This window comes from Armigeres subalbatus, unplaced genomic scaffold (genome assembly GCF_024139115.2).
Source record: "Armigeres subalbatus isolate Guangzhou_Male unplaced genomic scaffold, GZ_Asu_2 Contig1075, whole genome shotgun sequence".
NCBI lineage: Eukaryota > Metazoa > Arthropoda > Insecta > Diptera > Culicidae > Armigeres > Armigeres subalbatus.
This window is the reverse complement of record NW_026941819.1, coordinates 1-68,950: the sequence shown is the minus strand read 5'-3', so window position 1 is coordinate 68,950 and position 68,950 is coordinate 1. Positions and strand designations below refer to the sequence as shown.

Sequence of the window (68,950 nt, the reverse complement as noted above, 5' to 3'; positions counted from 1 at the left end):
GCGACTACACTTCTTCTGACGAGGAAGCATTAGAGCACCTATTTGATACACACTTCCCTGGATGTGTCGATATAGCATCTTCGGATGTTCCTGATGTCTTTTCATGTAGCTACGGGTCTTGGGCTCAGGCTCGTAGAATCATAACTACTGAATCGATTCAAAGGGCTCTTTGCAACTTACAAATCTCCAGGGGACGATAGGATCTATCCCGTTCTTCTTCATAAGGGTTTTGAGCATATCAAACATGTTTTGAAAAAAAACTATACCTATATCTAAGTGTTGGGTGAAGCGTTTGATTAGCTCTTAGCTCAGCACAAACGGTATTGTAGTAGTTTGGATTCATGTCGACAAACAAAATTGTATAATGATATGGAAATGCTAATATCATCTTCCAAACTTAGACGTGCATGTTCATGATAGAATTAGAGGCGAAAGTATAGAATTGATAGTTCCGTTAGGATACTGTGCAATAAAAATCCTATTCGACTAAATGCTGATGTCATATTAGAAATTTGGAGACAGTACTCGTCGATAGAAAATCCTTCCGCACGCGATGGCATATGAGCAATTCAAACCACATTCCTTTTGCCAGTGGAGATATATCAGCTTCCACACTGATATTCTTCCCTCCCCCTTCATACGGGAGCTTGGCAGAAAAAGGTCGTGTGATATGTGCCATCACAAATATTGCCCTCCGCTCGCTTTCAAATCGACTTCTATAAAAACATTCTTCATGCCTGCCGTATCCTAACGGAACTATCAATTCTATACTTTCGCCTCTAATTCTATCATGAACATGTACGTCTAAGTTTGGAAGATGATATTAGCATTTCCATATCATTGTAAATCGTTTAACTTCACGTAGAAGTAACACACACAAAAATCATTAATTTAGTAAAATAATATATCCGAGAGCCATCTCCGATAGTAACAAGCTATTTAACTAATCTGTCTTAACAGAAATGCAGTGTCAGCCAAGGCTTTGACAGGTCACTGCCGACTCAACTATCACATGGCAAATATTCAACGTGTTGAATCATTTATCTGTGATGGTTGAAACGAAACTTCTTAACATCTGATATGTAACTGCCCAGTTTATGCGCAACTGCGTTTCCAAATTTTGGTAAACACTTACTAAGTGAAATTGACTACAGAAACCTGAACCTTCAAAGTATTCTGTTGTTCATAACCCGTTGTGGTAAGGAGCTATGAGCTTTTGTACGTGTGTATACGTTGTATGCCCTCTTAAAGGGTCCCTTTCCCAAACTCCTCATTTTTCTCCCATCCATATTCCTTTCCTTTTTGTTCACTTCCTTTTCCGTCAGGTGCGTGATGAGAAAGGCCGTGAAGGCGATGACGCAAATCTCCCAAATTGAGGTGAACGTGCCCCTTGAGCCGACGTTCTGATACCTCATTGAATAATGAAGGAGGTGCGAAGTGAAAAAGAGATGAATAAATTTATAAAATCGCAGAGCGCATCTGTTTTAATGAATATTTTTCTGGAAAAGTTCAATAATTTTTTTATTATAATCTTGCATTCCCTACTTTTGGGCACAAGAATTCGAGAGGGGAGAAGACAGAAGAAGAAAACAATATTTGTTCCAGCCTTATTAGACCTTCAGAAATAATTGATTTGGGAAAACAGTATGCTAGAATACCTACTATGCTGTGTCTCGTTTCTGAGTTTACATAGGGAGCGGGACCATTTGGGCAGCACCCCCTATTCCCGTCCGCAACGTTAATAACTTAATCGCGTTCCAACCAAATGGCTTGATTATTTGTACATCACTAGATATCGACGAAAACTAACCACGTACTAAAAAACAAGTAATTCGGTTGCAATGTGGTCGAGTAATGAACGTTCCTGACGGGAATAGGGGGTGCTGACCAAATGGTTCTCTACTCTACCTACTTAAATCAGTAGGAGATAAAACATACATGGGGAAGCAACATGATGCAGGTTTTTAAAGGTCAAGCTCCAGTTAAGTCGGATTAAAAATGCACTCGACTTAGTTAAATATAGCTTATGTAAATACAGTCCCATCCCAATTTTAGCAACATCTGTTTGGGTATACCACCGATTATGGCAACATTTTCTTCCCGATTTCGGCAACAATTTCGAAAAAAATGTATAGCTTTTTGTAGCTAAAATCTATTTACTGATATAAAATAAGATAAACAAAACCAAAAGTGAATGCTATTAAAGTTTATATGCGTCCCAACTAACAATTTTGGTGCTAAAAGCTTCAACTTCTAGCCTTTGGCTGTATATAGGGATGAATCGATACTAGTAAATACGAGTAAATACTCGATACTTTTGATTCGATACCAAGTACTTTTGGAATCGATACTTTGATATCCGATCCCAAGTAAGTATCGAATTAAAGTACTTGAATCAATCGAGTACCCGATTTAAAGTTTATTAAATTAAATAAACCTCAATAGAAACATTCGTATTTTCTTCGAAATAATCTTTCTGGTTAATTATTTAATTCGAATAAAAAGTTCTAAGTATATCACTTAAAATTGAGGATCGTAAATGTGGCCAATGCTCAATCCGTACCATGACCATACTTCTCGTATTATGCGGGAAGTCCCAGACAGTGAATTCGAGAGACTATGGAGTCTCTAGAGAATCCTTGGAATAGCATTTGAATAACCTTAAGGGTGTGGAGAATGTGGGAAAATTGAAAATTAGTTTGATGTACGGAATTAGAAATATTGTAAATTAGAAATATGTCAAAGTTTAGTTCATGACTATGATCTGAGTCGAAAGGCTCTGAGTCACTGAGTCACAGGATCTGAAAATCGGGGTATCAGAAAATGATCTGTAAAGATTAAAAAAATGTAAAATCAGGAAAAACGCTGAAAGCACTTGATACATTCACATACTATACCATATACTCAGACGACCAGCACAGCAAACCGCACGGCTACGAGATCAAGATTCTAAAACATTTCTTTTCAAAATATTAAGAAAATTCAAAGTAATCGTTTCAAGAAATCGGGTGGTTAAGGCGTCATACTTGATACATGTTGATGGGACACAACATTCTTTTGAAACGATTTGATTAAATTTTGAATAAATTATTATTAATAATAAAATAATTATTCATAACAATATTGCTCAATAGATACAGCTTTCAAAATAAATAATGCATAGTGTCCCGGATTAGTCTAAGAAATAACTGGTCACTTTACTCAATCTTATATTGGTTTAAATTTTCCTCAAACTCGATAGCAAATGACCCAAACATCTGGGGTAATCTCGGCTTTGAACTTATATTTGCAGCTGTGTTGCGAAAGTCCCATCCCATTGAAGAAACATCAGAGAGATTCGCATCTTAGGAACATTAATTAAAAATACAGAAAAATGCTGATCAAAAGATGCAATTGATTTACATATTGAATGTTTCACGTGAAATAAAGTTTAACAGCTTTTAATACAATCTCGAGATAAGTGAATTAAAGTATCGAAGAATAAATAGTAATGATGTGCTTAATTCTTTAGTATTCCATTCAACATAAATAATGAATAACATGACTGCGACAAAACAATCGTTTTTGAAATTTACTTCAAAAATTTGAGTACTCATATGATACGAGTAGGTATCGATACTTTTAATTCGATATTTAGTGGTATCGATACTTTTATACGATACTACTTCAAAGTAAAAGTATCGATATCTCAGTGGTATCGTTTCATCCCTAGCTGTATAATATTCGAATAAAAGCAGCCAATGCTGAATAAAAGAAAAGCCTCCGCAAATAATCCCTAAAACTTCAACTCGATTATTACCCAAACATCTATCAGCTAGTCAGTTTGTGCAGAATATATTTCATCTTTTATCGTTTATGCAGCTTTCATATAGTCATAAAACAGCTCTGCCTGAATTAGCAACAAAGCTTATCGGTTAAGAGCTCATGTATGTAATTAAGTTGCTTGTTAGTAACTTCCCATATTACGGTGAGTAGCATTCATAATGAAAACGTTTTCGCTGTTGTTATAGCACTAACAGTATAGCGAAATGGCGCTATAAATGAACTTACGGAGCTTTTAGGCAACTTCTGTATGTTTGAAGATTGCACAACGTTTAAGTAAACCTCATACTGCTTCTTTTAATACCTTATCAGTATGGAACGTCAAAACCGCAATGTTTACATTTGATTTTTGTTGCCGGAGCTGTGTATGAGCTATTGCTTTCTATAATGCAGCTACAAAGGTATTTACCTGCTCTTATAGTAACTGACAAAGCGCTGTCATTAATGCTAGCAGATAGTGTAAGAAAACAAGCCATTTAGAAGCCATATTGCTGCTGACGGCTACTGTTAAACGATTAGCAGCAGAGTAGCATCTATACAGATCGAGAAAATGTTGCCTAAAAACAATTTCAGCGATCTATGATGCATAATAGTTAGCCCACAAAACATGCTGACAGATGTTTGAATAATGGTTGAAATAATGCTGAATGCATAATTTTTAAGCTTATGTGCTGAATCTGAAAATTGCGTTAGTAAAACAACCTGTAGGGTATGCGAAGAAGCACATCCATAATTTTCTTTGTGATTTACATATGTCAAAGTGACGGTGATGACAGAGCAGCGGCCATTAAATCAGGAGATCAGGAGTTCGAATCTAGGTAGCAACAAAATTGATATTTCGGGACTGATTTGCGATTTGGGCGCAACTTATTTTGTAAACAAACATTGCTTCATGAATTCCGGAGAATGCAAGCGTTTTCATCCTAAACTAATTCCCTTATCTGGTACAGGAAAGCTTAATCTATCGGATCCATACCGTGGTTTCCTCATGAAATGCTTGTTTTAGCAAGAATTCGCCTTCCAATGTTTGTTTACAAAATAAGTTACGCCCAAATCGCAAAGCGGTCCCGATTTGAGTTTTCACAAAAAAAAACATTAAATAAACTCCGAAATTTACTCTTCTCTCAAATAATATTTAATCAAATTGAATTCAGTGGCTGTATAAAACTTATTTAACAGATTTAAAAAATCTGAATATTTATACTAAATTATTATATTACTAAATGGTTTAATAAAGATTGAGAAAAAATTGTGTAACATGCTGTAAAGTAGTTGTGCAGGCACGTCAAAAACAGCTGAATAGATTCGCCAGATTTGCTGGTAAAAGAACTGAATAGAAGTTCTTGATCATATGTATAGCACACATATTCAGCTTGAAGCCGTATAGACGAGTTGAAATAACATTTACATTGACATTAAATGTTAGTTGGGGTATTATGGGCTCTATACGAATAAGGGGGAATTTCCACAGACATACTGAGTCACCATTTGTATCACCGCTCATTGCAAATAATTTCTAGTGAAAATATTCATTTCTTTTTATTTACGTTTTCTATGTTCCTATCCACACTTTCCTCATGTAACCAGCCCACCGTAGAACGTCGTATCTTTCCTGGCATTTTCAAACCCGATTTTGTCGTCGAAGCAAATTTGTCTAGCAATTAATATGAAAATTGTTAGCTTTTCCAGTACCATGATGTCACAATCAGTCTTGTAAAAGGTCATTTGACTAATCTGTTTATAGCTTTCCTCAGAAGCCATATTTACTACATAATTTTTTTTTAGTTGTAGCAAAACCTTTGTACTAGAAGTCTACCATACAACACATTTTGAGATTCAGCTTCTGGAATGAGTTATTGTCAAACTACTAAATGATCGAACGCAAATTACCAAATGATCGATAACATCCTTGAATATAACATCTGAGGCTCGAGAGTAGAATCTCTCCAAAACGTCACGTGTCATTTGACATAATGTCATTTGAATGACTTTCTGCCTCCCACGCCCCAGATTACATATTTACAGCAATGTTAGACGAAGTTGTAGGCACATTTATACGCTAGAAGTTCGTCATACCTCATGAATTGATAGCTAACCTCTGAAATTCAAGCAGTTGAACAAACTTTGTGTTGATCGATCAAAACGGTTTCATGCATTTTTACGCGAATTTTGGAATTTACACTTTTTCGCGTATTTTCACGAGGTTTTTACGCGATATTATGAGCAGGGGCTTGGTGCCTTTGTGCCACTATTTCTACCTCTTTGCCAGAGTGAATGTAATTAAGAGTGGCGACATGTACCGCATTTGACAGGTCTCCTGCTCGTTTGGAACACGATTTTGTATGGGAATGACAGATGAATTTTGTTCCAATTCTGACAGTGTCGCCACTCTTAATTACATACACTCTGCTCTTTGCCATTCAAATTCTAATTGCTAGCTAGATAAATGCAGAATTGCCTACAAGTAGGGATGAAACGATACCACTGAGATATCGATACTTTTACTTTGAAGTAGTATCGTATAAAAGTATCGATACCACTAAATATCGAATTAAAAGTATCGATACCTACTCGTATCATATGAGTACTCAAATTTTTGAAGTAATTTTCAAAAACGATTGTTTTGTCGCAGTCATGTTATTCATTATTTATGTTGAATGGAATACTAAAGAATTAAGCACATCATTACTATTTATTCTTCGATACTTTAATTCACTTATCTCGAGATTGTATTAAAAGCTGTTAAACTTTATTTCACGTGAAACATTCAATATGTAAATCAATTGCATCTTTTGATCAGCATTTTTCTGTATTTTTAATTAATGTTCCTAAGATGCGAATCTCTCTGATGTTTCTTCAATGGGATGTGGGACTTTCGCAACACAGCTGCAAATATAAGTTCAAAGCCGAGATTACCCCAGATGTTTGGGTCATTTTGCTATCGAGTTTGAGGAAAATTTAAACCAATATAAGATTGAGTAAAGTGACCAGTTATTTCTTAGACTAATCCGGGACACTATGCATTATTTATTTTGAAAGCTGTATCTATTGAGCAATATTGTTATGAATAATTATTTTATTATTAATAATAATTTATTCAAAATTTAATCAAATCGTTTCAAAAGAATGTTGTGTCCCATCAACATGTATCAAGTATGACGCCAACCACCCGATTTCTTAGAAACGATTACTTTGAATTTTCTTAATATTTTGAAAAGAAATGTTTTAGAATCTTGATCTCGTGGCAGTGCGGTTTGCGGTGCCGGTCGTCTGAGTATATGGTATAGTATGTGAATGTATCAAGTGCTTCAGGCGTTTTCCTGATTTTACAGATTTTTTAGATCTTTACAGATCATTTTCTGATACCCCGATTTTCAGATCCTGTGACTCAGTGACTCAGACACGGTGCCCCGGTAGACCGTTATTATAAAATAAAAATGTCCATCAAAACCAAGTACAGGGCTCGATTCCTGTGGTAATTCTGCACCTCTGGACCAATTTTTAAAAAAATCCCTAGGAGGAATCTCGAGAAATCTTGATTGGAAGTTTTTAATTGAGAAATTTCAAAAGAATCTATATTTTTATTCAATAATATCCCCAAAATACCTTCAAAACCGTCCAAAAAGTGGTCCAAGTTGGCATTTGTTGCCTTTATTACAATTATAAATTTTACAACTGATTGCTCACCAAACTGACTTAGGTATGTTTTTTATGGCTTGAAGCCGTCTATTTTCAAGAATGTTGTGTTCAAAACCATTCATGAATTCACGTGCAGGCTGCAGATTCTTTGTTGAATGCCATTCAGATTAAAGTTTGTATTTTTTTATTGTATTCACAAATGTATTTGAGCATCAAAAGTAAGGATTGAGTATGGAAAAAAACAATGTTTAAAAACCAACAGCTTAAATATTTGTTTAAAGTAGTGTAGTTGTTTAGCATTATATAACAGGTTAGATCTTCGGCAGATGCTGCTGTAAACAATTGAATTGACGGAGATTTATCATATTCTGAGATTTCCCCGCAAAAGGATCATCGGACTGGTAATGACTCCAAAGATGGCGGTAAGGAAAAGCTACGAGTGAGCTCGGCATATCGAATGAGATCTCGAGAACCAAGGAAAACATCTGGAAATGTGAATTTTGGAGAAAGAAAAAAAATACAAGCTTTGTGCATATTCTTTTGGGTTTTCGGTTACGATGAAGAAATATTCAATTTTTGAACTTTTAAAAACACTTTAAAAAAGAAACAAAATGAAACTTTGCTTATCTCCGTCACTACACATCTAGTTCGGAATTGTTAATACGATTTTAAAGTTGCTCGAGAAGCGCCATGTTGAGTAAATTTATGGATGAACCAAGTACAGATGAGGTATCAACAAATTGCATAGAGTTCACTAGAATCCCGATCTTTCGGATAACGGCAATACTCTGCTTAAACATTAACAATTTTCTAATTAATATTTTAATCTGCAGTCGAAACACGAGCATGGTTTTGAGGAAGCAATTGATGGCTTTGCTAGCAGCTGGAAAAAGCCGCAGCTTCCATTCACGACAAAGTACCATATCTTGAATCATCATGTTTCTGAGTTCTGTAGCGGTACCGGAATAGGTTTTGGCTTACATAACAAACATGCTTTTTCTAGTCCGTTGATTAGAACTTTGACAAGATTTGGCAGCAAAGATCGATTAATAAGTGCTGTTGGATAATTAATTCATTTTCTTTGCGAACCACTGTATCAATACGCACTAGATGCGAACTGGTCAATGGCCAGTTGTTTGTTCTCATAGTTTGCCACACGATAGCCTCTCTCAACCTACAGAGATGCGCTCGCAGCATCACGAGCCACGATAGTAGGTAGATGTAGGGGCAGTCAGTTCTATCTCGACCGCCGGTGATACCGATCGTCGGCAGTGCGCCGCGTGTTCGTTAAAATAAATCACAGTCCACACAACTATACCGATAGTGGTATCATTCGAAGTGCGCCAATAAACTAATTATTCTAGTGAACGTATCACTGCTGTTACTGTTTCGCGTTTTATCCGAAAGTTGATTCGCGGGTGCTTTCGCTGAAGTGCGAACCGGGAGTATCCCACAAGTGCTGTGATCGAGTATAACAGCTTCTAACTACTATTATTCTACACGAGCTCTTTTCTTACTTCTCTCCATTATGATCATAAACACTAAATTGAAATTAATTTTTACCTTTCATTCTATTAAACATTGAAAGCAACACATATACTAAACCCGAGCAAGTTAGCCATACAAAAACATACTTAAGTCAGTTTGGTAAGATAAGTCAGTTGAAAATATTTATAGTTCTAATAACGGCAAGGCGTGCTTAGGGCCATCTTTGGCGTTGTGCAAGAAAATGGTGTGTGTGGCGGCGAAGGTTGAAACAAGAGTCTGCCCAGCTCTACGAAGCGAACCCAGAAGGTAGCTAACGCTGGAAGGGTACGATGGGCAGGGCATATTTCAAGAATGCCGCACAGCAACCCTGCAAAGCTGGTGGTTACTTCCGACTGGCAGGTTCAAGAAGAATTGAAAAACATCTATCTAGGTGGATTAGTCATGATTTTTGGTGATATTTTTGGATTCTTATATGGATTCTTTTGAAATTTCCTAACTAAAAACTTCAAATCAAGATTTCTCCAGATTCCTCCTAGGGATTTTTTTAAAAATTGGTCCAGATGTGCAGAATTACCACAGGAATCGAGCCCTGTACTTGGTTTTGATGGACATTTTTATTTTATAATAACGGTCTACCGGGGCACCGTGTCAGAGCCTTTCGACTCAGATCATAGTCATGAACTAAACTTTGACATATTTCTAATTTACAATATTTCTAATTCCGTCCATCAAACTAATTTTCAATTTTCCCACATTCTCCACACCCTTAAGGTTATTCAAATGCTATTCCAAGGATTCTCTAGAGACTCCATAGTCTCTCGAATTCACTGTCTGGGACTTCCCGCATAATACGAGAAGTATGGTCATGGTACGGATTGAGCATTGGCCACATTTACGATCCTCAATTTTAAGTGATATACTTAGAACTTTTTATTCGAATTAAATAATTAACTTAGAAGATTATTTCGAAGAAAATACGAACGTTTCTATTAAGGTTTATGTAATTTAATAAACTTTAAATCGGGTACTCGATTGATTCAAGTACTTTAATTCGATACTTACTTGGGATCGGATATCAAAGTATCGATTCCAAAAGTACTTGGTATCGAATCAAAAGTATCGAGTATTTACTCGTATTTACTAGTATCGATTCATCCCTACCTACAAGCTGCCTGTTACTTAGTAGCAGTAAATAAATGTAAAGATAGATTGGTATTCATTTCTACCCGCTCATACTATACGCGGATACTATACGCGGTCGCTATTCTCATGCTGGTTTATACAGGTACGAATGTGTGAGGTTGCCTTGAGACGAACGGTATCTCTCAAAGAAAACCGCTCCTCATTTTCCCGCAACGAAGAGCATCTTTTTTTTTTGATGATTTCAACATAGCCGTGCTGCCATGTAGCTCATTTCAGATGATTTTTTTTGCTCTTTGAGCACATTGTGCAAGTAAATGCCAAGCCTGCCTATAGCAGAACTCCGTCCATCCTGAAATTAGCAATTTTCTAACCTTGAGTGGCAACTATCTTGCTAACTGTAAGTGATAAGATAATATCAATTGTAATTGCAGCTCCGCAAAGTGTCACACACACAATTTAGCCAACCAAATAAATTGATTTTTGATTTTTGATTATATGGCAAATTGTGGTAAATTTCTAGTTCTGGTAATTATGTTGAATTACTTCTTACTCTTTAAAGCCGTTTTTTCGGATTTCTTTTAACTACATGTAACAGCATTAACAAAATACACAAATAATATCTACACATAAAAACTAATAATAAATAACGATGCAAGATCTACTGCTATTTCCAAATGAAACATTCATAAAAACGCTCACTAAACAGCAAGAAAGCGGGGGGATTCTAATTTTTGGTACCATTTCCTAAACACATTGAAGACGTAGCCAACAAAACAACTAGAATAGTGTAAAGTAATCTGTACAGAGAGTGCATTTACAATAAGCCAAGGTGTAGAAGAAATCACATAAAATAGGATACATATAAAAGGAACATAGCGTGAAACAGAATAAATCCGTATAAACAGCGTGATGAGACAATACTTTCGAGGAAAAAAGGAATAAAAATTTTAATGAGATACAGCATATTGGTCCAACTCTATGATCACTCGTCCGGCTGCAGCAACACATGACACGGGGAAGTGGTAGGCACACATTTAGGTAGCCGCACGGTCGGATGGTGTGTAGCACATGGAGAAGGTAGAAGCACACATGTAGTACACGGTCAGTGAAGGATATCAAACAGTAGTGTGTTTGGTGTGGTAGTATAATAAGAGTAGTAACAGCGTAGCAGCAGACAGTGTGTTGTAGTTCGGTCGTGTAGTTGTAGGTGGCAGTGCAGTGGTTGGAAGAAAAACAGCGATGCATCGTTTGTTGATGGCAACGAAGGAGGATACCCGTGCAGTTGATTGATCGACGTCGTTGTTGATGAAGGTTTAATTAATTGATGTTCCGGTTTTGAGTGGTGTGAGATTGTTTAGTTAATCGCGCGATCATCAGTTTACAAGAATTGATGAGTTTCCGGTAGTCCATTGTAAATCGTTCAAATCGTGATTCACCGCGAGTGTTACGATTATATACGAAAGTCAATATGAAAATTTCAAATGAAACATCAATATTCGAATCAGATCGTTGGATGAACGTTGAAAGCACATGAAACGTAAAAATATATATTATTTCGATTATTTATATTTAAATAGCCATATTAATGAATGGAAATGTGGCGCTTTGATTAAATGGAACTAAATGGGAAAATCATGGCAAACGGCAGTTTGATTAAATGACTTTTTCTTTGAGTAAGCATTCATTAGTTAATATGCACAGATATTACCTGTAGTGAGCGATGGGGTCCATTCTTGCTCCCCTGTTACACCCCAAAGTAAAGTGAGGCTTTTGGAAGGAGTAACCGTCACCGTTGGACCGGCAGCTGAGTGCAACCCAGATTTCCGACGATTCCCTGAAATTTGTAAGCATAATGTAAACGATAAACTAAATTGATTAAAAGTAAGGATATTAAATTATTATTTTTTAGAAGGATGAAATAATATCGAGATGAAAAAGATGTTGCCACGTGATATTTGTATGCATAAAGGAGTACAGTATTCCTTGCAACACGGTCCGGTTTATTTGACCTTTGCGTCGGTCGTAGCCGAGAATTATTGATGTCCTGGATTCATTCTGGAAATTCAGAACGCCGTTATGGACTGAACTATCCAACGCACACACTTTTTTCAACATACATGATGTAATCTACTCAAAAGCGACCTCAAAAGCGAAAAGTTTATTACGAATTCACATACGTCCTTTTGAATAAGTACCCGAAAATCAAGATAAGATGTGACATGTGTTTATAATATGTAGTTCCAGGAATACCCAAGCTACTTATCACTCCGTCGAGGATGCGAATCCAGTGAGTACAAAACGTCAAAAGAAAAGTCACTCAGATTACTTGATTTTGAAGATTTCTGCTGTTGGTAATCTGACTGCTTCAACTAGAAACATTTGTATGGGTGCAGTATCCAACTAAGACAATATAGCTAGGCTAGATGTACCAGTTGTCGCACTAGTGCTTTATATGCCAAATGGCCAATCAAATCACCGCAAACCAAGTTCATATCGATAAAGCATATTCATATGATACGATAAAACCTTTGATCTCCTCCAAAACAAGCAAAGCATAATTGTAAAAATTGATTTTGCTTAATTTTTGACGTCCTTTGTACCAGTTGTCGCACTAGTGATCCCTATTTGGCCAGTCCCATAAGAAAACAATGGAATTTTCCAAATAAGGAACCAAAATTAAGAATAGTGTCACAACTGGTGCATGCGTTCCTATTATGGATTAATCAATTTTGATGATTATAACAAATTTTGTTGTGGTTTTCACAGCTGTTCTAAACTGCCGCTAACCGCAAGTCGAGCACATCTGTATATGGAGCAGGAAGTAAAACCTTTCGCTTGATATATAAAGTCAACCCACAGGCCTTTTACTTATTTAAAAAAAAAATTGTTCTTATGTATGGCGACAATTGGTACACCCACCCTATTCAATTCACTAACAGAAGATGCTATCTCAGAAGAAAAATCTTCACGTCATATTTACCTGAAAACAAATGTGGTTCTCATCCACCATACTTTTCACGTAAGAGTGACCTGAATGGCATGTAACCTGAACAAAATTTTACCTCGTTGAGTTACGTGATTTATCAGGTGAATCTGACTGGATTTTCCAGTACTAATGACGTGAAGTTTGAAAGTAGTTACGTGTTTGATCAGGTGAACTTTACGTGATTTCTACGTACTGGTTATGTGAAATTTCAGTAAAAGCTATATGACATCAGGTAACCACTACATGGTTTGAAATATATTGCAAAATTGTTTTTTTAATGAATGCAAAATAAGCTAGTGACTGCCTGCAGCCGTAAACAGGAGACTTCTTCGTATTGTTGATGCACTTGATGCGTTGAACTGCATTTGATGCAGAATGATGTTTTTATCATTAGACAGAAAATGCTGTCATTCGGCCATTGCGCTTCGGGAAAACACTGTTGGAGAACAAATCAGTTACTGAAAAATGTCGAATAAAATTTATTAGATTTGTAGAAAAATATGAAATTAGTTTCTTTCTCAAAAATTGCTGCTATTTCCGCTGTTAAATCAAGCAAAAAGTAGTTCAGTCTTGGCAGTTGAAATCTGGAATAGAAATTTTCTACTAACGCTACCGAAAACGGTAGTTATAGGCTTCATGTAGCTTCATCTTCTTCCATATTACTTTCTACGAATCTTAAAAATTTTATACGACTTCCGCTGATTTTTTTCCAAGGAGGGAACATGCAGGTTCGGAAAATCCCCGTCTAGTTGCACATGAAATATCGCTTACCTCTGCAAATTCTATAATTATGTTTAGGTTATGTGTCTTTTATTCTTACGTGAGTATCAAGTCACTCTCACGTGAAAAGTATGGTGGATGAGAACCATATTTGTTTTCAGGTAAATCTGACGTGAAGATTGTTTACAATGCTAGTTTTCCGCAAATACCGAAGCTGCAATCACACTAACACAATTTCACTTTAATTGTTTACGAGTACATACAAACATATTCACCAAGATTTTTAGTAAAAGTTACGTGAATTTCAAGTGAACATTACTAACATCACGTAACAATCGTCGTTTGTTCAAGACAGATCAGTTACGTGATTTTTCACGTGAATATGACGTGATGATTATTTAGAGTGTACCAATGTCGAAGTAGATATCAAAAACTCGTCTCGCTCTCGAGCTTAAAAAAATCTGATGTCCCCACATTACAGTAGCTGAGATAGGCACGAAAAACCTGCCTTAACTTCTCTCGTCGACAGAAATTCCGCAGGATAAATACAACATAAAATAAAACAAGAATGAAGACTGATCGTTGCAGGTAAAGAATAGTTTCAAAAGTCAGTTGATGCTCTGAAACATGGTGGGTGAATTGAATGAATTGAGAAGCGAACTAAACTACTATAATATATAACCAGTTAAAATTAAAGTGTTCTCTGAGAACAAAAACGTGGATGTGGAAGATGCCGTTTTGTATCTGCTATACTGCCGTGTATCGTATATCTGTCCCATCTTTGCTGTGTTTCCTATTCATATGGGGACAAATATGCGATTCACGGCAGTATACGTCATAAAAAGGGCAGGTCAAGCTCAACGAACTGAGAAAGATCAAGACGTTGTTTAGCACTACTGTCAGTTGGAGACACTTGATCAAAAATAAGTCTGATATCGTCCTATGCCACCGGTGTCAACGTTATGGACACGGTAAAACATGCAACATGCAGCCTCTGTTCGTTAAATGCGGAGCAAGGCATGAAACAGTTCAATAAAAACAGCCTGTGAAAGCAAATCCGCAGGACAAATGTGCTAATTGTAGTGGCAACCATACGGTGAACTTTCGAGGCTGCCCCACCGAATAGTCGAAACAGATGGAAGAACGTGCAGTGAGGAGTAGAACCTGCAAGACGGTCAAACTACGTCGGCGCGATACAAACATGATCGGTGGATATAAGCAGCAGTTTTCAGCTGGTCTAAAAGAGACGATAGTGCACTATTTTTGTTTAATTAAGCGATTGCTCGGAATAAGGGCAAAAGAATTGAGCACGCGTTATGCCAGTGCTTTGCCTTCTTCGTTGTAAATTTCAAAATGTCTATGTTGAAGTCTAATTTTATTTTCCATAAAGAACATGATTATCATAAATAATAATTTTCTTTTCCTCATGCCAATCGACCATTATGCCAAACGGTTTAGCCCCCCTTCTGTATATTTTTTACTTTCTATCTATTGGAATCGCATCCCACAAATGAAACATTTGCCCTCTCGTGGTTTCTGATTCATTAAGTCCTTACACACTTATTGAGGGTACGATTTCTATGCTTCAGAAAGGCGAGAAAATGAGCCACTCGAAAACTCATCAGACCGTATAGAGATTCGATCTCAGTCACCTTCAGTATAGTAGCTTCGTACAAAGCCATACACATTATCGTTCAATAGGAGATCGTCAGTTGCATTCTAGCAAAAATTCCGCTTGAGGCCCTTCCTAAATATTTTAACAACAGCCACTACACCTGATGGTATAATTGCAATATTTCCATTATCAGGCGACAGGTGGTGTTGCTTGTGTTTGTATCAATGTAATATTGCATATACACTAGTGACATCTGCTGTTCGATATCGTAAGCTTTCAATGTTGCTTCCACACACGAGGTGGAGAACAGTCTTAGAATAATTGAAAGTATACAGCTAGAATTTAGTATGGAGGTACAATGAAATCTCTTTTATTGTTTAGAACTGTAAAACAAGTCGTGGGAACAAAAAATCTAAAAATTATTTGTAGCTTTTTGACCTAGGTTTCATATTGATCCGATGCGTAGTTAATGAGAACGGATGATTTGTCCATACAAGAAAATTCATTTTACTTTAAATGTTGTGGCGCCATCTCGTTCAAACAGCACCTTTGTCTTTGCCTTATTACAGCAAAAATGGTTATAGTACTAAGATCGAAAGGTAGGTCAAGTTCAAAAATGGAGATTAAAACAAAAATATCTTTAAAGTAGATCTTCAATTTATATACAAACCTCTATTATCCGAAATCCATTTTAGGTCTTCATCGTTCAAACGACTATCGAATGAGGCATTGCTTCCATACCTTCCTCGACCCCACGTGCATGTAGAAGTATGCGCATATTCACTGCTGGAATCCAAATCGAACGTTGCATAGTTGGTGGACTTTGTTGTCGTCGGTACAGCCTGATAGTGATGTTGCTGGATAAGAACACCCTGAGGGCCCTACAAATAATATATAAAAAAAAAAAACAAAGATAATATGATTCATACTATAGTTAGGAATGAAGAGCAGAGTAAAATTACAAACCTTGGGAAAGATATGTGTCCACCGCCTCCTGTTGGACGTTAGTTTGATAGTGACATGGGACGGATCAAAAGGATTGATCAATGCTCTTCCTGTTCTAACCACCGGTCCACTGGTCGATCCGAAACTCCGATTCATATTCTTATCGCTGATCTTCTCTGTTGCACTTGGCGAGCTACTGTTTGACGTGAGACTCATATTCAACATGTTATTCGTGTTGTGGTGAATATCCGGATCGGACATTTTCCGCCGCAATTCACAAGGGAACAACATATTCTCCCATTCCCGGGTATTTCCATATGTGCCAAAGTTATCCAGGCTAGGAACAGAAGTTTTCTTGGTACGACCGACACGTTGCAGCGAACAAGTTCCCTGAACCGAAGGCAGTTGAAAAATTTGATCGTCGTAAGCATCATAGTCGAACAAACAATTGTGAATATACTCGTTTTTACTCTCTTTCTTTGGCAGCAGTGATTGAAATGCATCTGCGTTCTCACAAAGATTGGCTTCGGAAACAATCGGTGGTGGTTTAATGCGTGGTATGAACGATGAGTATCCTCCTGTTTTGTTAGTCGAATAGAAACTAAGATTTATCCAATGAGGCATGGAGTAATCATCGATTGATGTCAGTGAATCTTTGTTGTGAAATTTCAGCAACGGAACGGCGTGTAGCGGTTGTTCACCGACACAAACCAAATCGCTCCCAACTCCATTATCAATGATTCGTTGTTTCGTGATGTTGGTAAGCTCCCGATCAACTTCGAAAACGCCAACCCCCGGTGTAATAACAACCGAAAGCTGTCCCGTGCGATCAAAGCTTCTGTCCAGATAATGTTTTTCAAAAACGTTCAACGATATGTTCAGTACTTCTAAGAAATTTCCTTGTGCTGCTGTAGAATTGATTGCGGATGGGATTTTTATGTCCACATCCGGGCGCTCGTGATACTTCAGAACAACGTCCCTATAGCCAGTAAAAAGACGCCTCAACTGAACCAACGTTGAACTCCAGTCATCACAACGTTCATTTTGTATCGCGATGCGATAGAAATCCTCGTAGTATCGACCTTTATAGTCCATCTGTAGACAATCTCTCATATGGAGTAGGAACTCATCGAGGCACCGAGCTGCATAAAAGTCCTTGAAAACATCACAATTGTCACCTCATGATTACTGCCGATCTTTTTCCATTTCGTATACAGGTCGGCTAAAAAAGCCGTTTACCGCTTTTTCGAAATACAAATCACCATGGATATCAAAGTCCCACATCTCCGACGACATTTGAATGAACAGATAAACCATTGAAGTATTACTTCTGAAAACCACCTTGGTGTCTTCTGTAATGACTCCACATGCCACTCTGTCACCCTGTGACCACATCTCATACACCTGACAACGGATGCAGCTCTCGCAGTATTCGATTTTTTTGTTCAAATAAACACAAGTGTTCGTCAGATATGTCTTAAGCCTCCACATCTCCGACCGACCCATGTACTGATCTTTGAAAGTAATCTCCACCGAATCCAAGGCCACTTCATTGGGGTCCATCTTGCGCATATACACATCTTTGTAAGGCTTCAAATTGAAAGCCAGTGCTACGTTCGCTTCGACACTGATTGTTTCCCTATTCATCAAGTCTTCCGTAAGACAAGTCACCTGCAGCAGCAATCGAACTCCATCGTCTTCCGGGTCGTAAATTTCAACGATGTCCTTTAATTTCAGCTCCGGATGATCCTTTGGATTCAAAAGTAAATCTTCGTCTACGAAAAAAGTACAAAATTAATTACCATTAGTGTTCTTCTTCTTCTATGGCTTTACAATCCAAGTGGACCTTGGCCTGCTTAACGAGAACCGAACTTACAATCCTACGCCTTGGTTATTCCCCGCAAAATGAACCAAATATTACTGGCAATTAAGAAGGCCGTTACACGATTAATAATTATGTAAAATTTATTTGTCATAAAACAATTTAGTTCTGTTTTGTACTTGACTCGACTTATGGTTTCACGACAAGTGAAAACATTCCAATTAAAAGCTTGGCTACAAATTTAATATTTTCTAGTTCTTTCGCAATGTACATATCTAGCAATCCCAAGTCTCGCTGAGGGGGAGTCTTACTAACAGTCGTTAATAACGTTACATCCTCAGTTTTTATCAACCAATACTACATTAAGGCTACGATTACGGCTTATTGAACTAAGAAATGTAAACAACATGTGTAGTAGAAAAATATGCTGCAAGCCTGGCCCTAGTCTAAACATAGCCGTCTTTAGCAGTTGGAAGTTAAATATAACAAGCGTTTGTATTATGAACAAACTGTTTAATGACCGAAACATACTACTTAATCTTCCATCCTTGTTTGCAGAGGATCTATTTTCTGAAGCAATTAAAATTCCAAAAAATGAGACTTTGTAGATTCACTCCATTTCATCCTCAATGATTTGATTTTTATATAGTATACGGGAAATCGCTGGAATAGGTTTTGTTCTCATTCGCGGGCAGTGTATTAACATTTCCAATTAGTGTCCACTGTCCAGCTTTGGTCAAGTAATAAATATGTTGCAAAAGAAACGATAGCGATAATTTTCCTTAATATGTTTGTTTACGTTCGTAATCTATTTGCATGGTTACTCTTCAATAACATGTGATTGAGTGATTACTAATTATTTTACCTTCGTCTTATTTCTTCAATAACATAGTTAATGGTTTGTGTAGTCCGAAAGACATATTCTTAAATCACTTTTTAGTATCTACTATAATCTTACCTTTAAAGCTCCTATTATGAGCAATAATTCGGCACAATTTCTTCATTTCGCTGTCCGGATGAGATGAAGTAGACGACGCTTTTGCCAGACCATTGATAGACGACGAACTACTCACGGCGTGGATCTGCATCTTTTCGACAGGATGACTGAATTCCTTATTGCAATAACGTACTCTTGGTAAATCCTATCAGTAGCTCATTATCACACATTCGTTATCAGAAGTTTTGTTTTTATATTGATTCAGTGTTAGCAGCTGTTGGTAGTAGGATAGCACCAACAAAAATCAAATACAATCGACTTTATTTGAACAAACTCGTATATATTCTGCTTGACAAACTAATGGCACAACAAAAAAACTTCTTGAGTACCCAAATTTGAATGATTTACATCTGAATTTTAAGAAAAACTCAACACAAATTTATTTATGAACTTTTGTTTTTGATTTTATGAAGTTATGACAGTTCTGAAACCAATGTATTGCATGTACAGGTCCAACGAAGTGCGCTCTTTGTTTATGTTAGTAAGTACACAGCCAGATAAATCAACCCTAAAATTGAGTTCAAAATACTGAATGATAATATTACACATAATAAAAATCTACACATTTTTTTGGCAAAAATCTAAAGAAATTTACAAATAAATTTTATGTGTGCGTTAATAACAGTAGAAGCATAAGTAGTAAAACGCTAATGGCCCTATAGTCATTTAAATTATTTTGCCAAATTATGATTCAACAAGCTTTAATTGGCTATAATCTATATGCATCATGTTGTAGTGCATATTTGGTTTCATCACCATCATCGGTTTGATACTTGTAGCATAGATATAATAATCAAGATGTTGGGGTCAGAGCAAATTAGTACTCATTTTGTGGTTCCAGTGTACTAAGATTTCGGTACCCAGCGGTTCCCAGTATGACTAAGCAATCCTTTGTTGAAAATTTGAATTTGTTCTAATTGTTCACCGTTGCCATGGGTATCATCGTGTTTGTTTGTTTATGATTTTCCTGTGGAATTGGGTGATGTCGACAAATATCATTCATCCGAATATACGTTTCTTGTATTCACTAATTATTCTCTCATTTTAGGTAATAATCGGGAATAATTCGAAGGAACAAAACATACAAAAAATCAAGTGATACTATGCTCGACTAGCCCCGTGGCTATACCCTCTCAGGGTCGGCGACATGCTGGAAGAGGACTCAACAACACTCATATGTGCGAAGTGAAACGTCACGAAATAGAAGACCACTCACAGACCAGTATAATACAGGGCTGACGTTGGTTGTTCCGCTTGGCATTCGTGGCAGGTTCTTTCGCCTCGGTTTATCAGTCGATTTACGTGCTCATTGACGGATAGGGTTCCCGGTAAGCGGGCGCGAAATCACACAACCTTACCTTCTCCTCAGTAACACGACCACCCGCCGCGTCTGATTCTGGTTCTCGCTAGTCACCGGCACGGGTATCCTTTGTCCGTCACTTGATGCCCATTATGTATGCCGAAAGGTAGTCAGGGGTTGCTATTGCCCGTCGTAGAACGCTCATGAACCGTGTGACCTAGCGAAATTGGTGAATGGTACTCGCTGGTCACTGGCGAATCGTGTGCAGTAATTCGTAAACTGGAACAACACTCCACTCCCGGCTACGAGGGTGTCAACGAACTTCAATTTTCACGCGGTAACGTCCCGGAATTTGTTACGGCAATTTTTATCTTCAACGGACACCAGTAGCTTGGTGAATGGACTCATTCCGACTCTCCGACTACTGTCTTTTTTCCGCATCCCCAGTTCTCTCCATCCTTTGACAGTAATTATTATTATTAATGAAATTTTTTGCTTTTTGAATTTGAATTTGATTTTTTTTATGAATGATTGAACCAGTTGCTGACATATCTTGATCAAGACGATGTATACGAAAACACTTAACCGCTCAACTACCCTTCCACGCATAATTGTCTCATATTAGCTCAGTAGTCACTTTTTATCTCACAGTTGTCTGTTTTGATGTATATTTCTCAAAAATCCCTAAAGATACCGAACTTTGTTCGAAAAATTATTGAAAATAGTATCAAGTCTGTTTGCCACATTGCTGAATTCCTGATGCGCTTTTTCTTCTGCATTTCTGCATAATATGCTCTTTCTTGGGCGACACTTATTTGGAATTGGTTTTCTGATTAGAAAGGCAACTTAGAGAGTTTTAATTCTAAGAAATTGAATTTTGATCTATCCATAAATATGTTCAAACAAAATTTGTTTGTGGTATTTAATACCAAAAATCCACATGCTTCATAAAAAAAAACCTTAAAAATTTTCACAGTTACGCGTTATATGGGGGAGGGAGGGGGTACAAAAAATGTTACTTTTTGTTACGTGGGGGAGGGAGGGGGTCAAAAACTCCGATTTCTGCGTTACGTAATTTGTTAACAGGCCCTTACGACAAATAATAAGTGGGCGCTAAAGAGTACCTTACACCTCATGAAAATTTTCCGCCGGATTTTGGTCCCCGTGCATTTTAAATGGGGCCGGGATTTTGATTTTACGGATTTTGATTTTTCCGGCGGAAAATTTTCCCGAGGTGTAAGGTAGCCTTAAACCTGACCAGTTCCTAACGTCAATTACGCATTCGCATTGGATGCTACTCCTAGGAGGGGCAAGTTAGTTTCAGTGTGCAATTCGACTAATTTGCGACTTAAGCCCCAAACGCAATACAACGGAACGGCGACGGAAACGGAAAATTTGACAGTTAGCCCATATATTTTCTGTCAAATTTGCCGTTTCCGTCGCCGTTCCGTTGTATTGCGTTTGGGGCTTTATTTCGATTGCCCTAAGCTATTTGTCTAATACTCGCTTCGCTATGACTCAATTTTCATCTTACATGTTCTCCATGCCCTAGCGTGTTACTTATTGTGGCTATTTGACAAAATATTTACCGCAAACAACTAATGATTGACTAAGCAACAAAAGCAACAACACTGCAATTGAACGAATTAAAATCGAACCTCAATAGCAGCCTATATGCAGGTTATGGATTTCGGAAATATTTCTGAAAAACGCTCGAATATATCTTGTGCTTCCAAAGTCATGCAGTACCACATACCTATGTGATTTTTCGATATAATAGTAATAGGAAGGAAATGGAATAAATCGTATCGAATGTATGGCGTAGTCATCATCATGTTGGAACAACCAATACAAGCACTTTCAGGATAGTAACTGTTAATCTTATATCCTTATATAAGTAACCAATCAGGAATGTATATTTTTGTAAGCCATGGTTAACTGCTTAACGATTTTTACTCTTAACACATCCCTAACAAGGACATTGACACATCACAGCTTATTATTCACTAAGTACTTCCAAAGTTAGTGACTGACTTTATCCTTGATTCTGATCTGATTGGCAGCTGAGCAGTCTCGTATTATCATAGATATAATAATCAAGATGTTGGGGTCCGAACAAATTAGTACTGATTTTATGGTTCCAATGTACTAAGATTACGGTACCCAAAACATTTTCAAAATCGACCATCCCCTTGTATTGTTATCATTACATTGCTTATTTTTCCTTTCCACGGGCCCCTTGCTTCTATCGTCGCGTAGTAACGAAAACCCAACTATCAACAAACAAACATATTTTTGCACCTGTGGAAAATGAAATTCTACAAGATATCATGAATTTGAAAGCAAGAATTCAGAACAGTATAATGATGGTCGGTGTACGTTTTGAGTGTTTCACGGCTGTGAGGACCATAATCTTCTTGGATGGCAGAGACAGCAAAGATGGAACAAAAACTAAAACATACCCGTCGAGCGTACTGAAATTATTGTTATAACTGAAGATTTGTCTAGGCCAATTTCAGACGCATTAAATTAGATGACATCGAACACAAAACGTGTTGAATGAATATATTTAGTATCTTTAAATTACTTAACAAAGAATGATCCATAAATTAAATTAAATTAATCTTCCAGTTGATCGTCGGATGGCACATCTCCATTCCCGTTAAAGGATGTCAATTTTAATTGTGTAAGCTTCCAGCTGGCTAATCATGGGTTCTGTTTGGCGTGAATGATGACAAACCTTGCATAACTGTCACCATGTTAACATCGAAGAATTCTTCGTAAAAGATCTCTTTAACTGCCATCGTTCTTATGCTCAAATTCTTTTAATCTAAGCACTAATTCAATGCGTCCGGATATGACCCACCTGTTAAACGTTTTGAGAATTCCGAGAAACGCGGAGAAACGTGGACGACCAAGGATCACATCATTAAATTTCAGTGGTTTGAATCCACCGATGCCAGCTACACTGAACGTTACCAGTTACCTAGTATTCATTTTTGAGTGAGGCTTGCAAGCTGTAAAAACAAAATTTCATATACGAATCAAAAAGTGTATTTGCTAGCTGTGTGTTTCCATACGTATGAATTAAACACATGCGTACAATGCCTAACTGGGATTTTAGAAGAAAAAAAGGATTTTTCTATGTTAATTTTATCCTTATTTATAAATAAATAAAACAAATAATGTTGGATTAAAAAGACCCTCACCATAAACATCTGAACAAACCTATTTCGATTCAGTTTTTCCTGCAGATTCATTTTGTGTAAAATTTTGAATACCTCCAATTCTGCAGCTACTGCAAATGCTATTGATTTTTTTAAACTCTCGTAGGCTGTAAAATTCAAATTAATGTTCGCATTGAAAGATTTCCATATATAGGGGCAGCCTATCCGTCCTACTCAGTCACACTTGGTCGACAACTAAGAAGCTTTGCCCAAATCCAAAAATTGTTATTCGTCTGTTTAGGCTATATGTGTGGATGTGAGCGTGTATGTGTACAAAAAATTAGTGTGCCGTGCGGCCGAACACCTTTACAGTCTGTTGGCTACTATCAACTCCCTTAAAGCCAACATTTTGCACCCCCGCAGGTGCAGAATCGCACTACTTCCGCCCACATGGGTCAACTCCCCAAAAGTCAACATTTTGCGCTCCCGCAGGTGCAGATTCGCTAAACCAGCACCCATATTGGTCCCAGTTCCGTATTGGAAATATCTAATTGTTCCCCTAAAATCCCATTTTCACATCGCACGCAAATGTTGAACAACTAATTTCTTCGCCTATTGTTGAATTACCATAAGAAATGCTCGTGTGTGTTGGATATAGTGTTTTCGGTCAGTGCAGAGCAAGTGAAATGAACCGACGGCTAGTTCCGAGAATTGAATAATAATTACGATAGTAATAGTGCTAGGATGCAGAAAAGAATGTGAAACGATGTTGATGTAATCATTATCAGTGGTAAACAAAAGCTATTGTTTATAATACTATAAATACTGGGAGCAATAAACAGATGGGTTGAGTTTTATGAGAGATAACAACAAGTGTTAGTTTATTTCAGTGGCGACGAGATATTGTAGATCCAGTTGAAAACCGAACTGAGCTATCGCGACATTCGCATTTTCTCCCATTTCCGAATGTCGCAAATGCATCGCGAGTGGTGCGCACGATGGCGCACGGCTATGACATAGATGCGCACTACTCGCAATGTAGTTGCGACATCCGGAAATGGGAGAAAATGCGATTGTCGCGAGAGCTCAGTTCGGTTTTCAACTGGATCTACAATAAAAAAAAAAAAAGCTACTTTCGCGATTAGGTGCGGTGAAGTTATTAGTTAGCAGTGACGGTATTGTTGTAAACGGTGTGAAGTGGAAGAAATTGGAAGTCGCACAAGGTGAGATCTTGGCGGGCGATTAGTACTTATGGTCAACGGAATTGTGTAGTAAGGAGTGCTTTGTTCTTTTGTGTATTTCTTCGCCATCAGCCGGTCGAATAGTGACGCTGATATTCGGAACAACCATTGTTGTGCGGCAAAAGAACGTATAATAAAAAACGAATCGGTGGACGGTGGTCCAGCAAGCGTTGGGATCGATCAAGCGGCAGCAGAGCGGAGCCAATTGGACGGAAACCGGAAAGAAGCTTTGAGAAGCGGAAACAAATTGAACCATCTCAGTATCTCGGTGGTGGAAGAATCCAGGTACGTGAACTATTGTTCATATTATTTCTAATTGATAGTAGTGTAAATCTTTTATTTCTTTAAATTGGTGTATTAGAAAATGGCGTTGATTGGCACAATTGACCCTTATGTGCCCGGTACAAAGTTCAGTAATTATGTTGAGCTGCTAGATTATTTCTTTTCGTCGAATAATATAACTGAGGATCGTAAGAAGGACATTTTTATGAGTTGTGCTGGTTTGGCAGTTTTCGAAGAGCTCAAGTTGTTATATCCAGCTACTGATCTAAAAACCTTATCGTATGCAGATATAACTAAAAAATTAAAAGAACGGTTTGATAAAATTGATTCAGAAATCATGTTGCGCTACAAATTTCGATGTAGGCGGCAAAGCCCATCGGAAAATGGTGAAAATTTCATTTTGGCGGTAAAGCTCCTGGCCGAGTTATGTGATTTTGGTACATTTCGTGACTCCGCTATCCGTGATCAGTTAGTGTTCGGAGTTTACAATAGGGAACTGCAAAAACGATTGTTGAATGAGGAAGACCTCACAGTTCGCTCAGCAGAAAGGATTATAAAAGGATTTGAGATGGCGAATAGTAACACGCAATATTTCCATTCAGAGTCAGGAGGAAACCAAGGAATTAATTCGGTGAAGTATAGGCTTGGTGGCAGGCAATCAAGAACGGAAAGGTATGATCGTAGTCGTAGTAGATCTAGGGATAGGTATACCAGCAGAAGAGAGGATTCTCGGACCAATTACAACAATTATGAAAGACGATCAAGATCCGGTCAGAGGAGTTCGAGTCGGGGTAGATATGCAAATTTCGTCTGCCATTTTTGCAGAAAACGTGGCCATATTCAGAAAAACTGCTATCGTTTCATAGACAGCCAGAAAAACTCGGTGAAATTCGTAAAGGAGGTGGACTCAACAGTACAGGAAGAAAGGAAGGCTAATGATGTTCATGACTATTTTAAGCGGCTTCGAGTAGACTATGATTCCGACACCGAGGAAGAAGGTGATTATCCATGCCTCATGATTTCGTCTGTTAGAAATGTTAGTAAACCTTGTCTACTTGAGGTCAAAATAGAAGGGAAGCCATGCTCAATGGAAGTGGACAGTGGTTCGGCAGTGTCTGTAATGAGCAAAATAGAGTTCAAAGAGAAATTCAAAGGCATTGAATTAAGAAATAGTAGTAGGAAACTAATAGTAATCAACGGCTCTAATTTAGAAGTTTTTGGAAAGGCACAAGTTGCAGTTTCGTTGCACGGCTCCATCGTTAAATTGGAGTTAATTGTTTTGAACGGAGACTACCATTTTACTTCCTTAATTGGTAGAGATTGGATGGATGTATTCTTTGTCGGATGGAGAAACAATTTTTTGAATTTGAACAAGCCTCAAAAAAGCTATGGAGTGAATAGTATTGGAGAGAACAAAGAGCAAATTGTTAACGTTATCAAGCAGCGATATACAGACATCTTCAATAGGGATTTTTCGTCACCGATCGTGGGTTTCGAAGCAGAGCTAGTACTAAAAGAAGATAGGCCCATATTTCGGAAGCCCTATGACGTTCCTTATAGGTTGAGAGATAAGGTTTTGGATCATTTGAGTCAATTAGAGAAAGATAAAATTATTTCGCCTATTAAAACCAGTTTATGGGCATCACCAGTCGTGGCGATAGTAAAAAAAGATGGAGATATCAGACTTGTAATCGATTGTAAAGTATCCATAAACAAGGTATTAATAGCTAACACCTACCCCCTACCTACAGCTCAAGATTTATTTGCTTCGCTGGCTGGATGCCGGGTCTTTTGTTCATTAGACCTAGCTACAGCATACACGCAACTCCAATTATCTGAGAAATCAAAAAAAATTGTAGTAATTAACACAATAAAAGGACTTTTCACATACAATCGGCTACCCCAAGGCGCATCCTCCAGTGCAGCCATTTTTCAACAAATCATGGAGACCATTTTAAGTGAAATTGAATATGTTTACTGTTACCTTGACGACGTCCTTATTGCTGGACAAGACTTCGATGATTGTTACAGACGACTCACAATGGTGTTAGATAGACTAGCTAAGGCTAACGTGAAGGTTAATTTTAGCAAATGTAATTTTTTCGTGAGTCAATTGCCCTATTTAGGCCATATATTATCCGAAAATGGACTGTTACCTAATCCGGAAAAAGTATCAACAATTAATGCAGCACAAATACCAAAAAACAGCACGGAACTGAAAGCTTTCCTAGGATTAGTTAACTACTACGGAAAGTTTTTGCCTAATTTGTCTACGACATTAAACCCTTTGTATTGTTTGTTAAAAAAAGATGTTAGGTTTACATGGGACTTCAAATGCGATGAAGCATTCAAGGATTGCAAATTAAAGTTACTAAACGCAGATGTTCTCACTTACTACGATCCAAAGAAGCCAATTGTAGTTAGTACACTAATAAAAATCCACACATTTTTAATGGCAAAAATCTAAAAAAAATTCCAAATAAATTTTATGTGTGCGTTAATATCCACATAAAGGTTATTAGGTAATAATGGTTATGTGTGTTTCCACATATATGCTATGCGAATTCACATAGCCGTTATGTGGTAAATGCTATAGTCAAAATTTATGTGTGCCACACATAATGGATATGATTGGATTTTTGTCAGTGTACGGATGCTTCGTCATATGGACTTGGGGGAGTTATATCACACATAATTGATGGAATAGAAAAACCAATATGGTTTACGTCGTTTTCACTTAATCAGGCACAGAAAAATTATCCAATTTTGCATTTGGAGGCCTTGGCCGTAGTATCAACTGTAAAAAAGTTTCACAAATTCTTGTTTGGACAAAGCTTTACTATTTTCACAGATCATAAGCCTTTATTAGGTATTTTTGGAAAAACAGGCCGAAATTCAATCTCAGTTACGAGAATTCAACGTTACGTCATAGAGTTAGCAATTTATGATTATAATATTGAATATCGGCCAGCAAACAAAATGGCCAATGCCGACTTCTGTTCCCGTTTCCCATTGAACGTTGAGGTTCCTAAATGTTTGGAGAAGCAATACGTGAATAGTCTCAATTTTTCTCAAGAAATGCCTTTAGATAGTTCTATAGTGGCTAAAGAAACGCATACTGATTTTTATTTACAACAGATCATAGCCTATATGAAAAATGGATGGCCTGAGCGAGTAGACGTGTGTTTTAGAAACATTTTTTCGCAGCATCGAGATTTAGAAGTAATAGACGGATGCTTGCTTTTCCAGGACAGAGTAATTGTCCCGGTTTCGTTACAGAAAAGAGTCTTGCAAATTCTTCACGCTAATCACACAGGAATCATAAAAATGAAACAACAAGCCAGGCGAAGTATTTATTGGTTTGGTATCAATTGCGACATTGAATCATATGTGAAAAATTGTGAAGTTTGTGCTAAAACGTCGGTAGCTTCTAACGAAAAGCATATTTCAGAATGGATTCCTACCACCCGACCATTTAGCAGGGTTCATGCTGATTTTTTTTATTTTGAGAGACGTACATATTTACTGATTGTGGATAGTTTTTCAAAATGGTTGGAGATAAAGTGGATGAAATATGGTACCGATTCGGAAAAAGTCATAAAGAAATTTATCGAATTTTTTGCACAATTCGGTCTTCCAGATGTAGTGGTTACCGATAACGGACCACCATTCAATGCTAAACACTTTACATTTTTTTTGGAAAAACAAGGAATTCAAGTTTTTAAAAGTCCACCCTACCACCCACAAAGCAATGGACAAGCCGAACGGTTAGTTCGGGTTTCTAAGGAAGTCCTAAAGAAGTTTCTATTGGATCCCACAATGAGAAGTATGGATCTTCAAGATAAAATCAACTATTTTCTGTTTAACTATAGAAATACTTGCTTGTCTGATGGAGGGAAATATCCATCCGAAAAGGTGCTGTGCTTTAAACCTAAGACAGTGTTAGATCTTGTAAATCCCAAGAACAACTATAAACGACATCTAGCTGAACCATTAGAATTGAGAGATGAGAATAGTATTGATGATGTTTGCGACCCTTATGCTAATTTGAAATTAGGTGATAAGGTTTATTATAAGAATCATAATCCAAAAGATATTGAAAAATGGATCAATGCAACATTCGTTAAAAGAATCTCTAAAAATGTATTGCAGATCGCCATCGGGTCAACCCTCGTCTCGGCCCACAAGGGGCAGGTGAAGATTCAGAATAGTCAGAGTGGACGAAGGCGTCATTGTACGCTCCACTTCTCTGACAGCGAAGGCGGAAATGGTGGAACACGTACTATACCAGAGAGGGCGGATCGAAGCGAAATCCATGCACGAGGAACCAAACGAACGTTCTCGGAGGCCGACGATAGCGCAGATGAATTCCTCGGTTTCGAACCAGAACAACCCATGCCCGCCAGTCGCGAACTACACCCAATCTCATTACAACCTTTTCAACGGCCGGTGCAACAGCTGATTAGAAATGAATCTAGAACTCCACGAAGGTCAAGTAGACTGAAGAAAAAGAAACATGATGATGCATTTGTATACATGAACTAAATTTTGAACTGATAATACATATTTTTGAATTATTATAATACTAAGAGTAATATGATCAAATTTAATTTAATTTACATGAAATTAACTAGAAGGGAAAGGTATTGTTGGATATAGTGTTTTCGGTCAGTGCAGAGCAAGTGAAATGAACCGACGGCTAGTTCCGAGAATTGAATAATAATTACGATAGTAATAGTGCTAGGATGCAGAAAAGAATGTGAAACGATGTTGATGTAATCATTATCAGTGGTAAACAAAAGCTATTGTTTATAATACTATAAATACTGGGAGCAATAAACAGATGGGTTGAGTTTTATGAGAGATAACAACAAGTGTTAGTTTATTTCAGTGTGCTAAGCAATCTATTAGAATAAAGAGATTTCTACAATCCTAAGTAAAATTTTATGTTTCTGAAACAATTTTGAAATGAAATTCTGAAGCAAAACTGAAACAACAGATATTTACACTGCAATACTAGACCTAAATCCAATTGATATCTCAAGTAACTATAGTCAAAGCTGAAGCGTGAACTCCCACCGCTCTTGGCGAAGCCTTTGTCGAGTACCCTATTTCTTATGGAAAAGAAAGGAAAAAGAGAAACGTACAATATTTTTCATTGAACGTGAAAGGCCAAATATATTTTATTCACAGTTAATGAGATAAGATATATTAAAAAGTATGGGTTTAAGTTTCAACGTTGCAAAGCCAATATCAGAGAAAAAACCGCCAGCTGTCACGAAGTTATAAAAGCTTCTAAGCAGCTTCTAAAAGAACTTGTGGAAAATATCCGGATGGCTTAATTTTAAGAAAACCACATAATGAGTAAATTGTCTTGATTTTTACATTTTATTTATATTAAAATTTAAAACTCCAAATACCAATCAAGGTTTACTTTGTATTTAATAAAGAGTAATGATATGACGATTTATTTGTTAATTTATTTATTAGGATCCGAAAAAAGTCTTCCACTTGATAGACTTGATGCTCGTAGCGTATTTCGCCTTCTTGTGTTTATAGCTATCGAAAACAAAAGAAAACCTGTAGATTGTCATTCGGATGGCCCAGAACCTCGGCCAAGAGATACACATTTTCATTTTTACACACTCACTACAACACTAGAGATAAGTACAATACAGTTTCAAGTTTATGGGCGGGGGTAAGTTTTTGCTTGTCAAATTTTAACATTTCTTTTTACAACTGGTGATGTCGTGAAGTAGAGTCGTAGATTGATGTTTGACGCTATGCCGCGAACTTGGACAGGCTACTATACTGCAGACTAATGTTTTCTCATGCATGATTCATTGACTTTTATTTATGATTTTGTTTCATGCTGGTGATTTTCCCCGAGTGAGAACACTTAACACGGAACGAATCTGCATGATGGACCATGGTTTTTTCCTTTGCTTCTGAATTATCGAGAAAAAGCGGATTCCAAGAAGAAGATCCGCTTTGGATGTGTCCACTGCATACGCGAGCTTTTTCTGCGGGCGCATATCATTGCTCTGAGACTTCGCTCTGAAGTAAAAGAAATAAAATGACTGTTTGGGTAGAAACCAGTTCTTTTTTAGCTAACCCATACCGGTAGCTCAAACTATAAATTCAAATTTATCAATAATATTATCTCTTAACTTAATTCTATAAACTACATACAATAAAAGGAGTTAACCAGTCCGGTCCCTTATTATCCCTAATCGACATTTGCGCCCTTTGAAATCTACACCATAGATGTTTTACGGTTGAAGATGGTCTCCGAATTAAATTGAAATCGTGTGTTACCGGCGGTAACAGTTGTATACTTTTTGTTAATTCGAGTGTGATGAATATTTTGTCAGATTTGTTTTTTTTTCAAACGGTGGGTTTCTTGCTTTGGGTGGTCGAAACGCAAGCCAATAAAATGAGCGCCTTGTCCAGTGCGAAACAACATTTAAAGGCGGAAATACTGAACGCATGATTTCTGTGGGCAAATGAGTACCAAGCCAAAGGGCTGGAGAAAGGAAAACGAAAGCAACTGAGTGGAGTGTGACTTCTGGCTTTGATGGAAAGAGAGGTGTTTCTTTCTTGTAAAATTGGTCCATTGGAACTGGTGATTCGTGACATTTTCCCAAATCACGAGGTGGTAAATTTCCAAACTCCGAATTATTGGTTGGGAACTTCGTCGCCTGGCTAGAATCGTGAGCCGCATCCGTATTATAGTCCGGCACATAGTCGGATTCCCGCCGTACGTTTCAACAAGCGGTCGTTTGATACCGGCTTTACAACCCACCGACCACCTCTTCGTCCAAGCCGCTGTTGGCCGTATTGTCGCCCGACCACCTGTCGGCCAATTCTCCGTCCGGCCGCCCGTCAGCCATATCACCGACTGTATAATCAACCGGCCAGCCATCGGCCACTGATACCATTCCATTGGAAATAGCAAGAGATTTAAAAGGTGAATCGTAAGGAATTTGAAGTGCCTCCAGGAATTCCTCCGGAAGTGCTTCCAAGAATTGCTCTTGCATACTTTCGAGCATTCTCCTCCTTGTTTCACGGTAGCTCTGGAAGATCGGCTCCACGCGTTACGTTCCTCCATGCATTTTGTAGTCCAAAATAACCGCTGGCGGAGCGGTATGCATAGGAATGGATTCGGTAGACGTTACAATGAGTTTGATATTATTAGGAATCCGTTTGCACTAAAATAAAACAAATTGGAGATAAAAAAACACCGAGATCAGGGTGATACAAAGTAAGGCGAACGATTGATCTTTTAATTTTCGTTGAAGAAAATGACATTTCACGCAAATGCTGCAGAAGAAAAGAGATTACTAAATAACACAAACAATGTCAATTGTCTCTAATGGGAGTAAAGAGTACAGATTGCTTCGATGTTCTAAAACGATAAAAAACTACGTACTGATTACCGATTACATTACTGGGTACCAAGGATCGTTCATAGCATGCGAAACTGGAACCACGAAAAAATCGCCAGTTTCATATTGATTGTTGGTATTATATCGACTAGAGTAGCCTTTATAAAAGGTAATCTTCAACATTATATGCAAAAGGAATTAATTTACGAAGTTCTTTGTTTTTTTATGGATGAATAAAATATGTAAGCAGAGTATCGTTAGAAAAAAAAATTAGGTTCCATAACAAGCTGTATCATCACTTTTTAAATTGAGGAGTGCTACAATATTCATACATCCACAAAATCTCAAAACAATCAATAGATTTGAAGTACAGTCAGTATTCAGACAATCAAACATGCTAAGATTCAAATAATAAACATATTCCTTTTGTCCGTCCCGGAGATGCTCCGGACTGAAACACCATTGCCTAAAGGCAAAGTATCGAGGTGCGCTATACCAGCATCGGAGAAGAGCCACTTGTATATGCATGTGCTGAGAGATTGCCGATAAATTTTCAGAATATGAGCCGTTTGTAACGGATTGGAGCAGAAATTGTTTGATAAGGAGGATCTCAAATTAGATGGAGAACCAGACGAGCTACGATGCATCTACACAAAAAATAAGTGTTATCTGGAAGTGTGCGACAGGTTAGGAGGTTTCCAATACTTCAACCGATATTATTTTTTGCGGCAACTTTCGGCAGGAATTTTGATAAATCCGTAGTTTTGGATCGTTCGTCTGTGAATCGAAAAACTACTGAAGAATCAGGACCATCATTCGGTTTACATGATTGAGAAAATTGTTACGTAATCCTCTACGATCGAAAATACTGGCATGTTGGATGTTCCGATGATAGAACAATAATGCAGCTAAAAAATAAAAATGTATAATTAAATCCGGGACAGTTGCAAAAATATTAGTTATTAAGTTTTTCCTGATCCATTTCCACGACAGTTGATTTTCATTTTCTTCAATTGTTGGATGAAAAATCAAAACAAATAACGAAAATGTTACCTAGACGACAGTGCTAAATCTTGTTCTAAAGGCCGTTCATAAATTACGAACAACATTCTGAAATGACGTTTCTGGGTACCGAGGATCGTTCAAAGTCTATGAAACTGGAACCATGAAAAAATCGGCAGTTTCATATTGATTGTTGCTTGTAGTACCGGTACTTTGGCTGCCAGGTCGAAGTAACCGAGATGTTAGTCACGCGAACAGGAACGACATTAGCAATCTTATACACAGCAAAAAAAGTTGTTGAATATTACATCGAAATCGCTGCAACCAGTTGAATCCATCGGCTGTTGAATATTACACTGCACAACCAGAGTGTATGTAATTAAGAGTGGCGACATGTGCCGCATTTGACAGGTCTCCTGCTCGTTTGGAACACGATTTTGTATGGGAATGACAGATGAATTTTGTTCCAATTCTGACAGTGTCGCCACTCTTAATTACATACACTCTGTGCACAACGTACTACAGAGCTTGCTGTGTAATAAACAAGAGCGACGTAATTTCTCTCGATGTAAAAAATAAGATGATGTAATTGAAGCGATGTAAATGAATGTGATGTAAAACCACTCGAAATGTATGAAATTATTTTGATGATTTATTTTTTTGGAATTTTCGGTTTTTTTATTTTTGTTGTTGTTGAAATTGCATTTAGAATAATATTTTATTAGTCCCATGTTTTTTTCTCTGTTGCATACAATTTATATAAAAAACAATTAATTTTATGCCCATTGTAGATTGGGTTTTCTGTACAGCGGCATAGTGAAAATTAGCGCAGATTATATTCTGAATGATTGATTTCACTGTCGGTTATCATTATTCACACACCGGTAGGATTGTTCGTCGATTGGAATCTCAAAGTATGAATCTTTTCCTGATCGGTCCATCCGCATCTCTCAAGTGTAATGGTATTATTAGACAAGGGAATCGTGTCATCCTGAACGAGAATTTCCGATCCGGTGAGCGATGGTGAGCAAATGGTGAGCGATCCCTCACTCAAAACTTCCGGCCTTGTTTCAGACGAGTCACCACCGCACCATGGAATGAACGTAATCGAGCGGCACGGAATTTGGTGCTCTTGGACGACATCAAATACTGAAAATAGGTATAGAATATCATTTTTTGAGCCATGTTGTGTTATTCTATGAACATCCAGAATACTATTGATTCCCCCAGAATGGCCTCGAAGAAATAATGGATTTTTTTTGGGATTCCCAAGGAAGACATTTGGAGATTCCAAAGAGTGAGGAATCCGAAAGGAATTCCAAAGGAAACACATTCTGGATTGCGGTAGAAATCCTTCTGGAATAGAAAAGGATCTGTCTGGGATTATAGAAAAAGAATCTTACCGGGATTTCGGAGGGAATCTTTTGAAGATTCCAAAAGCAGTCATTTGGGAATTCTAGAGAGAATTCTTTGAGAATTTCAAAGAATATCGTTCTGGGATCTGGAGGGAATCATTCTGGAATTCTATAGAATATATAAGGAATCGGCCTGGAACAAGGACAAAATTTTTCCTGGGATCCTCCTTTGGAAATTTGGGGATTCTTTGAGAATTCCGAAAGGAACCCTTCGGGCACACTGGCTAAGAAAGCGGTAGGGTAGCACACGATGCAATAACACCATTGTTCTAAAAAGCTTTTGTTCTTCTGCCGAGCGGTACTCTACAAAATAATAACTGGCGCCGCCAAAAGAAATTCTTCAGGAGATCATTTTAAAATTCGGAATGGGAATCTAAGAAAAATAATCTTTCTGGATATTCCGAAGAGCATCGTTTGAGATTTCGAAAGGAATTCTTTGGGAATTCAGAAGGAAATCCTTTGGAGATTCCGAAAGGAGTCAATTGGGCATTTCAAAAAAAGTCTTTACATAATTCCTAAGGGGATAAGTAAAATAAACTTACTGGGATTTAAAAGAGAATGCATCTGGGATAAGGAAAACAATCCTCCTAGGATTAGAAACGAATATCGTTCCGGGATTCCCAAGACAATTTCCTTTCGGGATTCCGAAGTGAATCTCCTTTCCTTTCATTTGAGGATTTCAACGAAAATTCTTTGACGGGACGGGATTTTCGACGGGATTTTCTTGGGGATTTCGATGGGAATTTCATGGGTATACTCCTTTTTTGGGAATTCCGAAGGTAATACTTTAAGCACAGACAAACAGACATAACACAATTTTCATCGTTCACTGATTTACTGGTCTATTTATATAATCATTAGTTGGCCAATCGATCACCCGTGGCGCGCACGTCGGATTTGTTCGAGTTTGACGTATGCTCAGTACCGCAATTTGGTTCGCTGTTTGCCCAACTTAGTGGAAAGCACAGATGTCGTTAGGGTTTGTAGAACGATGAATTTGATGAGTGAATGTTCAATGTGTTATGTCTGTTTGTCTGAGCTTTAAGAATTCCGAAGGGAATCCTCTAGCGATGTTAAGAAATTATTTTGAACTTTTTAGCGGAATGTCTTCACTTGTCATAAGACGAGTTTGTACAATCCCATTTAATTCAACCACTTAATTGTACCTTGACAGATACGTATTTCGACCATAACAGTAAGGTCGACTTCAGTGTCTTGTACTTGACCCTCTAGCGATTCCTATGCAGAAAAATAATCATCTGGGGATTACGGAAAAAATCATCTTTGAATTCCGAAGATAATTTTCTGGGGATTCCGAAGGGAAACCTTTGGAGATTCAAAAGGGATTCGGGATTTCTTACGGGAATTTTGACTGGAATCCTTTGAGGATTCCAATGAAAATCTTTTGAGTACATATTACATTTGACAATCCTTTGGGGCTTCCAATAGAAATTCTGAAAGGAAATCTCTGCGGATTTTGAAGAAAATCCTCTGTGTATTCCGAAGAAAATTTTCTGGGATTTTCGAAGGGAATCATTTGGGAATAAAAAAATCTTTTGAAGATTCCGAAGGGAATCTTTTGGGTAATCATAAAAGAATATTGAGGATTCCGAAGGGAACACTTTGATGGGATTCCGAAGGAAATCCTCTGGGAATCCTTAGAAGATCCTGACGGGAATTTTTCGGGAATTCCGGCGGGAATCCTTCAGAGATTTCGAAGGGAGTACTTTAAGGGTACCAAAAAAAAACCGTTTGAGGATTCCAACGAGAAAGGAAAGGAAAGTTTCTGGAGCGAATCCTTTGGGGATTACGAAAAGAATCCTCTGGGGATTCCGAAGAGAATCATCTGGAGTTTCCAAAGCGAATTCTCTGGAGTTTCTGAATGAGATTCTCTGGGGATTCTGAAGAAAATCCTCTGGAGATTCCAGAAGGAATCTTTTAAGAATCACAACGGATATCCTTTGAGGATACCGACGGGAATCCATTAGGAATTCCAATTAAAATCTTTTGAGGATTCTGGCCGGAATCTCTTGGGAATTCGGACGGAAATCCTTTAGGGATTCCGAAGGGAATCCTTTAGAAATTCCGAAAAGAAACCTCTGTAGTTTCCAAAGGGAATTCTCTGGAGCTTCTAAAGGAAATACTCTGGAGTTCCCAAAGGGAATCCTTTGGGGATTCAAAGGGGATACTTTTGAGGGTTCCAAAGGGAATCTTTCTGGGGATTCTGATGGGATTCCTTCGAGGATTCCGTCGGAAATCCATTGGTAATTCCGACGGGAATCCTTTAGGGATTCGCCAGAGATTCCTCTGGAGATTCCGAAGGGAATCCTCTGAAGCATTTCGAAGGGAATCCTCTGGGAATTGCGGAAGGAATCCTATGGGAATCCCAACGGCAATCATTTGAGCATTCCGACGGGAGTCCTTTGCAGAAACCTCAGCGAATTGCGAAGAAAATCTTCTGAGTATTCCGAACGGAATCATCTGTGGATTACACTAGAAATCTTAAGTCCCAAGGATTCCCGGAAGAATTGCCCCAGGGATTCCCGGAAGAATTGCCCCAGGGATTCCCGGAAGAATTCCCCCAGGGTTTCTCGGAAGAATTCCCCCAGGGTTTCTCGGACGAATTCCCCCAGGGTTTCTCGGACGAATTCCCCCAGGGATTCCCAGAAGAATTCCACCAAGGATTCGAGGAAGGATTCCCCAAGGAATCCAGAAAGGATCCCCCAAGGAAGCCCGGAAGGATTCCCCAAGGAATCCCGGAAGGATTCCCCAAGGAATCCCGGAAGGATTCCCCAAGGAATCCCGGAAGGATTCCCCAAGGAATCCCGGAAGGATTCCCCAAGGAATCCCGGAAGGATTCCCCAAGGAATCCCGGAAGGATTCCCCAAGGAATCCCGGAAGGATTCCCCAAGGAATCCCGGAAGGATTCTCCAAGGAATCCCGGAAGGATTCCCCAAGGAATCCCCAAGGAATCCCGGAAGGATTCCCCAAGGAATCCCGAAAGGATTCCCCAAGGAATCCCGAAAGGATTCCCCGAGGAATCCCGAAAGGATTCCCCGAGGAATCCCGAAAGGATTCCCCGAGGAATCCCGAAAGGATTCCCCAAGGAATCCCGAAAGGATTCCCCAAGGAATTGCCCCAGGGATTCCCGGAAGAATTTCCCCAGGGTTTCTCGGAAGGATTCCTCAAGGAATCCCGGAAGGATTCCCCAAGGAATCCCGGAAGGATTCCCCAAGGAATCCCGAAAGGATTCCCCAAGGAATCCCGAAAGGATTCCCCAAGGAATCCCGAAAGGATTCCCCAAGGAATCCCGAAAGGATTCCCCAAGGAATCCCGAAAGGATTCCTCAATGAATCCCGAAAGGATTCCTCTATGAATCCCGAAAGGATTCTCCAAGGAATCCCGAAAGGATTCCCCAACGAATCCCGAAAGGATTCCCCAAGGAATCCCGAAAGGATTCCCCAAGGAATCCCGAAAGGATTCCCCAAGGAATCCCGAAAGGATTCCCCAAGGAATCCCGAAAGGATTCCCCAAGGAATCCCGAAAGGATTCCCCAAGGAATACCGAAAGGATTCCCCAAGGAATCGAAAGGATTCCCAAGGAATCCCGAAAGGATTCTGAAAGGATTCCCCAAGGAATCAAGAAAGGATTCCCCAAGGAATCCCGAAAGGATTCCCCAAGGAATCCCGAAAGGATTCCCCAAGGAATCCCGAAAGGATTCCCAAGGAATCCCGAAAGGATTCCCCAAGGAATCCCGAAAGGATTCCCCAAGGAATCCCGAAAGGATTCCCCAAGGAATCCCGAAAGGATTCCCCAAGGAATCCCGAAAGGATTCCCCAAGGAATCCCGAAAGGATTCCCCAAGGAATCCCGAAAGGATTCCCCAAGGAATCCCGAAAGGATTCCCCAAGGAATCCCGAAAGGATTCCCCAAGGAATCCCGAAAGGATTCCCCAAGGAATCCCGAAAGGATTCCCCAAGGAATCCCGAAAGGATTCCCCAAGGAATCCCGAAAGGATTCCCCAAGGAATCCCGAAAGGATTCCCAAGGAATCCCGAAAGGATTCCCCAAGGAATCCCGAAAGGATTCCCCACGGAATCCCGAAAGGATTCCCCACGGAATCCCGAAAGGATTCCCCAAGGAATCCCGAAAGGATTCCCCAAGGAATCCCGAAAGGATTCCCCAAGGAATCCCGAAAGGATTCCCCAAGGAATCCCGAAAGGATTCCCCAAGGAATCCCGAAAGGATTCCCCAAGGAATCCCGAAAGGATTCCTCAATGAATCCCGAAAGGATTCCTCAATGAATCCCGAAAGGATTCCTCTATGAATCCCGAAAGGATTCTCCAAGGAATCCCGAAAGGATTCCCCAACGAATCCCGAAAGGATTCCCCACGGAATCCCGAAAGGATTCCCCAAGGAATCCCGAAAGGATTTCCCAAGGAATCCCGAAAGGATTCCCCAAGGAATCCCGAAAGGATTCCCCAAGGAACCCCGAAAGGATTCCCAAGGAATCGAAAAGGATTCTCCAAGGAATCCCGAAAGGATTCCCCAAGGAATCGAAAGGATTCCCCAAGGAATCCTGAAAAGGATTCCCAAGGAATCCCGAAAGGATTCCCCAAGGAATCGAAAGGATTCCCCAAGGAATCCTGGAAAAGATTCCCCTAAGGAATCCCGAAAGGATTCCCCAAGGAATCCCGGAAAGGATTCCCAAGGAATCCCGAAAGGATTCCCCAAGGAATCGAAAGGATTCCCCAAGGAATCCCGAAAGGATTCCCCAAGGAATCCCGAAAGGATTCCCCAAGGAATCCCGAAAGGATTCCCCAAGGAATCCCGAAAGGATTCCCCAAGGAATCCCGAAAGGATTTCCCAAGGAATCCCGAAAGGATTCCCCAAGGAATCCCGAAAGGATTCCCCAAGGAATCCCGAAAGGATTCCCCAAGGAATCCCGAAAGGATTCCCCAAGGAATCCCGAAAGGATTCCCCAAGGAATCCCGAAAGGATTCCCCAAGGAATCCCGAAAGGATTCCCCAAGGAATCCCGAAAGGATTCCCCAAGGAATCCCGAAAGGATTCCCCAAGGAATCCCGAAAGGATTCCCCAAGGAATCCCGAAAGGATTCCTCAAGGAATCCCGAAAGGATTCCCCAAGGAATCCCGAAAGGATTCCCCAAGGAATCCCGAAAGGATTCCCCAAGGAATCCCGAAAGGATTCCCCAAGGAATCCCGAAAGGATTCCTCAATGAATCCCGAAAGGATTCCTCTATGAATCCCGAAAGGATTCCTCAAGGAATCGAAAGGATTCCTCAATGAATCCCGCAAGGATTCCTCCATGAATCACGAAAGGATTACCCAAGGAATCGAAAGATTCCCCAAGGAATCCCTAAAGGATTCCCCAAGGAATCCCGAAAGGATTCCCCAAGGAATCCCGAAAGGATTCCCCAAGGAATCCCGAAAGGATTCCGCAAGGATTCCCCAAGGAATCCCGAAAGGATTCCCCAAGGAATCCCGAAAGGATTCCCCAAGGAATCCCGAAAGGATTCCCCAAGGAATCCCGAAAGGATTCCCCAAGGAATCCCGGAAGGATTCCCCAAGGAATCCCGAAAGGATTCCCCAAGGAATCCCGGAAGGATTCCCCAAGGAATCCCGAAAGGATTCCCCAAGGAATCCCGAAAGGATTCCCCAAGGAATCCCGAAAGGATTCCCCAAGGAATCCCGAAAGGATTCCCCAAGGAATCCCGAAAGGATTCCCAAGGAATCCCGAAAGGATTCCCCAAGGAATCCCGAAAGGATTCCCCAAGGAATCCCGAAAGGATTCCCCAAGGAATCCCGAAAGGATTCCCCAAGGAATCCCGAAAGGATTCCCCCAAGGAATCCCGAAAGGATTCCCCCAAGGAATCCCGAAAGGATTCCCCCAAGGAATCCCGAAAGGATTCCCCAAGGAATCCCGAAAGGATTCCTCAATGAATCCCGAAAGGATTCCTCTATGAATCCCGAAAGGATTCCTCTATGAATCCCGAAAGGATTCTCCAAGGAATCCCGAAAGGATTCCCCAACGAATCCCGAAAGGATTCCCCAAGGAATCCCGAAAGGATTCCCCAAGGAATCCCGAAAAGATTCCCCAAGGAATCCCGAAAGGATTCCCCAAGGAATCCCGAAAGGATTCCCCAAGGAATCCCGAAAGGATTCCCCAAGGAATCCCGAAAGGATTCCCCAAGGAATCCCGAAAGGATTCCCCAAGGAATCCCGAAAGGATTCCCCAAAGAATCCCGAAAGGATTCCCCAAGGAATCCCGAAAGGATCCCCCAAGGAATCCCGAAAGGATCCCCCAAGGAATCCCGAAAGGATCCCCCAAGGAATCCCGAAAGGATCCCCCAAGGAATCCCAAAAGGATTCCCCAAGGAATCCCGGAAGAATTCCACTTGCAGAAGAATTCCACTTGCAGTTAAGAAGTATTACAGTGATCGTTCGCTACTTGGGATTCGTCAAGGAAATCCGGCATGATTTTCAGGGAAACACAGACCTTTCTTTGAAGGTTTCCTTAGGCAATTGTTAATGGTTTCTCCAGGGAATCCCAGATGATCATTTCCACAATCTAATTTTTATTTTCGAACCCATTGATTCTCTTCGTTCTCCCATAATACTCATTGAAATCCGTTATTTTGTATAACAATTCTATTTGAAATCCCAAAAGGATTTCCGTTGGAATCCTGAAAAGTGTCACTTCGAACTGCTGGAAAAATTCTCTTTCGGAATCCTAGAAATTCCTTTCGGATTTCTCAAAGGATAGAAAGTTTTTTTATATCTCAGGATTCTTTTCAAATTTTCAGAAAGATTCCCTTTGGAATCCCAGGATTCTGATAGGGATTTCAGGAGGAGAGTTTGAAAAGGATTTCATTCGAAATCCTAAGAGAATTTTCTTTGAAATCCGTAGAGGTGTGGCGGAATCCAAAACATATTTCATTCAGAGTTCTTAAAGAATTTTCTTTGGAATCCCAAAATAACTTTGTTTGTAATCTCCAAAGTATTTCCTGCGAAATCTAAAAGTAATTCCTTGTGGATTCTCAAAAGAAGGCTCTGCGAATAAGTAAGAAATATTATTAAAAATACTTCTGAAAATCATCCTTAAAATTTTAGTGGGCTTCATGACAAAATAGGAAGAAAAAAAAATTCACATAGTCAGTAAGGGTCTACTGGAATATTGTTGTTTAATGTCTTCTAAAGTAACGTTCCAGGTGCAGGTTATTGACTATAGGTAGCTACATTTTATTATAATATATACAGTCAAATTTATATTATATATATTTATTATACGTTAGATATTGAAGCGAGTGCAATATGGAGAAGTGTCCGATATAGACCAATGCAAGATCTTGACTTAACCTCAATTATTTGACAGTTCACAGAGCTTGTTTACAGGGTGTTAGAATTAAAATCGATCAGCTGGAAATAAAATTCCGTAATTTTCATTCAAAATCATTTTGATCCGAATATTCTAGTGATATGCTTTGATTCCTACCATAAATCCACCACAGCAGACATTAATATGCTTAATTATTCGCAAAACAGTTTTTCCGGAAGCTGCTCCAGAGACTAAGTCCCTGTAAACAAGCTCTGTGAACTGTCAACCTACGTCATCATGCACTGGTCTATTAGGATGTATTAGAAGCTTGTGGTTCTCTCCCTTCGCAGGTATTTAAATGTTATTTAAATAAATTTAAAATTTCTGCATGTTCAGGAAGCCGATTAATTCTCGGGTTGATTTCTTCCATCGACCAATAAAAAATAAACAAAAAGCGTTCTTGTCGACTGCTGTGACTAGAAAGTGACCAGTGGAAAAGTTAAATTTGAGCTCCCATACGCAATGTATCGGAATGGTGATGGAAACGGAAAAAAATTAGTGCTGTCCAATGAGCAGCTCGAAGTAGCTCGAAGTTCTTCCCATCCCTCTCTTGCCCATTTGTTGACAAAAAAGAACGAGCAGGACGGGAACAACTTCAAGCTACTTCGAGCTGCTCATTGGACAGCATTATTAACTGATAGTCCATACCTTTCTGTCAAATCCTGTGCCACTTCCGTCGTCGTTCCGCTAGTGAGCTTGGGGATTAAATTCAATTTTCCCACAAAATAGGAGAAGTAGATTATATATATAGTTGTTTATTATCGGCAAATCGAATTGGACAACCTTGTGTCCAATGTTTGGTGTACTTTTTCTCGACATCTTCAATCTTGTTTTACTGCAAAGAAACAAAGAAATTGTGAACAATCCTGACTTTAATTAGTATATTGATTATTTACCTCCAATATCGCAGAAAACGTTTTATTCCGCAACCGGCGGTGACTGAAACTCCGCTTTTCATGTTTTAGCTTCCCGAGAATCGGCCGACTCTTGGAGTCAAAGTACGACGGGACTTTCTCTTGGTCATTGCTGACAGTTTGACCAACATCATTGAACTTCCTGTTGGGACGCATACAGAACTGTTTCTAGGCCTTGTGTGGCACTTTTCCACGGATGATCTTCCTCGACATCCAATAGCTCGAGCAAAATATTACCCTGGCGCCGGAGGCAGCAAACAGCGGATCGCTTTTTGGATTTAACGGATGACAAAACCTCAAGAAGTGACCGAAACCGCCGTTTTTGAATACACTTTTTTCACTGTCACAATTATTTTTAAAACATTAGCAGTTTATATATGTTTATCACAATATTAAATACTTAAAACAAAATTTAAATTTAGAACGAAAAAGAACTTTCACTCTTGGAAGAGCTCAAAATAAAAATGGCGCACCACCGCCGCTGAGGCCGCTGATGCCAGTCTGAACAGTGTTGCGAGATTTAAGATTACAATATCAATGAATGTGAAATAACATCCATTCTGTGTAATATAACACAACCCGGATAAAAATTTACAGTAACTTGAATGACATAACCCATTGAAATACAATAGATTGTGTGGTAAATAATATAAACTATTGTACGCTTATTGTAAAATGTTCACGGTTGTAAAAGATCTTTATTGTACTTACATTAACATAACAATATATTTAAATGTTACCAATACATTCTATTATATTTTTATTGTTCCCTTATGTTTGGTATTGCACATCCAAAAACTAAACAAATTATGAAAGTTTTCGGTTTGGATGATCTGGAAATTCGTCTAATGTAATTGAATTAATATAATTTTGGAATATTTCATGGATTTATTATATTGTTGAAATAACAATTGAAAACAATAAAATTACAATAGCTTGTTTATAATAAGCGAAGAGATGATATTAATAAAACTGTATGGTGCAGAAAGTGTCTTTTTCATTACAGTTTCTGGTGTTGGGCAACGGTAGATCACTATGGCTTCTGTACCGTGGTAAGTGTCTAAAGTGTTAGAGCGCGTTAGTGCATCATTACTGGTCCTGAGCGCGAGTATTTTGATCACACTCGCCGTGTTGTCATTTAAGATTAGTCAAACTTTTTCGCATCGGTTACTATTTTCGGTTATCATTTTGGGGGCTGCATTCCGTACCGGTAACGTTTGACATTTGGTAGTTCATCAAATAGCAGCGGTGTTATCGCGCTGCCAAATTTGGTCTAGTGCGTTTAGTAGCGACCGGTAAAGTGTCAAGTAATGATACTGGGCTGGCAAACGGCTCATATTCACCACCGGTAATCGTAATCTTATACTACAAAAGTTCAATGTACATAATGGACGCAGTGGTTCATCCCGAACAAAAAATAAATAAAAAAATTATCGTCATAATACCTGATGACATACCTGGTAACATGTATGCTTGTTCCTTTACAGAAATGAAGCTTATGATGAAATACTGATGCTTGGCCAATCTCACCAACGGGATATAATAAGAACTGATGCAGGTATTTTTTCTTTTCTTCTCGATTAGAAAAAATATAATAAAACTAACATTCTTTTATAATTTACATTTTTCACAGGTTTATAACTACATGTATTGTCTATCCGGAACAAAGTTAGTACGCTTTTTATACCGAAGTTGGATTTTTTCTCCAGATGCAGGCCTATTTAGAATCAATGGGTTGCAGTTATTTCAATGTAATTTTGACTTATCTCAGCATTTCATATTACACAAGTTATATGTAAAGAGACATGATGATTTGGGTTCTGTGTAATTTGAAGAGTGGTGTAATACTACATTGTATCGACATTATTTTGCATAACAAATTTTTGATTACATCGTTTATTTTAGTAAGTCGTTAAGATTACATCGATGCGCGTTACATTATTTTTTGCTGTGTACTTTTGAATCAACTTTAATAACCAGCCGCTATTGAGTTCTCCAAATGAATAGAAGTGTGCGTGATTCCGCAGTATACCGCTCAAAATGTTTGTGATAGTTTTGCTGCAACTGTGGATTACCATCCACTTTTATTTTACACATCCTATAGGATACACAGTGCGATACACAGTGATATTAGTGTTGGTGATTCTGGCTTTGGAGAAGTCAATAGGAGAATCTAGGGATCCTATAATGAGAGATATGCGAAAGCGGCCATTGTAAGCCAATCGAGCATTGAGAACTGTCAAAACGTGAGCCAAATGAACATTGTTATTGTTGCAGATTGAGACGAGGTTGAGAGGTATTGAGATAGATTTTAATAAAAATTTCATCGAATAAATAATTTGTTTTGCTTTCGCGAGTAGAAATAATCTAGTTTATGTATCGTGTTTCGTCTATTTGTATCTATTTGCACTTTTTTTTGTCTATTTGCACTTTTATTTTAGTGATAATGCTTATTCAAACACTGTTAGTGGATAGACAAACATATTCCAAATTGTTATCAAATGCAAAGTCATATACAAGCTTCAACATTTTGCGCTGCGGCAAGTGCTGGAAGCGTTTGCTAACAAAAGTAACAGCGTTGCTAAATTGTCTGGAAAAGTATTTGCATATCTCTCATTATAGGATCCCTAGGAGAATCCACATAAAGATTATTAGTTAATAGGAGTTATGTGTGTTTCCACATACATGCTATGCGAATTCACATAACCGTTACCGCCATCGGGGGTGACAATGGGTCTGGGGGTGAGAATAGATCATCGCTTTTACCGGCAGCCTGGAGGTCGGATAGCAAAATCGTTCAAAAAGATCTCTTATACACAGAAAGAAAAATCATTTGTCAAACTAAAAAAAACGTTGGTTAAAATAAAAAGTTGCGTTGGTTCTTTTTCGTAGAGAGTTACGTATGTTAAAAAAAAAAGTACGAAAACTTTCGTTACACCCATGTTCCAAAAGTGCCATGCGGCTCTAAAAATAAAAGTAACCTTTCAAAACAACATTGTGGAGCTGTCAAATGAAAATAGTCGCAATCTGCTATCACACTGTAGGAAAAAAAGTTTGATATTTTTAATTTAACACGAAAGTTTTACTTTCTCCAAATTTTGTTTTCTCATTCCTCTATTTGTGCTTTTTTTGAAACTTAATTGAATCGATTTTCAATTTATTTTAACCCCAATATTTATTTATCTGGGATGATTAAATAACGCACATGTGACAGGTGTCCTCAAAATCTCATGACATTCATCGTTCAGCCCGACTAGCAGCTGTAGTAGTTTCCAAAACTACCGACGAGGCTTCAACATAATCCATCGACCCCAGCCACTCTTGAAGATGCATTTTTGAACGTGTCAGATTTTCTTCCTGTCAAAACTGCCGGACCGAATCTGTCACAGAAAGAAAAATCATTAATAAAATTAAGAAAACCGTTGGTTAAAATAAAAAGTTGCGTTGGTTCTTTTTCGTAGAGAGTTGTGTATGTTTAAAATAAAAGTACGCTAACTTTTACAACACCCATCGTTTAAAAGCTGCGTATCGCTCTGAAATTAAAAGTTTGAATATTCAAGCCAAAACTTTAGAACTGTCAAATCCAAATAACCACACTGTGGAATTTTAGAGTAGTTTATTTTTATTCCAAAATTAAATATTATTTGACCAAAAAAGAACCTCCCCATAAAAAATTTGACAGGTCCGAGATTTCACCATCACCCGACGAAATCGGGTGCCTACTAAATCGTCCTACTTTTGCACTGACGACGTCGGATGTCGATGACTACTTATTTTCGTCGCAAGATTTGTAGAACAATCAAGTCGAGTACAGTCGGTTGCCTATTTCATCTATAGAATAATCGATCTATTGTGTAATTGTTATTTATTTGACCGACTGATTAATTAACCGACGAAATCGTGCTTCTTTGTTTATAAAAATAGAACAAAGTAAAGTGAATATCTAGTGTTTGATTTATATGTTCTCCTTTGTTTATTAATTAAATAAAGTTCAGTATTCAATTAAACTGGAATATTTCGGAATACTGAATTTCCGAGAGAGTGTAAGCAGGAACAAATATTTATTAGTTCCTGGCGTAAGGTTCTTCATCGCAGCCAGCAGCAAATTTACAAGTAGAAATCCGTATAAACATATAAAACAGGTTAGTATATATAATATATTCATATATGAATCTATTAATTTATTAAAATTTTCGTATTCCGGTTTGGCAGGTAGGTGATTAATTTTGATCGATTCTAATATCTGTGACGAATCAAAAAATCAGGAGCTGATAAAATCGAGGCAACTTATCGTTCTTTATGATTTTGTAAAGGAGTCTCAGAAAAATGTTCTGTTGGATTCATGCATCTTTTTAATGGAACAATGTTCATGGTTTTACCTAAGTAACTGTCCAAGTAACCAAAAGTTCCTTTAAGAGTGCGTTATTCGCTTAATCAGCTTTACTGAGCTGCTTAATCGAAAAACGTACTCTTCAAGGAACTTTTGGTTACTTGTGTGATTGACTGCTTTACTGAGCTGATTAGGCGAAAAGCGTATTACTTTTAAAGTAAATCTCGAGAACATCATATTTTCAAACATTTTTGTGAACAAGGTCCGTACTGAATCCAGATGATTGAGTTTTCTTTGAACCATTATTCGAATATTTTCGAAAGGTGAATCGTCAAGTATCTTTTCTATGAAGTATTAAAAAATAATTCAGATTGGGTGGTCGCAATCTGAGATTCAGAACCGACACTGTTTACCATTATTACTTTTGCAGAATCTCTTTTTAGGCTCAATCCAAAAGTGTACATTCTTCCATTTATCCGAGAATCCGCTGGATTCTATCATCAATATCTAAGGTGCCATGGAAAGTCCCAGACCAAGGACCAAGGACCCAGCTGTGACCCAAGCTAGAACCATCGTTTCCTTTTTTCGTTTTTTTTTTTTTCATTATTTCAGGATCAGATAAACCATTGGTAAGGGAGCAAGATAGGATCGAAACATATTCTAGAATCTAATTTTGAACGAATTTGTTTAATAAAGGTATTGATAAACCGATTAATATACCTATTTTGTTTGATTTTAATATTTTTTTACACCAATCAATCCACAAATTTGATCTGATTTACTTCGTAGTAAAATTAAAAAAAATCGATTAATATCCCTATTTCGTCTGCTTTCAACATTTTCTTCTTCGACGAATCTATAGATTTGCTCTGATTCCCTTCATGATTAAATTGAATGATTCGATTAATCACCCTATTTCGCCCGAATTCATAATTATTCACATCGATTAATCCACAGATTTGATCTGGTTCGCATAATAATAAAACTTCATATCTCGACTAATCACTTTATTTCGTCTGGTTTCGTCGCACGTTATTTAAAACGAAATTGACCTATGATTCGTTCGATTAAGTCAATGTTAGTCTACCGATTTCGTTTGACGTCGCGTCGGTGGTGTCCCCTGTAAAATTCCCATAAGGTTCGGTGAAACAATCTATAAATTCGTCAGGAACAAGATCGGTTGACCCTACCGACGTAAACCGATTTAGTCTGGGGTAAAGTCGGGAGGATTTTTTATGGGGCTCCCAAAATATTTCTTCAATTTTCCCTTTCCTTTCAAATGAATCGTAATGATTAGCTATGTTTGCCTTTTTATTACACTGTTTTATTCACTTAGGGCTCATTCACAAATTACATAACGTAAAAAATACAGATTTGAGCCCCCATCCACCCCTCCGTGACTTGTTTGTAACATTTCCTTCATACCCACCGCCTCACGTCTTACTAAAATTTCACAAAAACTAAAAAATTGGTATTTTTAGTGTACTCTTCCTTAACTTCCTTCATAAATTGTACATAATAATACTGTCAAATTCGACTTTAAATTAAAAATTTCGTTTATTATTCATGTTACCCGTTACAGAACTAAACAAACCCACCAACCCCCTAGACAAACCGTAACATTATGTAACGCAATATTGTGTACCCACCCACCCCTCGATGCGTTATGTAATTTGTGAATGAGCCCTTATTTTAAATAGTATTTTTGTTGTGGCAGAACGTTGCTTAGAAGACTTCTTCCTCGTCTTTTTCAACGCTGCTGCTGCTCTTCCACGAACAGTTTAAACCATGGGAAATCCAGTATACGGTCCCTATGGGAGCCGAGAGGCCAATCTCAGCAGCGAAATATCACCAGTGCGCTTCTCCAATGGCTACGCCCAACAGCAGCTCGTGACGATCCGTCGCATCTTGTGATCGTATGGATATTCAACCAGGCGTTCCGACGATGTCTTGATTGTTTGTCAAGGTCGAATCATTATATGCCCGCGGCTATTGAAATGGATGGTAAACAAAACATTAATATTCAATTAATCAGAGCTTCTCGAAGAAGGTAACTTACCATATTCAGGTAAAAACACGAACCGGGAGCCATTTCTGGCTATTAAATATATTATTATAGATATTATGTTTCATGTCGTCCGCGAACTAAAATAAAACCAAGTGTTCCTTTCCGGAACTTTGAAAATGTAAACTTGCGCGGTAACTATCGTAGCTTCATTTGACAGCCAGGTGATTTTTTTAAGCTCGTGTCATGTTGTCAAATTATATGAAAATAGTTAACTGATTCAAATTGAAAAGAAAACTTTTAAAATTACACTCAGAAAAGATGGAAAATACTTTTAAATAAAACGCATAACTTTCGTTCAAAGTTATTTAACTTTTAGTTCAACGAAAATTTGATACTTTTCCGAATGAAAGTGCATAATTTTTGATAGCACAATTTTATTTTTTTCTGTGAGGGCACGTAATTCGGTCTCAGCGTTCACTGAAACACCTGGGGGTGATGATAGACGATCGGTTAAATTTTAATAGCCACGTTGACTATGCCTGCGCGAAGGCTGCGAAGGCAACCACAGCGTTAGCCCGAATCATGCCAAATGTTAGGGGTCCGAGGAGTAGTAGAAGGCGGCTTTTGGCGAGCGTATCCAGGGATGCCAGAAGATATTTTCATATGTCTTCAAAGTCGTTTAAAAATGTCTTCAAATGTCTTCAATATTAAAATAACGATTATTAGCGAGAAATTTTAAAATCCAATAGGTTTGTAAATTCAATAATCTCCTTGTTTTACTGATGTGGAATAATATTCTTTAAAATTATTTAATTTTTTTATGATGAGTTTCCCCTGGATTTTGTACTGAGTCGAATTTTTAACTAAATTTTTACGTGGAATTCTTTCAAATTTCTTTTTAAAGAATACCCTGTTGGGATACAAAATTTACTGTGAAATACTTGAAGAAACATCCAGAGAATTTTCTGAAGGAACTTCCGGTAAAATTTCTAGATCAACTTCCGGATAAATTCCAGATGGAGCTTCTTATAACCTCTTTTGGATGGAGCTTTTAATTACTTCTGGAAGTCTCCTTAAGAAATTTCCCGAGGAATTCCTGTTGGAACATCCAAAGGATTTACTGAAGAAACTTCCGGAAAAAGTTCAGAAGGAAGTTCCGGAGGAATTCTTGGACGAACTTAAGAAGGAATTCGTGTAGAAACTTCAGGATGAATTCCGGATATTTTTTTTCTGGAGGAATACCTGAAGGATTTTCCTGATGCAGGGCTGGTAGCGACCGAAGCCACTCAAAATAGTGACTTTAGTGACCAAAGCTGACGAAAAAAGGGACCAAATAGTGACTTTTAGTTACAGAAAAAGTGACCAAATAGTGACTTTTAATTTCAATTGCAGGTACGATGAGACGAAATCAAGCGTTTTTGGGTCGAAGGGGAATATTTTTTTTGTTATTTGTGGCGGAAAACATCTTTCACTCGCCACTCTTTTCTCTTAGAACGAGCTCAGAAAAAAAATGAAAATTGTACTCGGTAACTTTTATCTACTCAGTGACTAAGTAAAATTATTGCCCTCTCTTTTAACCCCACGGAAATTTTACTCAATATCAGTAAAAATCAGGACAACTTAAAACTATGAGTAGTCTGCAAGCAAATCAAATTTTTACGCCACTGGAAGTGATCGAAATTTGGTTATCAATCTTAACAGCTGTTTTTCTTTCCTTAAAATTATTTCTCGGCGAATATCTGCGTGAATGAGCATTCTCTTCTCGTGAGAATAAGTGAAAATTACGATCATTGGATTAGCTGCCTACTTAAGAAAGATGCACAGAACTCTAACGATTTGTCATAGGTGCCACGGATGTTTTTGGAATTTTTAGTGCGACAGGAACAACAGTAGGATCGTTTCGGCAGAAAACGATACAAAAATTATGAAGAATCATGTACAACGAGCTTGGGATTGAACGCTCGACCTTTTGCTTGTAATGAGGACCATGCTCTCTGAATTTTTAAATATTTTTACTCCAAAATACGCAGATTTGAGGTGCGTATTCATGAACGATTTTTGCTATATAATTCGAAAGCGCATGCAATCTTCAAAATTGGGGAGACTTGATCGCCTTTCTATGATATCTACTCAATAAATATTTGTTTAGAGCAAACCCTTCATTACATCTGTCAAAATCTACAAAAAAGCCGCTTGAGAACAAATTATATTTTCTTGAATTTTTTAGACAAATGTTTATATGGATGCCTAATGAGAGATAAAGTCTCCTCAAATTGAGGCAACAACTCAAAATTCAAATATCCTGAAGTTGTGGTGGAATGATGGCATTTTTATCAGTGAAGATCATTTAGCATATTTATGGATTTGTGCTGTGAAAAAATGATAGCATTTGTAACATATGCACTTTGGTTGATTTTGTAAATCGTTTGTTAATCCTCCCCACAAACTCAATCATTTCCAGCGTACCACAGATAAGCAAGATAGTAAAACCTGTTTTACTGTTGTGGAGTGTTACAAATATGCGATCATGGGCAGTTTAGTTCTTGGTAAAACAGGGAAGAATCAAGTCCTCTCACCTTCCCCTACTGCATAAAGTTTGAGTTAAAAAAATCTCTAAATCGACAGGTCTCCTGTGCATGACTGTATACCAATTTATAAACTGTGACGTAAAACACCTTCAATTAGCTACTGGTGAAATGCCAATAAGAGCAGCGAGTTAAATGGCTGGCGATGTTTCAGAGTGATCATTTTTCCAAGATCCGTAATTTCATTTCCGCCATAAACAAAACAGCTTCCGATGGATAAAGCTTTATAAAAAAATCTTAGTCAATAGTTTCAAAATAGTTGAAAATAGTGACTTTTTGCGAGAAAAAGTGACTTTAGTGACTTGAGGTCGAAAAAATAGACTTTTTAGTGACTAGCCCGAAAAAAGTGACCAAGTCACTAAAAAGTGACCCGCTACCAGGCCTGTCCTGATGGTTTTTTGACGGATATTCCTGAGGAATTACTGAAGCAATTTCCGGTGGAATTCCTGAAGAAACTTCTGGAGAAATTCTTGGAGGTAGTTCTGGATGCATTCTTGGAGGAGCTCCCTGATGTATTGCTGCAGAAATTTCCGAAAGCAATCCTGGAGGAAATACCAGATAAATTTCATAGTATACTTCCGGAGGCATTCTTGGAGAGTAATTCGGCAACTTTCTTAAAAGATCTTCCAGAGCAAGAACTTTCGGAGGGATCCCTTGTGGAGCTTCCGCCGCAATCCCGGGAAAACTTTCGGAAAAAATCCTGGAAGAACTACTGGAATAATTCGTGAAGGAACTACTAAAGGAGTTCTGGAGAAACTTCTGGAACTTCTTCCAAATGAAGTCCTGGAGGATTTTTCGGAAAAAATCCCTGAAACTTCCGGACAATTTCCTGGAGGGATTACAGAAAGAATACCAGGACGATTTTTTGAAGAAATTCATAGAGCAATTCGCAGAGTAAATACTGGAAGAATGTCTAAAAATATTTCTAGAAGAATAATCAAAGGAATTCAAGGAAAAATTTAACAAAAGTGTGTAGCAAGTTTCCTCTTTTAGGTACCAACCAGAAATACCCATTTAACACCAGTATAATTTTAATTTCGTAATGACATTCGTAAGAATTTTTAATGAAAATTAATTGAGACAATTCTCTTGTGGAAATTAAAAGGGATTTATTGTGGGAATTGTGGAAATCAAGATGAATTTTCCATTTAAAGTTTGGAGGATTTTATTTATGTTTTTTTACGGAAATTATTAAATATAAATTTTGTACTGAATTTACAATTTCAATTCTCTAGAATATAGACAAGAAATTCCTCATAATTTTCATCGGAAGTTCTTTTAAAAATTCACAGACAGTTCAAAGGGTTTACCGTCGAATATTTAGACGGAAGTTACATGGACAAACCGAAAAGATCAAATGAATTCGTAAGGAATTTAGAAAAAGATCAGGTTCTAGCTCAACGATTGAATAGATTAAATAAAGTCATAGAAGAGTTTAATATATTTTTGCCGTTAAATAAAACGGCAATTGCGTTCCAATGTAATGATCGAAGAAGGTATATATGAACGCCATCGGGATTTTTTTAACCAGCGCCTAACTTTAAGTTGAGTGCGTACGTATGAAGTCTGAAATGCGTTGCATTTATCAGCCAGCTAGTGTGAATGTATTTTTATGTTTGAGATTCTAAGCCCCAGACAAAGACTATTATAACTTTTGTATTTTTTTGCATAATTTACATATGGTTGGGATTCAGCCAAACCGCACCAAGCGGCTTTTTGACTAACTTGTGATATTTTGTTCGCAAAAGACAAACGGAAAGTATTTCATGCTAAGTCATGCGTACATTTGTTGTCAGGGATCCTCAGCTATGGCGTTGAACGATGTCCGATGCGATTTTTTACCAAGTGAATCTATTACATGAAAACCTTGGCAAAAAATAGGAAATATTTCATTGGCGCTTGGTGTGATTTGGTTGAACCCCGACCATATATAGAAGTCGCAGAATTTATAACTAAGAAATAAAATTATATTTTCTCTCGCTGGCTTATTGATTGTCTTCAAGTATCTTCAAATAAGTAGATAAGTCTTCAAATATTTTGAAAAGTCTTCAAAATGTCTTCACGAAATAAATGTCTTCACAGAGATTCAAATGTCTTCAAATTGAAGACATGTCTTCAAATCTGGCATCGCTGAGCGTATCATCATCGATCCTAAGATACGGCGTCCCCGCGTAGGGTAATGCGCTCAAAACCAAGCGTAACCAGGCAAAGCTAAAAAGCGTGTATCGGCTCATGGCTATGAGAGTCGCTAGCGCCTATAGGACTATATCGTCGGAGGCAGTATGTGTCATCGTCGGGATGATTCCCGTCGGCATAATGCTGGCTGAGGATATTGAGTGCTACCATAGAAGGGACATTAGAGGTGTGAGGAAAACAGTGAGAGTAGAATCAATGGCCAAGTGACAACATGAGTGGGATAACTCGGACAAAGGAAGGTGGACCCACCGCCTCATTCCAAACTTGACGAGTTGGGTAAACAGAAAGCACGGCGAAATAGATTTTCATCTGACGCAATTCCTGTCGGGACACGGATGTTTTAGGAAGTATCTACATCGCTTTGGTCACGCACGTTCACCATGCTGCCCGGTGTGCGAGGATGCGGAGGAAACACCTGAACACGTTCTATTCGAATGCCCTAGGTTCGAGACCATACGAAGAGAAATATCAGCTTTGAGCGTGGAGAACATAGTCGGTGAGATGTGTCGCGATGAAGCCACTTGGGATGTCGTCAAAAATGTAGTACACCCAGGTTTTTTTTTTACACGGTTTAGTTTTAGTCGTTTAAGACCTTCAGCGTCAATGAAACAATGAGTTAACCCCACGAAAAATTCACAAAAAATCAAAGAAAATTCAGGGGGTATTTAAAAAGCAGTGAAACTTTAGTTTTACCGAGAAATTAACGAATTCCAACCGCGTAAAAAAAAACCTGGGTGTATCGCACATTCTTACGGAGTTGCAAAGAACTTGGAGACGAGACCAGCGAATGAATTGACAGCGACAGCGACCACGCGAAGATAGGGAGAGATTGATACAATCGGTAACTGGGGAGGTTCCACTGTCGGGGAGCCTCTTGTCGGAAAAGGATAGATCCGCCGCCGGGGACTATTCGAGTAGTCCGCGATTAAGCTGGGAGCTTAATGGCTCAAGGTTATTGATTATCAATCTCGTAATAACTTTCGTCGCCGGGGAGGTGCGTCGGTGTAAGCTAGATCCACCGTCGGGGACTAAGCCGAGTAGACCGTGACGCGTAAGAGTACCGGGTTCGGGTCGTCGAGGCGCCATTTAACCGGACGTTATGCCCCTCCCGGAATCTCTGGATAGACTTCGGCACTCGACCGGTCACTCGCTGAAGTGAGAAAGGACTGAAGATTGGAGAAGACAAATTAGATGTTAAGAGTAGTTCAGGCTACGCAACAGCCTTCCACGAAAGCGGGTCGTCGGTTTCGAGGGAAAATCCTTCGCCGGGGAACTCCCTGACGGAGTAGGATAGATCCGCCGCCGGGGATCATCTGAGTAGTTCGCGACGGAACTGGGAGCTAATTGGCTCAACGTTGATAGATGATGATGATGAATGGCACGAGAATGTTGTTAAAAGGCTATGATTAGACCTATATCAGGCTAGGAGCTGAATGGCTCATAGACAAGGGAGAACAGATCCGGGGGAAATCCGCCGCCGGGAATTTTTTCGTCGGTGTAGGCCAGATCCATCGCCGGGGACTAGGTCGAGTAGATCGCGACGCGTTGAAGGGCCGGTTTCGGGTCGTCGAGGCACCATTGAACCGGACGCTATGCTCCACCCGGAATCTCTGGATCGACTTCGGCACTCGTCCGGTAACCCGTTGACGTGAGAAAGTGCATAGGACCTGCTGACCAGGTGTATTAGTGGTGTTGAAAACGAAACAGCCTTCCACGGATGGGGGTCGTCGGTTTCGGGGGAGCTTCTGCCGCCGCCGGGGGACTCCCCGTCGGAGTAGGATAGATCCGCCGCCGGGGATTATCTGAGTAGAGTGCGACCACGTTGGGAGCTAAATGGCTCGAAAAGGAGATGGTGCTGAATGGCACGAGGAAAAGAAAAAGAATTTTGTAAGTAAGAAGTAAATAGAAAATCGAAGAGAGGCGCCGTGAAACGTGCCATTTTGGGAGGAGTACATTTAGTACTGCCTATCCCCCAGAAGTAATACTGGAAGGTAGTCCCGGGGGGTTCAGGGTATTAGGGAAGAGGGTAACTCAAGTAACCTTCTGTTACTTGGGTGGGTTTAGTGGGTCCGGCGGTTTGGCCTTCTGTCTAACGCGTCAACCCCACTCCCTGAGTGATAATTTCAGGTGTCTGTATGCAGATTTGCCTTCATCCCCCTATAAAAAAAAAAAAAAAAAAAAAAACAAAAACACACACACACACACACACACACACACACACACACACACACACACACACACACACACACACACACACACACACGATGGGCTTGGCGGCAATGGAAACGGTTTAGCTGGTCGGGGATGCAGTCCTGCCTCCCTCATTGGAGGTGGCCCCTAACCCAGCACTTCCTGGTCAACCCAGGATGTCTGTTGAGCAGATTCCCCCTCCATTGTTAAGGAAAAAAAAACACGCACACACACACACACACAGGGGGCAGCAGGGACTTTGACCAAGGGCTTGATGACCCCTACCCATGGCCACTGCGAGTTAGGGGGCCTGTCTAGAACGTGGTGGGGTTTGACAGTGGGCTCTGTTGAACCTATATAAAAAGCTGCATGTGTTTGCAAGCAGGCCCTATCACAACGACCGTGCGCCGCTCAAAGCACACAAGCCCAACAGGTGTGCCAACCGGCACATCAGGATTCATGCCAGTAAGATCCTGATTATGGTATACTGGTCACGGCAAACGACATTGGACGATTCTCGGTTTTTGGATAGGATTAGGCGTATATGGGCTGACAGTCGAGCTATTCTGTTTCCTGAGTAAAAAAGAGTGACATCTTTTTGAAATGGCAAGCAGGCTAATGGTTCGTCTGCCTCCGTCCCGGTAAACAACCTGGCAGGCCTCCGGTAACGCTCAACACTTGTCACCTATACCGGTGGGTAGTAGGTTCAGATGCACCATTCCTGATTTACGCCGATCCGGCTCTGAACACGGTGTTATAAGGCACCGGAGTCAACCCTTGCATGGACCTCACTGTTTACAAAGGCACCCATGGGATCACAAGAGGCGACTATCTACAACAGGTAGAGATAACGGCCCGGACCCTTTTAACATGGAAACAAATTCTACAATCAACGAAGGAGCAGGCGGTGCGAATGTTTTCGCAAAGAGTGGGAGGCTGCAACGATCTCCAGTGATGGCGCAGGCAGCAGTAGCAAGTACCAGCAGTATGACCAAGGCTGCTGAGAACCAGGCAGGCCAACAGGAGCTAGGATCCGGAAATAGGGTGTCCACCCCAAAATCGGAAAGTAGTGCTATTCAGGAGGATCTACAATTTGGGAGGTCCAATCTGATGGAGATGCGGAAGCGAGTTAACGAGCTCTATGACTTCGTGAAGGACAAGCACAATGTTCACACGAAGATCAAGCTTCTAGTGACGAGCATCAAGTCCGCCGTTAAATCTGCTGAGCACGAACAGAACGCGCTCAAAAGAAGAGCGGAAGCAGCTGAAAAAGCACTGAAAGATGCAGCGGAGCATACAACAGTCGAGGAACTGCAAACACCAATGAGCCCCCGAAATACTCGCACGGAGAAGCGAAGCAGGGACTCTCCAGGAGAGCAGGAAATCCCGAAGAAGCAGCGGAACGTGCAAGATAGTGCTAGCGTACTGAAGGAAGGCGTCAAGAACGGTGATTGGCAAACCGTGGAAAGTCAACGTGAGAAGAGAAAGAAGCAGAAGGAGTACGTGGAAAAGAAGAAGGAGCAGAAGAAGAAAGAAAAACATCGCTCTTCTCGTGAGCGGGTCAAGGGGGACGCCTTGATAGTCGAAGTGAGCGACAAGACGACATACGCAGCGATATTACGGAAGGTGAGAGAAGACCCGGTGCCCAAGGACTTGGGTGAAAAAGTGGTGAGGACTAGGCGTACTCAGAAGGGGGCATTGCTGTTCGAGCTGAAGAAGGATCCCACGGTCAAGAGCTCGGCCTTCCGGGAGCTCATTGCCAATTCCTTAGGTAGTGAAGGAAACGTAAGGGCTTTAACGCAGGAGGCCGTGGTCGAATGCAGAGACCTGGACGAGATCACTACGATAGACGAACTGAGGGATGCACTGATCTCACAATGCATGCTGGGCGAAGTTCAGATGACCATTCGGTTGAGGAAAGCGGTGGTACACAAATAGCAGCGATACGACTACCGGTAGATGCCGCCAACAAAATGGTGGAGGTGGCCAAGGTGAAGGTCGGATGGTCTATGTGTCCGTTGAGACTCACCCCTCGAATCACCAAACAGATGGAGCGATGCTTCAAATGTATGGCATTTGGACACCAGGCGCGAAACTGCAGTGGCCCAGACAGATCCGGTCTTTGTAGGAAATGTGGTGGAGAAGGACACGTTGCTAGGGACTGCACGAAGCAACCAAGATGCCTGCTCTGCAAACCGGAGGATGGAAACGACCACATGACGGGTGGCTTCCAATGCCCTGCCTACAAGAAGGCGATGGCGGGCCGAGATTAATGGAGATCATCCAGTTGAATCTCAACCATTGCGACACCGCACAGCAGCTGTTGTGGCAGTCGACAACAGAAGCAATGTGTGACGTGGCAATTATTGCTGAGCCGTACCGGATTCCTTCTGACAACGGCAACTGGGTGGCGGATGCTACGGGGATTGTGGCTATCCAAGTGATGGGCAGATTCCCTATCCAAGAGGTGGTAGACAGTTCAAGCGAGGGTTTCGTAATCGCCAAAATTAACGGGATCTTTGTGTGTAGCTGTTACGCACCCCCAAGGTGGACTTTGGAGCAGTATAACCGGATGCTGGACTCACTCACGGAGAAGCTGATCGGCCGAAATCCAGTGATCATCGGAGGCGATTTCAATGCTTGGGCAGTGGATTGGGGAAGCAGACTGACTAACGCCAGAGGTTACAGTTTGCTGGAGGCGCTGGCTAAGCTGGAAGTAAGATTGTGCAACGAAGGTACCGTTAGTACATTCCGCAGAGATGGCAGGGAGTCCATCATCGATGTCACGTTCTGCAGTCCGTCGATGGCGAGGAACATGAACTGGAGAGTTTGTGAAGAATATACCCATAGCGATCACCAGGCGATCCGATATAGTGTTGGAACGCGAACGCCGACGGTACGACGGGAGACAAGGTCTAGTTGGCGAAGATGGAAGACGAAGGACTTCGATAAGGATCTTTTTATCGAAGCACTTCGAGTGAACAGCGACGCTACAAACCTTGACGCAGACCAACTGACGGAAACGCTAGCGAGGGCTTGCGATGCGACGATGCCGAGGAAATTGGAGCCAACGAATAGCCGACGGCCAAGTTATTGGTGGAACGAAAATCTTGCTTACCTTCGCGCTGCCTGTCTCAGAGCTAGGAGACACGTTCAGAGGGCACGGTCTGAAATGGTCAGAGAGGAGCGAAAGATAGTTTTCCGTGAAGCTAGAGCGGCTTTCAAACGGGCGATCCAAATCAGCAAGTCTAACTGCTTCAAGGAGTTGTGCCAGGAAGCTGACGCTGATCCTTGGGGTAACGCTTATCGAGTTGTGACAAAGAAGATCAGGGGTCCAGCGACGCCAGCCGAAATGTGTCCAGACAAGCTGAAGATCATCGTGGACGGTCTTTTCCCGCAGCATGGTTCTACGACGTGGCCGCGTACGCCGTACGAAGATGAAGACCGAGTAACCGCTGCAGGTATGCAAGTCACCAATGACGAGCTATTATCAGTTACGAAAGGTTTGAAGTTGGAAAAAGCTCTGGGTCCGGATGGAATTCCAAATGTGGCTCTAAAATCCGCGATTTTGGCGTTCCCGGATCTGTTCAGGATGGTGCTGCAGAAGTGTTTAGTAGACGGTAATTTTCCGGACACGTGGAAGATCCAGAAACTGGTGCTGCTGCCGAAACCAGGAAAACCGCCGGGGAATCCAGCATCGTATAGGCCCATATGTCTGCTGGATACACTGGGGAAGCTTCTAGAAAGGGTTATCCTTAATGAAACTTACACAGTTCACGGAGGGTGAGACTGGCTTATCGGAAAAACAGTTCGGATTCCGCAAAGGCAGATCGACTGTGGATGCAATCAGGACAGTCATTGAAGATGCAGAGAGGGCGTCCAAGAAGAAGAGGAGCGGCAATCGGTTCTGCGCGGTAGTGACGATTGACGTCAAAAACGCGTTCAATAGTGCCAGCTGGGAGGCCATCGCCGCAGCGCTGCATGTAATGCGAATCCCCGACTTCCTGTGTAAGATCCTTAGGAGCTACTTCCTGAACCGGATTCTGGTTTACGACACGAACTCGGGGCAGAAGTCGATCAGGGTTACGGCGGGCGTTCCACAAGGGTCCATACTAGGCCGGACGTTATGGAATGTGATGTACAACGGGGTGCTGATGCTGAAGTTGCCCACAGGTGTAAAGATTTACGGATTCGCGGATGATGTCGTCCTAACGATAACCGGTGAGTCACTGGAGGAGGTGGAAATGCTGGTGGCGGAAGCGACCGACGCAGTAGAAACCTGGATGAATGGAGTCAAGCTGCAGCTGGCTCATCACAAAACGGAAGTGATGCTGGTCAGCAACTGCAAAGTAATCCATCGGATGCAGATTACCATCGGAGGGCACGACATCCCGTCGGTGCGGACTCTGAGACATCTAGGTGTGATGATTGATGACCGGTTGAACTTCAACACCCACGTGGACTATTCCTGTGAAAAGGCGGCTCAAATGACCAGTGCGTTAGCAAGGATCATGCCGAACGTCGGTGGTCCGAAAGGCAGCAGTAGGCGGCTTCTTGCGTCAGTATCATCCTCGATACTAAGGTACGGAGTTCCAGCCTGGGGAGCTGCGCTCAAGACGAAACGTAACCGGAGGAAGCTGAATAGCGTGTTTCGTCTAATGGCCATTCGAGTCGCGAGTGCGTACCGAACTATTTCGTCGGAGGCAGTTTGCGTTATCGCAGGGATGATTCCAGTCTGCATAACCCTAGCAGAGGACATCGAGTGCTACCAACGGAGGGATACCAGAAATGTGAGGAAGGCGGTGAGACTGGACTCTATGGTGAAGTGGCAGCAGGAGTGGGACAATGCGGATAATGGAAGGTGGACCCATCGGCTCATCCCCAATGTGTCGACGTGGGTGAACAGGGAGCATGGTGAGGTGAACTTTTACCTCACACAGTTCCTGTCCGGACACGGTTGTTTCCGCCAATATTTGCACCGGTGTGGCCATGCGTCATCGCCATTCTGCCCGGCGTGTATCGACGTAGAGGAGACTCCAGAGCACGTGATATTCGACTGCCCGAGGTTTGCGGAGGCACGTAGGAGAATGCCTGCCATAAGGGCGGACAACATCGCAGAGCGAATGTGTCGCGATGAAGGTACGTGGCATGCGGTAACCAGAGTCGTGACACAAATAATGTCAGAGCTGCAGCGTCGATGGAGAATGGACCAGCAAGTAAGCGTCGGTTTGGAGCAAAATCCAGCACAGTGAGCAGTGTTGGGTCTCGAGTCGTCGGGGCGCCAGCGAACCGGAAGTCTTCTGCCAACCGGAATCGTCGGACCGACCTTGGCACTCGAACCGTCAACCTGCTGAAGAAAGAAGAAAGAAGAAGTAAGTGCTTCGGGTATGTAGGGCACCGCCAGTGCGGACGTTATCCACCACCGGAACTGTCGGACTACCTCTGCAACCCGAAGACGAAGTCGGCGCAATGCGCGAAAGCGTCCCCTGCGATAGCCGCCGGTAGTCGGGGCACCATCAGTGCGGAAGTTTCCTTCACCGGAACTGGTGGACCATCCTCGACGCCGGGGGAAGTCAGGAGGATTCGAGTGAGGAAGTTTGCGGCACAACCGCCGAGGTATCGAGACGTCGCAGTGGATCTCAGCAAGCAAGTCGGCGAACTAGCCTAAGCTAGGAGCCGGAATTTTAGAAGAAGTGCATGAGCACTGCCCCCCCCCCCCCCTCCCCGTAGTCGCAGCATCCAGTGGTCCCGGGGGGATCGAGGCAAGGAGGATAAGAGACCCGGTTTATCCGGGAGGCACATTTTTAGCAGGTCGGGAGGAGCCCATCCCTGTTCGCCTTCGAGCATAGTGTGGATGCTCGAGGTGTATGTCGCGCAGATTTTTGATGGCCTTTCTTCTTCTTCTTATTGGCATTACGTCCCCAAACTGGGACAGAGCCGCCTCGCAGCTTAGTGTTCATTAAGCACTTCCACAGTTATTAACTGCGAGGTTTCTAAGCCAGGTTACCATTTTTGCATTCGTATATCATGAGGCTAACACGATGATACTTTTATGCCCAGGGAAGTCGAGACAATTTCCAATCCGAAAATTGCCTAGACCGGCACCGGGAATCGAACCCAGCCACCCTCAGCATGGTCTTGCTTTGTAGCCGTGCGTCTTACCACACGGCTAAGGAGGGCCTTTAACCCTTGCAAAAAAAAAAAAAAAAAAGAACACACACACACACACACACACACACACACACACACACACACACACACACACACACACACACACACACACACACACACACACACACACACACACACACACACACAGGGCAGCAGGGACTTTGTCCAAGGGCTTGACGACTCCTCCCCATGGCCACTGCGAGTTAGACCGGGACCATCGTCCCTAACCCCTAATCCCAAGGCGTCAAGCGACCCGTGCCGAGGGGATGCATGGCCAGGGGAGTGAAATAATAAGCTAGACCTTTAACGGAGCCTGTGGGGTACCTGGGCACCCTCCCCAGTAATTGTCCCTTACCGCGTCATGCTGGGCTCTGGCGTGGTGGACCTCTTTTCCCGAGCAACTCGTGGGACCAAAATGGAAAACCAAGTCAATTCTTCAATTAGTGGTAGTAGTGTAGGCGACAACTCCTTCGCAAGAGGTGGGTTGTTCAGGTCTCCGCCTAGGAGGCGCAGCGCCAGCGTGGGTCACTCAACCTTCCTCTCGGCTATAAAAACGCCGGTAGGGGTTATTGACGGCCCATGGCTTGTGGAGGCGATGAACCGCAAACGCGATGGGCTTTCGGCCTTCGAGGTGGCGACGGAGGAACAGCTGGACGCCATCATCGACTTTGCGTCATCGAAGCATAATATCAGCAAGGACCTCAAGAGGAGCTTGCAGAAACTTCGAAAGTCGATGCTGGACGCCAAGCTGGAGAGGGCGGTCGGGACGGCCAAGTGTAAACCCGTGAAATCGGTGGAGTCGAGGTCTACCCAGACTGAGGCCCAAGGATTCGCGGACTCGGGCAAAGTCGAATCGACCGAAGGCGTGCCAGCGAAGACGGTGGTGCCAAAGTCTACCCAGACTGAGGCTCAAGTATTTGCGGGTACGTCGGGGGTGACTGCTCCAACGGAGCAGACACAAAAACGGGGGAGACAGTCTCCAGGGGATGAGCTCCTTGGGCCGCTCCAAAACGCGGAGGGTTACTACCCCGAACAAGGGTAGTAGGCTGGGAAGCTGAACCCCGGTCAGGTACCTCCAAAACCGGGGGAGGAAGGACCTGGAAAGGTCCGTCCACTCAGGAAAGACGGTGATAAGGGGTTACGGCCGGCTGAAAGTTCTCAGCGGCACCAGACCAGGGAAATAGAGGGCGGTGACGCCTCCTGGACCCTGGTCAAGAACAAGAGGAAACTGAAGACGTCAAGGGCCGAAAAGAAGGCCCAGGCGAATGAGGGTAGCAAGAAGTCTAGGGTAGGCGCCAATCGCTCCAGGGGCGATGCCCTAGTCATCACGGCGGACGAGGCTAAGTACTCGGATGTTTTGAAGGCGATGAGGAGTGACGTCAAGCTCGGTGAACTCGGCGCCGACGTACGTCGAATAAGACGTACCCGGATGGGCGAGATGATACTCGAGCTGAAGCGGGGCGTCTCGCAAAAGGGCGTCGCCTACAAGAAGTTGGCGGAGGAGGTCCTAGGCGAGACGGTCAAGGTGAGGGCACGGAGGTGAATCTAAGGGTTAAAGACCTGGACGAGATCACTGAAGTCGAAGAGCTCGTCACGGCACTGCGGCGACAGTGTGAAGTGGAGACGACCACCGCAGCCGTTCGGCTACGGAAAGGTCCAGCAGGGACGCAGGTAGCATTGGTTCGGCTATCTGCAGCGGACGCCTCCAAGGTAGTCAAGTTAGGGAGCGTCAAGGTGGGATGGTCGGTATGCCCTGTGCGCATATACGAGCAACCCGAAGTTTGCTTCAAGTGCCTGGAACCAGGGCACAAGCAATGGGACTGCAAAGGCCCTGACAGAAGCAATCTCTGCCGACGCTGCGGATTGGAGGGACATAAGGCACAATGCTGCACGAACCCTCCCAATTGTTTGATTTGTTCCAGCAAAGCTGTGAACAGCAAGCACCCCATGGGGGGTTCGATGTGCCCGGCGTTTAAGTGTGCTGCAAAATCAAAGTGCAGCTGGCTTGCTCGGCCTCGCCCGAGTGTTTGATGTGCGCAGGTTTAGAGGAAACGGCGGAACACGTGTTGTACGTGTGCTCACGTTTTCGCGCAATGCGTGACCACATGCTTGCCACATGTGGTCTGGACACTACCCCGGACAACCTAGTTCGGAGGATGTGTAAAGATGAAGTTGGCTGGAACGCCGTTTTATCGGCTATCGCCCAAGTCGTCTCGGAGCTACACAGAAGGTGGCGCGTGGACTCAAGGATGGCTAGTTCAGGCGCAAATAAGAGGTGGTCCAAGGGATCGGAGTCGGCTTCATGGGTCATACCGGTGGTCATGCTCTGTGGTCGAACTCGATCCTTTTATCGAACAAGTGGCCGCACGAAGAACAACATGGTATCGTCGCTTTCGCGGCGTCGGTCGACCGGGCGGGTTCCGAGCCCGAGGACGGAAAGGGGTCCTCGTCAAGGCTGGGGCAGGCGTAGGCCTCGCGTCGGCAAGTCCCTCTGTGTGCTGGCGAATAGGCCCTATCGCAGAAAGGTCAATTTGGGTGCACACGGCATCATCATTCTTGATACCAGTCGTGCAGAGGGAAGCAGGCGCGAAGTCGACCCTTCCCACCTTCCGAGGACATAGGGCGTGGTAAGGCCACCTGGAAAGCCGGCAACGCGCTGGCACGATACCATGGTGTTCTTCTAAAAAAGCGAGTTACGATGTTCGGTGCTGCAAGGACACGCAGCTAACCTCGAGGGTGCGTTGTGCACTGGCCCCCCTTTGAAGCATTACTTTCTGGTTGTACCGAAGGGACTATGGGCTTAGCGGCAATGGAAACGGTTTAGCGGGTCGGGGATGTAGTCCTGCCTCCCTCGGTGATCCCTAACCCCGCACTTCCTGGTCAACCCAGGATGTCTGTTGAGCAGATTCCCCCTCCATTGTATAGGAAGAAGAAAAAAAAAACACACCATGCTCACTGGTCAGCAGTCGATTGAATTGTCAGCAGGTTGTTGTGGTGCATAACCACCAGGGGTTGCAGCAAACGAGGATAATCGTAGGGACCTGCATTAAAGCAACTCTGGGCGTGATGATCGATGATAAGCTCAATTTTACGAGCCACGTCGATTATGTATGCCAAAAGGCTTCATTGGCGATAAAATCTTTATCGCGAATGATGTCCAACGGATCGGCGGTGCAAAGTCAGGTGCGTAGGCTTGTAGCGGGTGTAGCATTGTCTATTATCCGATACACTGTAACAGCATGGTCCAAAGCACTAGAGGCCGGGTGCAATGTTAAGAAATTAATCTGGGTATACACCGGCTGATATGTCTGCGAGGGGTCCGCGACGTTACTGCTCTGCGATCGATTCCAATAAAGTCGCTCAGCTCATTTCTTTTCACTGAATCGTACGCTGCACACTGGTTCAGAAGCCCCCAAAACGTGCGTTTTTTAGTTTTCGACCTGAAAACTACATTTTAGAGTCATGATGTCTTCAGAAGAGTTGAAGGATATTTCTTGGGCTTTCTTTTGATAAGAAAATATCAATGATCTATCCACCTTGAAGGGCGGTATGAAATAAAAAATTTACGCAGATGTACAAAAGCAGTGGTTGTTCTCTGCAATGTTATAAAGAATGTGAATTGGAACATCTTTTCTGAAGACACAATATTGGACAATCGGTTTTGTAAGGAATTAGAGCACGTTTTGTATGAATGACCCCCAAAAATCATATTATGAGCATAACTTTTTTGGAAATGATTTTAGCCCTATGGTTTATTCTAGAAAGTTGTGCATAATGACAAAAAACATGTTTGTCTAGAAGACTACTTTGATCTATCTTGAAACCTGTCAAAGTTATTAAGGAATCTTTAGAAAAAATAGTCAATTTTCACATCAAAACACCATGAAAAGCGGCAAGAAGCGGCAAGCCAAACAGCCACCATCTGAAAGGTTCGGTTTTAAGCTACCGAATGCACAATGTTTTGTTTTGTTCCATCGTGTTCCACTATTGTTTTGAATCAAATTAAAATAGTCCTTAATGTACGTTTTTCAGTACAACTGTTACGTAAACAATGAATTATTGGCAGTGGCTGATTTTCTACCCGCCGCTGCCACATCCAGGCGCTATCGTATATGCGCAAATAGCCAGCATGAGTTAATCACCAGAAATTTATATGGCGAAAGGCATCTAAGGCGTGATTTATCAAAAGTAGGAACTTTTCACGAAAAACTATTTGGTACCAGTTGTGTAGGAAGGTGTTCGCTACTACGCCTACCAAATATTTTTTGATGAAGGTGCTTAATTTTGAGAAATCGAATCTTAGATACCTTTCGCCATATTGATTTTGGAAAATTAACTCTTAGTGTGCCGCTGTAAGCACGCTCAAAGCAGGCGAATCATTAAAAAGTGGCTAACATGACAATCTCGACAAATGGCAGCCATTTGTTTTAAATGTGGCTGTATTGTCTTGATGGAGATTGTTACTATGCAATAAATAACCAATCATGTTAGCCACTTTTTAATTGTTTACCTAACAGTTGTACTGAAAAACGTACATTAAGGACTATTTTAAGCTGATTCAAAACAATAGTGGAACACGACGGAACAAAACAAAACATTGTGCATTCGGTAGCTTAAAACCGAATCTTTCAGATGGTGGCTGTTTGGTTTGCTGCCTCTGCTGCTTTCATGGTGTTGATGTGAAATTGACTATTCTAAAGACAATAACTTTGACAGGTTTAGAGACTACTTTGATCTATACAGACCATATCAGTTATTTCTTTAGAAAAATAGTCAATTTTCACATCAAAACACCATGAAAAGCGGCAAGAAGCGGCAAGCCAAACAGCCACCATCTGAAAGGTTCGGTTTTAAGCTACCGAATGCACAATGTTTTGTTTTGTTCCATCGTGTTCCACTATTGTTTTGAATCAAATTAAAATAGTCCTTAATGTACGTTTTTCAGTACAACTGTTACGTAAACAATGAATTATTGGCAGTGGCTGATTTTCTACCCGCCGCTGCCACATCCAAACGCTATCGTATATGCAAATAGCCAGCATGAGTTAATCACCAGAAATTTATATGGCGAAAGGCATCTAAGGCGTGATTTATCAAAGTAGGAACTTTTCACGAAAACTATTTGGTACCAGTTGTGTAGGAAGGTGTTCGCTACTACGCCTACCAAATATTTTTGATGAAGGTGCTTAATTTTGAGAAATCGAATCTTAGATACCTTTCGCCATATTGATTTCGGAAAATTAACTCTTAGTGTGCCGCTGTAAGCACGCTCAAAGCAGGCGATTCATTAAAAAGTGGCTAACATGACAATCTCGACAAATGGCAGCCATTTGTCTTAAATGTGGCTGTATTGTCTTGATGGAGATTGTTACTATGCAATAAATAACCAATCATGTTAGCCACTTTTTAATTGTTTACCTAACAGTTGTACTGAAAAACGTACATTAAGGACTATTTTAAGCTGATTCAAAACAATAGTGGAACACGACGGAACAAAACAAAACATTGTGCATTTGGTAGCTTAAAACCGAATCTTTCAGATGGTGGCTGTTTGGCTTGCCGCCTCTTGCCGCTTTTCATGGTGTGTTGATGTGAAAATTGACTATTTTTTCTAAAGATTTCTCAATAACTTTGACAGGTTTCAAGATAGATCAAAGTAGTCTTCTAGACAAACATGTTTTTGTCATTATGCACAACTTTCTAGAATAAACCATAGTGCTAAAATCATTTCCAAAAAGTTATGCTCATAATATGATTTTGGGGGTCATTCATACAAAACGTGCTCTAATTCCTTACAAAACCGTTTGTCCAATAGTGTGTCTTCAGAAAAGATGTTCTAATTCACATTCTTTATAACATTGCAGAGAACAACCACTGCTTTTGTACATCTGCGTAAATTTTTATTCCATACCGCCCTTCAAGGTGGATAGATCATTGATATTTTCTTATCAAAAGAAAGCCCAAGAAATATCCTTCAACTCTTCTGAAGACATCATGACTCTAAAATGTAGTTTTCAGGTCGAAAACTAAAAAACGCACGTTTTGGGGGCTCCTGAACCAGTGTGCGCTGCTTTGAAATCAATGAGCAGATGGCGGGCACTGGCGCAGTATGCCGCGCGCCATTGACAGTTGCGTAAAGCTTCCGCATATAGTTTCTATCCATGTTGGAACGGGTACGACCCACTAGCA

The 68,950-nt window shown here is 40.6% G+C and overlaps 2 protein-coding genes and 3 long non-coding RNA genes across 10 annotated transcripts; 2 read left to right on the top strand and 3 right to left on the bottom strand.

Moving 5' to 3' along the window:
* Positions 1 to 11,039: 11,039 nt before the first annotated feature.
* Positions 11,040 to 19,580, bottom strand: LOC134202183 (GATOR complex protein Iml1-like). The gene is given in 7 exon segments (XM_062677231.1): positions 11,040 to 11,086; positions 11,801 to 11,926; positions 16,084 to 16,294; positions 16,380 to 17,512; positions 17,515 to 17,587; positions 17,589 to 18,133; positions 19,139 to 19,580. Coding segments are annotated over 7 exon segments (2,265 nt in total). The 5' UTR covers positions 19,269 to 19,580.
* A 4,716-nt stretch (positions 19,581 to 24,296) lies between these two features.
* Positions 24,297 to 30,041, top strand: LOC134202184 (uncharacterized). Of its 6 annotated transcripts, none has more exons than XM_062677234.1 (5): positions 24,297 to 24,519; positions 24,790 to 24,867; positions 24,958 to 25,170; positions 25,247 to 26,165; positions 29,320 to 30,041. In XM_062677234.1, exons 4-5 carry the CDS (start codon positions 25,250 to 25,252, stop codon positions 29,376 to 29,378), a joined length of 975 nt encoding a protein of 324 aa, XP_062533218.1. In that variant the 5' UTR covers positions 24,297 to 24,519; positions 24,790 to 24,867; positions 24,958 to 25,170; positions 25,247 to 25,249; the 3' UTR covers positions 29,379 to 30,041. The 6 variants fall into 6 exon arrangements, 5 of the variants coding, with proteins under 5 accessions (XP_062533218.1, XP_062533216.1, XP_062533219.1 ...); XM_062677235.1 differs by lacking the exon at positions 24,297 to 24,519 and adding an exon at positions 24,531 to 24,549; XM_062677232.1 differs by having other exon boundaries at positions 24,790 to 25,170.
* On the bottom strand, positions 29,361 to 33,560 carry LOC134202186 (uncharacterized). Its single transcript, XR_009977167.1, has 2 exons — positions 33,261 to 33,560; positions 29,361 to 33,202 (listed from the first exon to the last, which is right to left on the bottom strand). It is a non-coding gene; the product is annotated as an uncharacterized LOC134202186 (long non-coding RNA).
* Positions 33,561 to 34,246: 686 nt separating this feature from the next.
* On the bottom strand, positions 34,247 to 43,775 carry LOC134202187 (uncharacterized). The gene is made up of 3 exons (XR_009977168.1): positions 43,264 to 43,775; positions 43,016 to 43,202; positions 34,247 to 34,706 (listed from the first exon to the last, which is right to left on the bottom strand). It is a non-coding gene; the product is annotated as an uncharacterized LOC134202187 (long non-coding RNA).
* A 456-nt stretch (positions 43,776 to 44,231) lies between these two features.
* LOC134202182 (uncharacterized) lies at positions 44,232 to 44,983 on the top strand. Its single transcript, XR_009977165.1, has 3 exons — positions 44,232 to 44,333; positions 44,769 to 44,839; positions 44,915 to 44,983. It is a non-coding gene; the product is annotated as an uncharacterized LOC134202182 (long non-coding RNA).
* Positions 44,984 to 68,950: the final 23,967 nt, after the last annotated feature.

Bases quoted from the DNA above. Each gene is read 5' to 3' on its own strand.
- LOC134202184 (XM_062677234.1), top strand. From the start codon at position 25,250: ATGGCGTTGATTGGCACAATTGACCCTTATGTGCCCGGTACAAAGTTC. The intron at 26,166-29,319 runs GTGATTATCCAT...AATGTATTGCAG, and splicing joins TTCCGACACCGAGGAAGAAG to ATCGCCATCGGGTCAACCCT.